Genomic DNA, 72,089 nt, shown 5'->3' on the forward strand with positions numbered 1-72,089 from the left:
TTGTGCAATTCTTGTCTTATGAGTTTGGCCACAGGGTGGGGAGAATAGATTTTAGAGATGATTTCTAAAGAATTTAAAGGGTCCGTAATTATGAGAAAGTTAATTTGAGAACTTTTTCTAATATGACTTAGGGCTTTATATATCGCAAAGAGTTCTCCTGTTAAAATAGGGTTTGTCCCCGCTAGTTTATATTTCTCTATTTCATTCTGTGTTACAGAGGCAGATGCTACACAATATTTAGTCTTTGATCCATCAGTGAATAACCGTTCGAATGAGAAAAATTGAGAAATTAAGGTTTGATATTTAGAAATAATTATATGGCGATTGGATTCTTTCTTATTTTCTGACACTAGATCCATTATTAAATGAGGAGAAGGTATTACCCAAGGACGGGGAGTTGGTATTTTGCTAGGATAGGTTTTGGGAACTTTAAGGTGTAATTCATTTATGATTCGTTTGCATTTTTCTTGAAAGGGAATGTGAGTTTTTGTATGCTGAGTACTTGAAGAGCAAATAGTTTGGTGACATTGTGAAGAGTACCGCTTCACTGCATATGAGAGTATTAATTCCTGTCTTCTTAAATCTAAAGGTAGTTCACTGAGTTCGGCCTGAAGACTTATAATAGGAGTTGTTCTAAATGCACCACATATTATTCTAAGAGCATTGTTTTGTACGATATCTAAAACTTTTAGAGTTGTTTTTGAAGCAGATGAGTAAGCTTGGCATCCATAATCAATCTTGGAACGGATCAGGTTTTTATATAATGTGAGTAAAGTCCTACCGTCTGCTCCCCAGTTTTTACCAGAAAGACATTTCAAGACGTTTAGTCTTTTTTGACAAGCTGGTGAAATATATTTAATATGTTCTTTCCAGGTTAGAGCTTGATCAAATATTAGATCTAGATATTTAATTGTTTCTACATATTCGAGTCTCTGACCTCCAAATTTTAAAGTAGGTATCTCCTTTATCTGCTTTGGTCTCTTTGAAAATAGGACACATTGAGTTTTGGGTGAAGCAAATTGAAAACCACTCTTTTTAGACTAACATATAAATTTATCGAGTTGATCTTGTAGTAATTTGGCCATACTGTGTATATTGTTTCCCTTTAAGAATATTATGAGATCATTAGCATATAATCTGGCTTTAATGGGTTTATTCATTGATTTGATTATATCATTAATAGCTATAAGAAAAAGCGTCGGACTGATCCCCGATCCTTGAGGTGTGCCATTTTCTTGATATTTCACATTAGATAGAAGACCGTTTACTTTTAGCTTGAAATTTCTATTTAGGAGAAAATTTTTAACAAAAGTGAGTATATTTCCTTGATAACCCCATGATTTCAGTGTTGATAATATTTTATGATTCCAGGCCATATCAAATGCTTTATGCAAATCAAAATAAATTGCAATACATTTCTGGTTGTTAGAGAAGGCGTTATTAATATGCGTTTCTAGATCTACTAAGTTGTCGGTGGCCGATTTTAAAGGACGAAATCCAGATTGTTTATTAATCACATGGTTGTTTTCTTCCAGATACCACAATAAACGTTTATTTATAATTTTTTCTAAAAGCTTACACATGACACCAGTTAGAGAGACAGGACGATAAGAATCTGCTTTGTTTGGTGGTTTATTAGGTTTTAAGATGGGAATAGTTATAGCGGATTTCCATAATTTGGGAAATTCATGTTTAGTCCATACACGATTGTATATTTTTAATAAAATTTCTAAAGCTTCTTCAGGTAGTGTTTCAGAAAAGAAGCTGGAATGTCATCCGGGCCTGGAGATGTGTCCTTTAAAGAATCTAACTTCTCTCTTATTTCTCTGATTGTGAAAGGTACATTTATAGGTTCATTATTGTTTACTATGTTGATAGGAATACTGTCTTTTTGTCCTTTTTATGTTATGAAATCCTTATCATAATTAGAATTTGAGGATGTTAACTGGAATGTTTCGGCTATTTTTTCTACGATTTCTGCATGGTCTGTCGTAGATGATTTATTGTCTAATTCTAATGAATCTATTCCTTGATATGAACTCGAGCCTGTTATATTCTTTATTTTCCTCCAAACTTTTGATACAGATGTGTAATTATCGATCGTTTCTACATATTTTATCCAGGATTGTCTTTTAGATCTTGTGGTAACCAGTTTGGCTCTAGCCCTACTCCTTTTAAGTTCGATTAAATTCTCTAGATTTTTGTGTCTTTTGTACTTTTGAAGAGCTTTTTTACTTTGTTTAATAGCTTCTTTACATTCTTCATTCCACCAGGGAGTAACTTTATCTCTTTCAATGAACTTTGTTTTTCCTATTGCTTTTATAGCTGCTTCGGTTATGATTTTATTGAATTGTAGAACTATTTCGTCTACTGAATTATCTAAACAAATCATTGAAGATCCACTACGGATAATTTCTTGAAAAAGGCACCAGTCAGCTTTGTATAACCTCCATCTCGGATGAGGCTTAACTGGCGTAGATTTAATCAAGTGTTTTTCTATTAAAATCGGGTAGTGATCACTCCCATATGTCTTTTTCTACGTACCAATTGTGATTTATTTGAATAGTGGGCGTACAAAGTGAAATATCTATAGAAGAATATGTCCCTGTCGATAAGTTTAAGTGGGTGCTACTACCATCGTTTAGTATTGCAAGATTTAACGTGTTCACTATATTTTCAATCTTTTTTCTGGTAGATGTAGTTTTAAAGGAACCCCAGTTAGTGTTATGTCCATTTAGATCTCCCAGTATGAATTTTGGATTAGGTAAATGATTTATTAGGTTTACAAGATGTTGTTCTTCTAGGTTATAATTTGGAGGTATATATATATATATATATATATATATATATATATATATATATATATATATATTACATATGTTAACTTTTTGTTTTGTACCAATTTGTACAGCTACAGCTTCCAGATTTGTGCTTAGAGGAATTTCTTTGGATATTATTTGTTCGCAATTACTTTTAATGGGAAATAAGCCACAATTTTACCAAAAAATGATTTTATTAACGTTTCGAGTATTTATTTATTAAGTAGTATTTTGTATTTTGACAACGAATCCCGATTTGGTCTTCGAAACGTCAATAAAATCATTTTTTGGTAAAATTGTGGCTTATTTCCCATTAAAAGTAATTGATTATAAAAATACCACAAGAAAATAGCTTCAGAGCAACATTATTTTTTCTTTTACATAAATGGCAACGCCACCTGAAGCGTGACCAGCATTATCCCTATTTTTAAAATATGAATTAAAACTTAAGTATTTTCTATGGGAAATAAGCCACAATTTTACTAAAAAATGAATTTATTAACGTTTCTTAAAAGATCTTAATTTATTAAAAGATTTTAGATTCATGCAGGTGGAATCTTTAAAATTAGTTTCTTGAAGACAAATAATTTGTGGTGTGTATTGATTGATTAACAACTGTAACATAGGTTAACGAGTTTTAAAGCTATTTAAATTCCACTGTAAAATTTTGTTATACATAAATGATTATATTTTATTAATGAGCACAAAAATTAAAAAGTGGATGAAGCACTTTCAGAATCCAAATTCGTTAAATTAATTTGTAAATTAATTTGTGCAGCTAATTTTTTCCTCAATTTAGTGCAGCGATATGTTGTTGTTCTGTCTTCTAAATATGGGTGAATTTCATCCAACATAGTGATAATAGCTACGATGTCAGGGTTATAATCCTTCGCCACCGTTACTACATCAGAGCAGCCGTAGCAATTTTCTAGTAGACTTTCAACTTGCTGACTGTTGAGGCAAAAAGAAGGCGAGTGATTATCTATATACGTTTTAGTATTGTCTGAAAACTTTATGTTTTGTTCAGTTTTTTTTTCTGTTTTGCTCTTTTTATTATTTTGTGTTATAGTTGGAGTTGCGAATTGGACATCCTCAGAAGTAGGAGAAGAAACAGCAGAAGCGGTATGTTTTTGTGAGTTATTTTGTGTTGAGGGATGATCGGATTTTGTAGTCTTCACCAAAATATTTTTGTTTGTCTCAAGATTCATAGGGGTATTGAAAGTTTGAGAGAGGGGTGAGTTTGATAGTTCTGGATTTTGTGGCGTAAATGGCTTCGACATATCTACGGGTACGTTTTGTTTTATTAGTGAACTGTGGTCGTTGGTGGGTTGTGTACTATTGGAAGAAAAAGTTGTAGTGGTGTCAGAAATAGAAAGTGCTGAATTCTGGGCCTGAGTTATATTGTCTGATTGAGTATTGCTTTCTGTAGGTATTATACTCATAGGTGGTGGAAATGAGGCAGTTCATTGTGAAGCATTGTGTCCTGCTTGCTTGCATTTGAAGCAGTTGTGGCTGTCTAGTGTTAAATATAACCTATTTACTATTCCACCTTGTTCTATACCAATATATTCCGCTAAACATGCATTTTCTGGAGGCGAGATGAAAATTTGTCTTCTAAAACTAAGTATATGGCTGTAAGCTGGGTCAGTAGCTCCAATTCTCAGTTGTATCATTGGCGATAATAATGTTAAGCCTAAATTTTGTAAACATCCTGTGATTTCTTCATTAGAAATTGTGGGGCTTGCATTAGATATTAGCAATCTATCTGATGGGGTAATTAATCTTCGAGCAACTAGACGAGTGTTATTAATTGTGATACTTCCATTATTTTTTAGAAAATCGTCGACAATGTTTTTATCTCTCAAGTATATGCATAATCGATTATTAGAGATGCGTGAACAATATATTATATTATGTGGGTTCACTATTGGTCCAATCTGTAGGAGATAATCTTGTATTTTAAAACCATCTAGTGATGAAAAAACTACGGCTTGATCTCTGTTGGGTAGTAGATTCGAGTTCTGGGCTAACGCCGCTGAATAAGATTTAGTAGGGTTATTGACGTTCTGTGACATGTTAAATATTATGAAGTAGGTAAATTAAATAGGTACTCACTAAATTTGTTATCATCCAATGATAACAAAATCTATCATCACCCAATGATTAATAGATGTGTTGTTTTGCACTTCACTAACAAAAACTTGTGAAATTAAAAATCAATTATAAACTAATGGTTATCTACGATAACGACTTTACTGTCCGAACGTTCGAACGAGACTCTCAGGAAGTTATTTCTTTCTTGTCTGAATATACATATTATTATGTCCAAGATAAGATGTTTTCCGTCTGAATAATATCTACAAGCTCATGATCTCTATTCATACGTCTTAACACTTCATTTGCTACATGGCCTTTATACGATGTAGAATTACCTACATATGTACAGTTTCTCATGACTCATTCTCACCCTGTATGTATATACAAATGCAAAGTACAAACTGTAGATTTGTAGATTATACTTTGATTCTCATTAACTCCTTGCTGTTCATTATCTAACACATTACTTTTATATTTTTTGTTTACGTGAAAACAGAGCAAATATATCAAAAAAAAATATATCATGATTTAAAAGGAAATACAATGGACCTGGAGGCAGGAAAAGTTTGAGCTTATTAGTTTATTATTCCATTAGTGATCAGTTCGTGAAAGTTAGGAAGGTCACAGAAAATTAAAGTGACATATTCCAGAAGTTGAAACGGGTTTATTTATGGAATATATTGGATAACGCTGTCTAACTTGTTTTAGAAATGTAAAGCGCCTAAAACGACCACTGTTTCTCTTCTACTCGATAACTTTAAAACGCGGTGTTTGAAGTTAGTAGACAGCAAAAGTAGGAGTACACAATTACCTGTATGTTTACCTGTAATGTAACAAAATTAGAACGTGAACATAGGAAAGTTAGAGCGTATTTGATGAAAGGAAGTCGATAAGAGCAAAGTTGGTGATAAATTTAAGAAAAATATACATAGACAACCAAGTTCTAGAGAATGTATAGTTGAGGAGCTTAGAAGCAAAATGTGTTAAATCCAAAGATGTAACTTTTGAGAAAACGGTAAAATTTACGCTTAGCTTACGCTTTTTTTGAAGTTATACTTCTTTAGGTGCGTTGGGAGTAAATTTATCGCCGCCGCCTACAAAAAGTATAACTCCGAAAATGGCGTTAAGAATAGAACTTTCAATGAACGCCGCGAGAAATATTATTTTCGATTATATGACTGTGAAAATTATAATCCCTACTAAAGTGTTAACGAAAAAATTTATTTTTTGAGGAGTATGAACAAAAAACATTATTTCTGTTTGTGGGTCCACGCAGTGCCGTTTTATGCACTGGGTGGTTAGGGCGGGCGCCCAGGGGCCCGGGCCCCGGAGAGGCCCGTAAGGACCCGTTCCTTTTACTTATAAAAAAGTAAAGTTCTCTAAATAATCTACGTATTTTCCTAAATAGAAAAAAAGGCGACGAAATACCTGCGTTTTCTAAATGGTCTGATTTTAAGACTGATGACTTTATAAAAACTGTGAACTTTTAAACAAAAAAGTGAATCCTTAGAACATTGTAAAAAATGTTTGAAGATGGAGAAAAAGATTATTATAGAAGATTAAATAAAAGCAACTTTTATAGAGGAAAACCCAATGGAGGCAAAGAAAAGAGAGATTGGCTAATATACGACTGTTAAAGCTGTTTATTATTACCCGTGCAAATTATTTTTATTTGAAAAAATAGTTTAACTGAGTTTGGATGGAAACTGGAAACATTTGAATATTTTGCTCAAATCTCACGAAGAAAGTAAATTTCATCTGAACTCTATGTTTACATTAATAACAAGATCATCATTGATTGGAGTTATAGACGCTGCCTTGAAAGAGCAAGTAAAATGGGAAGCTGACTATTGGATAAACGTTTTAAGAAGAGTTGTTGTCACTACTAAATGACTTGCTTCTCAAGGACTAGCTTTCCGTTAATGCAATGGGGATTTAACGAGTCATCATAAAGGAAATTACTTAAGTTGTCTTGTATACTAGGCTAAATTTGACTACTTCTTAGCTGAGCATTTACAACGGAATGCGAATAAATGAAAAGGTTCAGTTAGCTATCTGTCTTACCAAATTTGCAATGAATTCTTGGAAGTAATGAAATAAATGCTTGTAGAAGCTTTTGACGCTGTAAATATTTTAATTAAAAACTAGGGATCCATCAAACCTATTTTTCCAGTTAAGCAATAACAGTGACAGAATAAAATCTTGGAGACAGCTCTATTGACACTGATTTGGACAAAAACTTTGGAACGAGTTAATACAAAAGCAATATGTGAACGTGAAGAAACTGTGGACTTAAACGTGTCAATTGGAGTAGAAATAATTACATCTATTTTGAGATTTGTGGGAGACGTAAGAAATATGCCAAGCAAAATTGAACTAGATGCCAAAAATGTTTTTTTGCGAAGACGAGGATATATGCTACAAAGATGTTATATCAGCTATTAGATGATTTTCTACGCTAGATAAAGAAGGAGTCAAGACTTCAACTAATACTTTATATGTGAAATAAAATGATGAAACCAAAGAGAACTTGCATAATGAAATTACCCATTCTATAACATTATGCCAAAAGTTGAATAAACATTTATAAAATTTGGTGTCATCCAGGATGTAAAGATTATAAGGGCAACATTTCCCAATATTTTACCTTTACTGCAAGTTTATTTCATGATACCAACTTCTAATGCATCAGACGAGCGGACTTTTTCGGCTTTAAAAAGAATAAAAATATATTTAACGCCAAATTTGGGTCAAGAAAATCTAGACGCATATCCCTATTGTATTATTATAGAAAATGAAGACCTGGAGCAACTGAATTGTGATAGTATTATCTGACAGATTGCTAATGCCTAGTCAAGCAAAAAAGTTATTTAATTTTTGTCATATATATTTTTTAGAATATATTTTTTTGTTTGTCATATGTTGTTTTGTGTAACTTTCTGTATGTATTTTTTGGAATATTTTTTACGTTTGCTATTCTTCTTGTTTGCTTTTTTTTTTATTTTTTTAGCGTATGGCTTAAGTATATCACAGAATATATTTAGATTTATGCATTATACAATGCATCACAAACAGATGTCCAATTTTTTTTATATATTCGATTGACCCTTCGGTTGCCATTACAAAGTCTATAGGGTCGCCTGTGTATGCTCTGCGTGGGCAGTCCTGAACAATGTGACTGATCGTCTGCCTTGCAGCGCCGCAGTCACAAGAAGGCGAGGGGAGTTTACCCCATCTGTGGAGGGAGTCGGCGCATCTTCCACAGTTTGTTCGAATTCGATTAAGGGCTGCCCAAATCTTACGGGGACGTTCAAATTCGCCAGGTTTCCCTATGATGTCCGGTAGACTATGGTAATGCGGATCTGTCCTACTTTCCCAATCTTCTCTCCATCAGGTATTTAAGTCAAAGTTGGATTGCTGCAGCGCTTGAGCAGATTGTAGAGGGGGTAACCTGGATCGGAGACGGTTTCCAAGAATATCGGGGATATCGTTGTGGACTAGAAGCTGGCGACTGTCCATTATTTTGTTATATTCTTTAACCAATGCATGTTCGCGGCGTAGGTTGGGTGGTGCTAAATTACTAAGGGTAGGTAGCCACATTGTAGGGGTGGGCTTAATTGTGCCTGTTATCATACGCATAGTACGGTTTAGTTGGGTGTCGACCAGATGGGTATGCCTGCTATTTAGCCACACTGGAGCACAGTATTCTGCCACCGGATATATCAGGCCAAGAGCAGAGGATCTTAATGTTGATGCTGTGGACCCCCATGTAGTGTCGCAGAGTTTCTGTATTATATTGTTGCGTGTTTTCAATTTTGCTGCTGTTTTCGTCAGGTGTTCTCTGAATGTCAGCGTTCTGTCTAGAGTAACCCCAAGGTATTTCGGGTATTTATTGTGTTTTAACAGCTTGTTATTAAAATACACTCGCAATTCTCTGTTTGCCAACTTGTTGTTTAGATGAAAAGCTGATACTTCAGTTTTTGTAGTACTTGGCTGTAGTCTCCATTTCTTAAGGTATTCGCTGAGGATGGATAAGTCATTCGTGAGAGTGATTTCTGTAGTTTCTAAAGATTGGTGGCTTGTTGCAAGGGTCCAGTCGTCAGCATTTCCAAACTTCCGAGATTCGGTTTCAGGCATGTCAGCAATATAGAGGCTGAAAAGTAAAGGGGCCAGGACAGAACCCTGTGGAAGACCATTCTTAAGTTTCATCTGTCTACTCGTCTCCTTTCCCATTATAACCTGGAAGGCTCTGTTGGTCAGCATGTTGTCAATGAGGTTAATTATCTTTCTGCAGGGGATAATGCGGGCCAGTTTATATATTAATCCCTGTCTCCAAACAGTATCATATGCTGCTGTTAGATCTATAAATACTGTTGCTGTCTTTTGTTTCTTTTGAAAACTAGCTTCTATAAAAGTTGTTAATGACAGCACTTGGTCCGTACAGCTTCGATGAGGGCGGAAGCCAGCTTGTTCAATGGGGACATTTTCTAGTATCCTGTGACTAATTCTGTTGAGGAGAAGCTTTTCTAATAGTTTATATACCATGCTGAGTAGAGCTATGGGGCGGTAGTTTTCTGGCTTATCGTTTGATTTGCCCGGTTTCGGAATTGCAATTGTCTTTGTTCGCTTAAGTGAGAAAGGAATGTTACCTGACTGAAGTATATCATTAAAGAACATTGCAAGCCACTGTTTCGTGTATGCACCACTGTATATCAAGAACTCTGGATGGATACTATCAAAGCCAGGTGCTTTACCTGATTTCATTTCTTTCAGCGCATGTGTGATTTCAGAAATAAATATTCTTGCTGAATATTCGGAGTTCGTTCTGTTCATTTGTTTTAATGCCCTTAAGTCTCTTTTCACGTTGGTAGTATGTGTTCGATCTCGTGGAGCTCTGGATAGAGATACTATATGGGAGGCAACCTTGTTAGGAGACATTTTAGACTCTCTGGATTCCAGCTGGTTAGCTCCTCCAATTTTCCGCAACAAGGACCATGCCTGCCGGCTTGATTTTTTGAAGTCAAGGTTTTCGACAGTCTTTATCCATTTTTGGCGTCTAGCTGTATCGATGTTGTGTAAAAGCTCATCGGCTATTTCTCGGTCACCATTTTCGAGAAACTTCGTGTATAAGTCTTCACATGTTTCAGTCCATCCAGGCACATATTCTTTGCGATACCCCCTAGGGATGGTTTTCTTGGCAGTGCTTATTACTGCGCCCACAAACCTCTCATAATGTTTGCTGGTTGGAGGGACCCAGCTCAAGGTCCGGTCTAGTTGTTCAGAGAACTTCTTCCAGTTTGCTTTTCTAAGATTCCACCTGGGTCGAGGATATGATCTAATTATTGGAATTGATATTCCGATGGTGATAAGCACCGGACGATGTTGAGTATGTGGGAAGTCTGCAAGGACACTTCTCGCAGTTGTTAGTGGTCTGTCATTGGTATCTTTTGAGACAAAACATAGGTCTGGGTTATATTCTTTTCTCCATGCAGCTGATTTAAATGTTCCTCTGTCTTTGGCATCAAAAACTAGGTATGTGTTTTGCTCTTCGGACCATTCTACTAGTGCCTCCCCATTTTCATCATTCGTGGTGTACTTCCACATTTCTTGTTTGCTAAAAATTGTGTATGGATTTTACGGGTGTAAATACATGAATGTGTTTTCTTGTAAAATATTCTGACAACCAATAGCAATTAAGGGGGCCCTTAAATATTCAGCGCCCAAGGCCCGAAGTTATGTTAAACCGGCACGGGTCCACGAAAATTATAATTACTAAAAAGTTCTCAGAAATGATTGTTTTCGTCGGCAGAAACAGAAAGAGAAAGGGAAATAATTGTTTTCGTCGGCATCTATTATGAACTAAATCTTTTCGTTATAAATATTTTGGTAGTTATAATCTTCGCAGACACGCATAAACAAAAAAATTGTATCGCCAAAACTTATCATAGAGTTATTATTTTCACTGAAAATGTATTAGGAATCACATTAATCATAGGTACCAGCGTTATATGTACGCGAATTCATCAAAAATCTTGGGACTGGGCACAGCTGAAACGTTATATTGCTCTGATTGGATAATTACAATGACCTCTCATTAATAATTGTTCAATATGTCGGTTATTTTATTAATACGTCAATGGTTATGGGTAAACAAATGTTGTGTATATTAGTTTTTATTGTTGTGAGGACACAGATAAAAGCAAGTTTATAATAATTATAGTGACTTTTTAAATAGTTTTAATAGTTAACAACATTAAAATCTGATCAAATAATGTGATAAATGAGCAATTAACAATACTAAGGACAAACTAGTTAGTATCCCTTATGTTCTGTTAATTTATTGCTCCAATATGAACCTGTTCCATCACTTGCATTATACTCGGCTTTTCACTTAACTAACTGAAATGATTTCTGCCTCTTGAGTCTTTTATCCTTATTGACGAGGAGCTGGACATGGCCTGAACATTGACGTGTTGAAGAAGTCGTTGTTCGTGACTCTTGTCAAATTTTTCAATAGTCTTGGATTATCTTCCCAAGACTGAGTGGATTATCTTCCCAATATTCAAGACATTTTTTTTACTTGATGTTACAATGTTCTCTGTTCTTCTTAACATGGGCCCTCTAGAGTAGCCTAGCGTCTACTGTAACACCCAAATATTTTGCGGTATCGGCATATGGTATCTACAGTATGATTTACATTACTGTGTTGTTTTCTCTTATGATATTGTTGTTATTGTTATGTTGTTTTCAATAATGATTCAACTTCATTTAAGGATGGCACTAGCTCTTCCGTATAGTAGTTTTGCGTATTTACTGTTAAGTCTGTGTGTTCTTCATTAGCGTGACTTATGTCTTCTTCATTTCCATTATCTATCTTCTTCGGCATGTACCATGTCCTTTCAGAACGTTGGTTACCATCATAGCTATCTTAATTTTATTCACTGCCACCCTAAATAACATGCTTGTATCAACACCATACCAATCTCGCAAGTTCTTCAACCATGAGCTTCTTCTTCGTCCTGGACGGCGTTTGCCTGCTATTTTTCCTTGCATAATATTTTGCAGCAACCTATATTTGGGACCTCTCATTACGTGTCCGAAATACTCCAGCTTTCTCTGCTTAATACTTTTTTTAATCTCAGTAGTCTTGCTGAGACGTTCTAGTATTGTGGAGTTTCGAATCTTCTCCACCCAGGAAACTTTTGAAATTCTTCTATAGCACCACATTTCGAAAGCCTCAAGGCGATTTAGATCGATTTTATTCGCAGTCCGGGACTCGACACCATAAAGTAAGACCGAGAACACGTACAAGCGAAGTAGGCGGATCCTCAATTCCAATTTCTGGTCTCTGTTATATAAACACCTTGGACATCCTTATAAAAGCGGCTCTGGCCTGCTCTATCCTAGATCTAATTTCGCCGTCACTTTTTGCGTTACAATTTAATTGCTGTCCAAGGTAAACGATTTTATTAACTTGCTACAGTTTGGTATTATTTACATAGACGGTTTTATATGCTGTTTTTTACTTACTTACAGACCTGCCTCCCAACAACTCTCAACTACACTATCAAGTAGTGTTTGCAGATCTTCCTGACTAGAAGCTAGAAGTTCTGTATCGTCCGCATATCGCAAATTATTGATGACTTCACCATTCATACTTATTCCTTCTTCTTTTTCAGAAAGTGAATTTCTGAGGCATCCCTGCCGCACATTATCTATGCTTTCTTCATTATCATTATATTATCATTATTTTTATACTCCGTACAACAGCTCGTCAAAATGTTCCTCCGTTGCTTCGTCTTAATAATTCTTGGTCATCAACTGTCATTTTGCCTTCTTTATTTTTGTAGTAGGTAAGTAAGCCGCGGGTATATTGCCTTTTTTATTTTGAATACCTTGATATAAATTTATATTTAGATTATTTTCATATTTATCGTTTATTTCTTTCAACTTATATTCATAAAATTTCCCCTTTTTGTTTCGTAATATTGCACTGATTTTTCTTCTTTGTACTATTTTCAGGTCATATTTGGGGATGCTTTCATATACTTGGCCCAGTAAGTTATGAAATTCTTCCATTACCTCTATTTCTTTTTCTTCCGAAGGCACTTGTACCTATATTATATTTACAAATGAAATTTTTTGGGATTTTTCCTTTGGAATCTATGAACACTAAATCTACCGTATATTAAAAATTGACACTAAATATCTTATGTAGTATTGTGTTTCAATTTATCAATCAAAGATAGAATAAAATTTTTTTATTTTTTTAATATAACGCGGGCACATAAATTTGATACACCCTGTATATTGATTTCTAAATATTTATTGGAAGTTAGCTTTCACGCAAGGTGGTTTCTCCTTAATGAATTTTTCCATGAAGAATATTAAAAACATTTTTGTAAATAAAAGTGAAGTGAAAGTTATTTAGGATTATTATTTTAAACCGATTGTTTATTACGGGAAAGGTAGAAGCCATAGGTAATTAGTTCTTAGAAAATTAAAGTAAAGAAAATTTGGAATTTTAATATCTTTTTGTTTAACCCCGAGTAAATTTTGTAGAATTTCCCGAAAGTAATTATTATGATGGTAGGAATATTTTTGAAAGTATGAGTGGATTTTTCGAATAAAAAAAAGAGTGGGGAAGAAGAAATGTCTGACTGGTTTGGCAAGTTGGAATGGGAAGGAGAGAAGGTTGAATTTTCAGATAGTTTTGGAAAGAGGGATTATTGTGTTACCGGCAGCCGAGAGGAGCAGTCAAAAATTTTCGTGAGTAGTTCAGAAGCAAGTACTAGTGGTTGTATTGATAGTGAGAGTAGCTGAAAAGTGGAACGAGAGACAAGTCAAATCGAGAAGAAATACCTCTTTGATTCTGTAAAGTCCAAGAGAGTAAGTTACAAGAATTACCGTTATTAAAATTATTTGCGACACCAAGTAAAAAATATACTTGGTTCTCAGGAGATTATTGTTGAGAGAAAGAGAGGAGAGAGATTTGGAGTTTATTGAACGAGTCCTGGTCAAAGGAAGCCTGGTTTGTGTTTTGGGAGAAATAGTTGCTGGTATCCTGCTGGATTGTTTGCTGAGAACGGAGAGGGCTTTGATTGGTAGCCTAACATAATCAACAAGGAGGAGCTGTTTGGGTCAAGAGGAGACATCATTGTGTGTGAATCAAAAAGGTCAGTCAATAACCTATGTGATAGATTTTTTTATAATCTGAAGTTAATTTTTTTTACGTAAAAGCATATGAATTTAAGATTCCAACATTTCAAAAATTTAAGAGGAAGTATAAGTAATTTTGCGAATACCAAATTTGTTTGTTTAGCTGGTTTTATTAATGGTATCAAGAACAAAGCGATAAATATTTTTTTTTTTGAATTATATTAATTTATATGATAAAGGTCTCATTTGGACAATTATGCCCACAGAATTTAATTGATAAATTTAGAGAGCATTGCTTTTGATAATAAAGGTATTTGTATGTGTTTATTTATGGTATTTCTATTTATTTCCTTTTCCTATTTTTATCCCGATAAGGATCAACTAAGAGATACTGAAACCATGAGAGAAGATAAGTATAACATAAGATAATTTAAACATTTTTATATTATAAAAAGGCACCCTGAGATTTTTTCTAAATTTTTATGTATGATTTGCGACAATTAAATAATTAATCAAATAAATAATAATTAATATCAAAGTAATAGAAAGCAGATCATAACAGTAGATATTAAAAAGCCTGTATCTATACTAAAATCACAATAAAGGTGCACTAGAAATAAACAAACCAAGATACGTTGAACTAGGAGCACTCCCGAATCATGGTTTACAATATATATACATTGTAAATCCCAAATCATGAATTATTACAAAGATTACACATTGTAAATCATGATTCGGGAGTGTTCCTAGTAATATTCAACGTGTCTTGGTTTGTTTATTTCCACTGCATCTTTATTGTGATTTTCGTATAGCATTATGTTATTCCCACAGCTATTAAAAATAAACTTATTTTAAAGTAAAATTGTGGGTTATTTCCAGTAAAATTAGTAAATCGTATTAAGATGCCACAAAAAAGTAGCTTCAAAACAATATCAGTAATATATTTCCAAATATTTTTTTATTAGTAGGAAGTAAAAGGCAAAAATAATAGAAACGCATTAAGTACACAAAGTACACATTTAAAAGTTAATAAAACCTTTGTAAAATTGTTTCTATCAAGTTACCTTGGAAACAGTTCTCTTGTCAATATTGCTCGTGGAATTATTGTCAATACTTAATTAGTGAACGACTGAAATTAACAGTTGTCAGACAGATTTCAGTTTTAGTAAGTATGCAAACATGCACTTAATGTATAGATTGGCTTTTCGAAACTGTATAGAAGCGAGAAGGCTTTATAGCGAATACATTTTGCGAATAGGGTATTGCCAGAAGGATGTATGGAGGAGCGTATTGATCTCAAAGGCAGGAATAAGTAGATAGGTTTATTTATTTGGCAGGTAAGTTGTAGGTTTGTTGGTTGTAAGTCTAATGCAAGCTGTACGTTTTGTCTCAGTTGAATAAGATAAGAATTTAATTCATAATGAGTCACCGAAAAAATTTATAAAATGTGTCAATATTAGTAAAACATCTAATCATCATCATCATTCTCTTTGCCTTATCCCTATGCGGGGTCGGCTTCCCTAATTGCATTTCTCCACACAATTCTATCTTGGATCATATCAATGTTAATCCCCTTTACCAACATGTCCTGCCTTATTGTCTCCAATATATAGTATTATATAATACAGGTGTAACAAAAATACAGGTCATAAATTAAGTCACATATTCTGGGACCAAAAATAGTTCAAATCAACCTAACTTACCTTAGTACAAATATGCACATAAAAAAGTTACAGCCCTTTGAAGTTACAAAATGAAAATCGATTTTTTCGAATATATCGAAAACTATTAGAGATGTTTTATTGAAAATGGACATGTGGTATTTTTATAGCAGGAACATCTTAAAGAAAAATTATAGTGAAATTTGTACACCCCATAAAAATTTTATGGGTGTTTTGTTCCCTTAACCCCCCCCCCCCAAACTTTTGTGTACGTTCCAATTAAATTATTTTTGTGGTACCATTAGTTGCATTAAATGTTCTTAAAACTTTTTTGCCTCGTAGTATTTTTTCGATAAGGCAGTTTTTATCGAGTTGCAGCTTCTTTTTTAATATGTTTACATAAAAATTTTATGGGGGTTTTGTTCCTTTAAACCCCCCAAATGTTTGTGTACGTTCCAATTAAGCTATTACTGCGATACCGTTAGTTAAACACAGTATTTTTAAAACTTTTTTGCCTCTTTGTATTTTTTTATAAGGCATCTTTTATCGAGATATGGCTTCTTTTTTAGTATGGTTCAAAATATACCTAAAAATGTAAATCATAAATAAATGTTCATATTATTACCAAGTCTCCGTAATCGTACTTACCATACTCAAATGTGTGGTGGATTTGACAAATATTCAAAATATCTCGATATAAACTGATTTTTCGAAAAAGTACTGAGAGGCAAAAAAGTTTTTAAAACATTGTGTTTAACTAATGGTACTACAATAATAATTAAATTGGAACGTACACAAAAGTTTGGGGGGGTTTAAAAGAACAAAACCCCCATACAATTTTTATGGGGTGTCCAAATTTCACTATAATTTTTTCTTAAGATACTACTGCCATAAGAATACCACATGTCCATTTTCAATAAAAAATCTCTAATAGTTTTCGATATATTGGAAAAAATCGATTTTCTTTTTGTAACTTCAAAGGGCTGTAAGTTTTTTATGTGCACATTTGTACTAAGTTAAGTTAGGTTCAATCGAACTATTTTTTGTCCCAGAATATATGATTAAATTTATGACCTGTATTTTTGTTACACCCTGTATATTAGTTCTTCTTCTTCTTCTTCCTTCTTGTATGTAGGCTTTAAAGCCTGTTTCTTCTTCAATATTATCCTCCTAAATTGTTTAGGTTATCGCACCACCTTTTTCTTGGTCTGCCAATACTTCTTCGTCCATTTGGTGACTTCGTGCTATTCGTACTATCCTATCCTCTGCCATTCTACTAATGTGTTCGTTCCACTCCTGTTTCCGTTTTGTCACCCATCCATTTATGTCTTCTATATTGCATGATCTTCTTATGTTTTCGCTCCTCTCCCTATCCAACAGACTTTTCCCTGATATTCGTCGGAGTATTTTCATCTCTGTTGTTTCTAGTAGTCGTCTCGTTTTAGATGTGTCAGGCCTTGTCTCCGCCGTGTATGTTAATATAGGTCTAATTGCTGCTTTATAGATTCTTGCTTTTGTTTCTTGTCTTAAGTGTTTGTTCTTCCAGATTGTGTCATTGAGAGATCCCGCCGCTTTACTTGCTTTTAAGCTTTGTTGTCGTACTTCCTCTTCAACATCTCCGTAACTGGTTATATCTATTCCCAGATATCTAAACCTTGCTTCCTGCTTTATTATTTTCCCATCAATTTCGATTTTACATCGTAGTGGGTATTTAGATGTTGTCATACATTTGGTTTTTTCTGCTGATATTATCATATTGTATTTCTTGGCTGTTGTATTAAAGATGTGTGTTAATCTTTGGAGATCGTCTTCTGTCTCGGCGATTAATGCGGCGTCGTCTGCATAACACAATACTTTGATTTCTTTATGCCCCATTCTGTAACCATGACCTTTACGTACTGCTTCTATTATTTCGTCCATTATTATATTAAAGAGCAGTGGGCTTAACGAGTCACCTTGTCTGACTCCACTTTGTACTGGTATAAACTGCGTTAGTTTTCCATTTATCTTTGCCTGTATTCGATTATGAGAGTAGATGTTTTCGATGGTTTGTATAATATTGATTGGTATGTTTCTTCTATACAGTAAATGTAAGACGTCTTCGACTTGGATGCGATCGAAAGCCTTTGTCAGGTCTATAAAACATAGATATGCTGGTTTATTGTACTCAATGGCCTTTTCTGTGATTTGTCTCAGTACAAATACGGCGTTTACGCAGGATCTTCCGGATCTGAATCCTTGTTGTTCATCTGATAAAGTTGTTAGTTTATTTATTTTGTTGGTTAGGACTTTTATGGTTAGCTTAAGTGCGGTGTTTAGTAGATTTATACCTCTATAATTGTTGGGGTCTTCTTTGTCTCCTTTTTTGAACATTGGTATCATTATGCTGTTTCTCCATGCGTCTGGTATCTTGCAGTGCAATATTAGTTTTTGTATAAGTTTTGTCATCTCTAGGGTTATACTTTCTCCTCCGTATTTTAGAAGCTCGTTGGTTATTCCGTCTGGTCCTGGTGACTTCCTATTTTTGAGTGAATTTATGGCTACCCCTACTTCCTGAAAACTGATTTCAATTTCGTGTCTTAATTCAGGTAGGTTATTATTTTGGTTATGATTTTCCTTTCCTTTAAACAGTTCCGTCAAGTATCTTTCCCATTCGTTTGCTGGTATGTTATTGTATTCCTTCAATTCTGCCATTTCTTTCCGTTGGTTTCTTATAAATCTCCATATTTGTTTTTGTGTTCCGTAGAAGTCGCTTTCCATCCTTTTTGTAAACTGTTCCCAGTGTTCATTTTTTGTTCTTCTTACCAATTGCTTTGTTTCATTTCGTATTCTTCTATAGGTGTCTCTGGATTCTGGAGTGTTTGATGTTTTATACTTCATGTAGGTGTCTCTCTTCTCTTTACATTTCTCTTTTATTTCTTTTCTGAACCATGGTGTATTGTTGTTGTTTCTTTTGTTCAGTATGACTTTGCGTTTTCCTAGAGCTTCTGTTGCTGCCTCTTCAATATTGTTTTTAATTTTCTCCCAGCTCGCGTTTATATCTTCGATGTCGTGTATCTGCTTCAGCTGTATCTTCTGTGCTAGCCTCCTTTGGTACATTTCTTTGGTAGAATCATTCCACAGTGATTCTACATTGAATTTTTCTTCGGTTTTCTTGGGTCATAACTCTGCCTGGGAGTTGTGAGCGCGAAGGCTGAGTGGATTGAGTAGCTCAGAAGTCACGCTCACACTCACAGCCGGTCCCAAGCCCGGAAAAAAAGGAGGGTTGATGGGCCAGGTTAGCATCCTACCCATTATAAAAGAAAACAAGGCTCAAAGAACCGATATAAAGTCTGTATATTAGTAAAACATGTAATATGAAACCAAAATTACAGGATATCTTTAGAGAGCAAAACATATTATGATAAACAATAATTCATATTTGGAGACGCATGGAAAATAAAATAATAAAAACAAAAACGATTCGATAAGAACAAATATAATAAAAAAGAAAACACCAATAATTAGATTGCAAAATCAAGTTATTTATTTATTTCGCGTATGGCGTACAAGTAGAAAGGTAGCCACATGAGTGCACTTTGACCTTTGACCCCTGACGTTACATGTCACATATTATGTCATGTTTTATGTCAATTGCCACATAATATATCACGTTTAATTATATAACACATTATGCACTTAATGCACTTGGAAACACCTAATCATTTATTTTTATTATTGTTAACACTGTTGATACTTCCTATTTGAAACTTTCTGTTGGTGTACCGAGAGAACATAAAAAGAAAAAAACAATTCCCCTAACAAGTAGTAGAAAGGTAGCCACTTGAGTGCACTTTGACCTTTGACCCCTAACGTTACATGTCACATATTATGTCATGTTTTATGTCTAGTGTCACATACTATAGCACGTTTTTATGCCAAACACCACATGTTATGTAACATTTTACATAGAAAGTGACAAAACATGTGACATCTGACGTCAGGGGTCAAAAGTCAAAGGGCGCTTAACACGTTGACACTTTGACCTTTGACCCCTAATGTTACATGTCACATATTATGTCATGTTTTATGTCTAGTGTCACATACTATAGCACGTTTTATGCCAAACACCACATGTTATGTAACATTTTACATAGAAAGTGACAAAATATGTGACATCTGACGTCAGGGGTCAAAAGTCAAAGGACGCTTAACAATTATAAACACATTATGCACTTAATGCGCTTAGAAACACCTAATGATTTATTTTTGTTATTGTTAGCACTGCTGATACTTCCTATTTGAAACTTTCTGTTGGTGTACCAAGACAACATAAAAAGAAAAAAAAGTCCCCATTTCACAAAAATATATTCAATCACTCAGATACTAATCTTATATTGACACATACAAATAATAAACTCTCGAAAGTTTATGTTGTTCCTGGAAGTGTAAATAACAGAAAGTTTGACTGCCACTCTAAGTACTCTGCTTCTAACCTCCGGCCCCGATTTGGCGACAACATACCTAGATGTTTATAAATTCTTTTCAAACTTTAAACAGAAAATACTCAAACGTAAAACGTAACGTAAAATATTGATTGTGCTGCAAAATTTTCAATCCAATTTTTCAATTCAAAATCAGTTTAGAAACTACAGTGGAATCTGTGCGAGCGGTTACTTAATAATATGTGACTCAAATGTAAAACAATAATTGCCTAATATAATTTTCACAAACGTAAATTATTATTCTTAAAATAAATTATTTTTTTTAGATTTTTGAATTTAGATTTTAATTTTTAAATTTTAAATATTATCAAGGTTCTGCAACTTTTTCCTTGTGGCATGTTTCATTTAGCAGTAGTATGTTTATATGGGATTCAGCCACCAGGCCCGGCCCCAGGGGTGGGCGAACTGGGCGGCCGCCCAGGGCGGCGAATTTAGGGGCGGCAATTTTAAGAGGACAGCCAATTTTTGAAATTGAAGAAATAATAAATTATGTTTTTAATATTATAAAAAGTCAATATTATGAACAAGAGCATCAAAAATGCAACTGCAAAAACGAGAATTATTAAGTGAAACAATAACAATTGCAAGGTTTATTCGACGGGAAATCGACAACACTGCCTTCTGCATCGCATAATAATAGTGGGACCAGAACTAAATTAAATTCACTGAATTCACTTAAAAATTAAATTTACTGAAAATGGATATAATAATTTAAAAAATCTGGTTGAAGCTTATTGCTAAGCTGACAGAAGTTATTTTGCAAAAACTGAATGAACTGAAACTGAGAATACCTTTGGACGATATGAGACGACAAGGGTATGATCATGGGGCAAACATGAAAGGGAAGAACTTTTTGTCCCATGTTCAACCCATTCACTCAACTAAGTCACGAACGATGCTGGTATAGTCTCACAGTTTGCAGTTTCTTTCTTTTCTTTAGTCACAAAAAATTACAATTTTTTTTCACCATCTATTCATCGTTGGGCTATACTAAAAAATCATCTTTCTAGCATAACATTGAAACCTTTGTCCGAAACTATGTAGATGGGAACTAGATGATAATTGATTCAATTACTCCGATCAGATACCAAATTGAAGAAATCTACCTTGAAGAAATCTATGCTCGTGTAGAAATCACTGTCAATAAAACCAACGATAAAATGGTTGCTCATGAGGCAAGCTGTTTAGAAAATCAAATACATGATTTTACTATTCATTGCTCTGTGGTAATAGGTATGCCATGACATTTTACTTCACATCAACGTAGTCAGCAAATCACTGCAGAGTATTGATATTAATTTTAGTGTATCAAGCTGTCAGTTTATTAGAAAAAAACAGAAATCCATTTGAAGTCTTTCAGAAGTGATTTAAAATTCCGGGACTATTTGAGAGACGCAGAAGAGTTCCATCAAAGTTAGAAATTGAAAACCCGAAAATCAGAGGCACACTAACATCAAGAAAGAGGAAAGTGAAAAGCCAATTCGGGCTGAATTCGGGACAATATGAGGCTGAAAATGAAAGAATGGACCTAGCTTCAGAGACACGATATATATGTTGACTTCTATTTGTGATAGATTTCAGAAAATTAAGAGCCATGGAGAAATTTTTGAGTTTTTGTACGACATAAACCAAATTAAGCATATGACTGCTAGTGATTTATCAGATAAATGTTTTAAGCTATGTGATGCTTTAACTTTTGATGAGTCAAAAGATCTAAATTATGCTGATCTAAAAGATGCACTCAAAGTATTTTCCACGATTGTGAAGCCCCAGAGTACACCTCTAGAGACACTGAAAATGATCAGAGAGTATTTTGATTTCGCACCCAACGTTAGTGTTGCTTTGAGGATTTTTGTAACCCTACCAGTGACAGTGGCCTCTAGAGAGGGAAGCTTTTCAAAGCTAAAATTAACAAAAAATTACTTAAGATCAACTATGTCCCCAGGAACGTTTGAGTGCACTAGCGACAATCTCTATTGAACACGAAATAGCGGAGTCCCTGGATCTTTGAGAATTATTAAAGACTTGAAAGACTTTCTCGTGTCAAGATAAAAAAAGTACTTAGAAAAGTAAATGTGTAATTATGGATATGCATAGTGAGTTTTTGGATATTAAAGCATGTTTTAATATAATAATAGTAATGTAGTAAAATTTCATGAAGATATTGCAAATATATGTATTTTTAAGCGTTTATCGTTCAAATACAGTGGAAAATGGCGTATTAAATAATTTAGCACAAAGCACACATCAATAACAATACAATGGTGATTTAAGTTGGCGATCGCTGATGGAATGGGTGTACCAGGGGGGGAGGGCGGCGCGGTCGCCAATCTTGCCCAGGGCGGCAAAATCCCTAGGGCCGGGCCTGCAGCCACAATTGTTGGTGTAATGAAAATTATATCTCTTGATAAATACGGTTTGACGTTTCGATTCCACTCCAGAAATCATCCTGAGAAAAATAAAAAGAAAATTAGCTTTAAAAATTCTGCGAAATTTCATAACCTGATCTTTTTAAGTTATGTGTACTTTCTATACAAATGAAATTTTGGTCTTGATATTATGGACTCTAGTAAACAGGACGGGAAGAGAGAAGAAGAGATAAGATATCAGAAGAAGTAGAAAGGTTTTATAAAGAACTATACACCTCAAAGAAAGACGCAAACTTCAACACTCAGGAATATATCAAGAAAACAATCACGAATGTAAACTCAGAAACACTACCAAAAATAAAAAATTATGAAGTAGAAGCAGCACTATCACAATTAAAGAACAACAAAGCACCAGGACCAGATGGAATCCTTGCTGAAATGTTGAAAGAAGGGAAAGAAGAAATCTTACAAACATTAAGAAATCTGTTTAATCAGTGTCTACATAAAGGAGCAATACCCGACGAATGGAACGAAAGTCTTACAATCCTGCTATTTAAGAAAGGCGACAGAAAGGACATAAAAAATTACAGACCCATCTCACTGCTGTCGCAAACGTATAAACTATTCATGAGGATTATCAGCAACAGACTAACACACAAATTGGACTCGCATCAACCAGTAGAGCAGGCAGGATTCCGAAAGGGATATAGCACCACTGACCATCTTCTAACAATTAGGAAACTAATAGAAAAAGCTAACGAATACCATATAGATTTGCACTTAGCATTCGTTGACTACGAAAAAGCATTTGACAGCGTGGAAATATGGGCAATAGAAAAAGCTATAAACAACTGTCGAATAGATTCCAGATACAGAATGCTAATACATAATGTATATAAGAAAGCAGCAATGACAGTACAATTGGAAGAAACCACAAAACCCATAACAATTAACAGAGGAGTGCGACAGGGAGATGTTATTTCTCCTAAACTATTTACATTAGCACTGGAAGATGTTTTCAAAACAATGGAATGGACAAACATGGGAATAAACATAAATGGAAAGAAACTAAACCACCTAAGATAAAAAGATAAAGAATAAAAAAATACAACAATACTTAAAAACAAGAGTGTTTGACCAGTGCATACTCCCAATTCTCACATACGCATGCCAAACATGGACCTTGACCAAGGCAAACATGGATAAAATAATAAAGACACAAAGAGCCATGGAGCGAGCAATGTTAGGAGTAAAATTGACAGACAAAAAGCAAAACAACTGGGTCAGAAATAGACCAAAAGTCAAAGACGCAGGCCAACATATAACCAGGTTAAAATGGAGCTTCGCAGGTCATAACGCTAGACAAATGGACAATAGATGGAATAGCACGATACAACAATGGAGACCATGGATAGGAAAGAGAGCAAGAGGACGACCCCAGATGAGATGGGGAGACGACATTAAAAAGATAGGAGGAACGCACTGGAAACAGAAAGCACTAAACAGAAGCGAATGGAGGAAACTGGGGGAAGCCTATGTTCAGAATTGGACGAATTAAAGGGCAAAAGAAGAAGAAGAAGAAGAAGAAGCAATCTGTGGTTGAAAAAATATTGTTTAAAATGATGTTACTGCCACCAGGACTATCACATTCTGGCAGTTTTTGTGTTATTTTGTGTTAGCTTGTTTGTGTAATCTGTATCGTAGATGTCATTGTTGGAAAAATCAAATTTAAATCTAAATTAAATTCCATTATCAAATTTGTAAAAACAATAATCTATTTAATAGTGTTGTTTGATTTGTTGTAATTTGTTTATTAAATTAAACTATTGTGTTCAATTTGGATGTATCTTTGTTAGAGTAAGAATAACACTTACTCTAACAAGGACATCTTCACGAAAACTATAAGTGACGCAACGTAGAATGGAAAGATCATTGTTGGGCATAACGTTAAGAGATAGGGTGAGAAACGAAAAAATTCGTAGAAAAAGTGGTAAAGAAGACATAAAACACATAGCCAAAATTAAATGGAAGTGGGTAGCAGGGTCGGCTCGTGATAGTACAAGATGGTGAGGCACACTACACTTGAGGAATATTATTATTATTGTGCTTAGCTTCTCTTTAATGAGCGGAAGGTCAATTTTGTGAAGTCATAACGTGAGGCCGTCTACAGAACATTGCTATATTTATTTTAACGCTTGCAAATTATATTAAATAAATATTTTATTGACAAAAATAGCAACGAAAGCTCGGATACCATTTTAGGTGGCAGGCTGGTATTTTGAGAGAGAGACAAACTGTTTTCTGGTCAAGTCTGTGATAGGTTCATACTCATAGTAGCTGTTTTTTAGCTAATAATAATTACTAATACCACATATCAAAGCAGTACGCATCAGATGTTTCGTCCTTCTTGCGTCTCCTCGGCGTTGTACAGCCATATTAAGCAAAATTTACATTAGAAACTACATGAGAACAACGGACAACAACTGATTTTGTTTAATCAGTTGCCAAAATGAAATTATTGTACGCAAACAATATACCTACAAACACGTAATAAATACATTTTAGAACTAATCTTATAGGTCTGGATCCCGTGTATGAAAAAAAAGTTGATGAATAGCAAGCTGAAAAGTTGTTAATAGCTTAAGGGTGTCTAGTCGGATAAACTTTGATATATGGGAACACTGGAACAGGGGCAGTTTTAACTGTGGAACAAGTTAAAAATTTGGAACTGTCAGACCACGGAAACGGCACATTTATTTTGTCCGACAGAATAGACTTAAACTCTCCGAACAGACGAACAGAGATTAAACTCTCATGCAAAAATCAGACTGCTATTTATCACCTGTCATAATTCCTGTCATTTGACATATTCTACATGTTCCACTCATTCAAACGCCCATTTGGTGATAAATAGCAGTCTGATTTTTGCATGAGAGTTTAATCTCTGTTCGGAGAGTTTAAGTCTGTTCTGTCGGAAAAAATACATGTGCCGTTTTCGTGGTCTGACCGTTCCAAATTTTCAACCTGTTCCACAGTTAAAACTTTCCCTGTTCCAGTATTCCCATATATCAAAATTTGTCCGACTAGTCACCCTTAAGCTATTAACAAATTTTCAGCTTGCTATTAATCAACTTTTTTTTCATACGCGGGATCCAGACCTATTATATTGTAAATCCTATTGAATATAGGGCAATACAAACAAGCAAGAAACAAATTACTGTTATATTATAAGATTTATTTTTATGTTAAATAAGCTAAGGGTTAAATTTTGTGTTTTTGGTTGCTTATTTTGTTTTTTTTATATAAAAAGCGTAAAAGAACATTAGTTATTACGAAATTATAATAATAAAATCAAAATAAATAAAATAAAGTTTTTTTCTACGAAATAAAAGGAAGATATCGAGCACTGAGTTTTATTCAATCTTAAAAAGTAGACTTTCGCCTCCTAGAGCATCTTCAGGGGCATTTCGTCAAACAAAGGAAGGTATTCTCGAATGTACACGAAGGACAAACAGATAAATCTGAGTGCAAGTAATTTTGGTACTTATACATTTTGAAGATGGAGGTACAAACAGAGGTTTGAACAAACATTTTGAAGATGGAGGTGACAGATAAATTTATCTGTTTGTTCGTTACAGTGTTGTGTACGTTATGTATTTGTTAGATATATATTAATTTAATTTGCCACAAATTGAGAAAATTAATGACATTCGAGGATACCTTCCTTTTTTTTGACGAAATGTCCCGAAGATGCTCTAGGAGCGAAAGGATACTTGGACAAGATTAAATAAAACTCACTGCTCGATATCTGCCTTTATTTCGTAAAATTCATATATTCGAGCATTCAACCACTTCCTATTTTTAGTCAGTTATTTTAAATTAGTTATAAAGTTATTTTAGTCAAAAACTTCATAACATATAAATTCTAAATAGAAAACTAAGTTCTAAATTTTTTTTTATTAATTAAATAAACTTTGCCATACTTCGAAATACGAAACAAGTTGATGATAAGTCGGAAATTGAAATTTACTAAACGCAACAGCCAGTCATTTACTGTCACTTGCTGTTGAGTTTAGCAAATTTCAATTTCCGACTTATCATCGACTTATTTCGTATGCTTTAAATGATGACGCACGGGTAAAGATTCCCGGACTCAACTGTACGTTAGTAATTTATAAAATACAAGTGGTGCCTGTCTCATTTTGTTCTGATATAAGTAATTAATAACTATTTAAAAATGACTTAAAATGAATTAAATTAAAAAGAAATTTCGGCCCGGACAGATATTATTTTAGATTTTTTGGATCGTTCAAAACAAGAAAGCACTTTTGTAAGTTTTCTCTAAGTTGATCGTTTTCAAGTTATAAACAGTTTAAAACTGAATAAAGAACAAAAGATGGCGATTTTCATGGCTCGAAATAAAGAGTAAATTATATTATTTTTGTAACCAATAAATAGCTAAATTCAAGTTCAAAACTTCTTATATCAGGTCCCGGTAAAATTTTTTGCTATGGTCTATTCTAAAATGTATTTTTTAAATTGTTAATGAGGAAGGTTCCTTATGGGAAAACGGGCGATCGGGCTGCATTAACAACTAATAAACAATGTTTTAAAATGAAATAACTTCAAAATACTTATCAAAAACTGATAGACTAATGTTTGAACTTGAATTTATGTACTTTGTATTTTCAAAAATGATATTTTATCTTATTTTCGAGCCTTGAAAATCGTCATATTTCGTTCTTTTTTCGTTTTTAAATTGTTAACTCTAAAACCATCAACTTAAGAGAAAAATTACAAAAGACTTCGTTTTTTGTTTAGAATGATCCAAAAAATCTAAAATAATATCTGCCCGGGCCGAAATGTTTTTTAATATTTTTAATTTATAAAAAAAGTAATTTTTTAATTATTATTAATTATAGTCAGAAGAAAATTAGATCAGGCACCTCTTGCTTTTTATAATTATTGTTAACATACCAAATTACATATCCAATAATTTTTATCCGTTAAACAGATCGGTGAAGTTCGACCCTATACTATACGCTTATATATCGTATTTTACACTACTGAGGCTAGCCTCACTAGGATATCTGAATCAACGTTTGAAATTGTTCTCAGGATGAACCGTCTCTAGTCCCGTTTACGAAACCGTAATATGCCACACATAGAACCGATGAGATGCTGGACCAGGCCAGCCTCTCGTCTCTGTAACCATTTGAGAAAGTGAAAATGAGATGCATTTACTCGCACGTGGACGAGAGAGATCAGGGCCGTAGCTATTTTTATTTTTTTATCATAAAAATAAAGTTATTTAGCAAATTTCAAAAAGTTTAATTGTATTTTAAAAATTGATAATAGAATAAAGAAATAACGTAAATAGTCGATTGATATACTGGTGACGCACTGCCTCACCTGCCTCATAGGACCAGCCGCCACTGGTGGGCAGGACACGTCGCTAGAATGAAATATGCAAGGTGGACCAAAAAAGTCTTGGAGTGGAGATCAAGAGCGGATAGACGAAACCCAAGAAGACCACCCACAAGATGGACTGACGACATAAAGAAGATTTGTACCAACTGGTTTGCAGCAGTGCAAGATTGATCTGAATGGAAGTTTTTCGAGGAGGTATATGTTCAGTATGGGCTGATGATGATGATTTGGATGTATTAGCATATGAAATTTTATGTCCGCTTATATGTACAATTTTTCTTAAGGGCGCTTTACAGCTTGCAATTCTACCTGCAAGACGCAAGAAAGTTGCCTAAAGGCATGCGCAGTATGTCGTCAGTTGATTATTGCATGCAACTTCTTGCAATTGCGCGATAATCGGTTTGGTGCCATTTTTTCTGCAAGTTTTCATGCAAGTCTAGGGGAATTTGATGTTTCCACAATATCAAATGTCATTGACGACACGGATTCACGAATACATGCCGATCAGCTGTTTTCTGTTTGTGAAATATATCAACGATGGAAATGAATGAATAATGAAATGGCACTTTCTGAGATTCTATAATTCTTTTAAATTGTATATTAAGCTACGGAAGCTCTCTCTCCTCTAGCTAAGTACCTTAGAATAATAATTAATTTGTGTTTCGCAGAAATAGTATTTCGAAATATAGATTTCTTTGTAATTGTTTAATTTTTCCCAAGGGTTTATTAAAATGTACATTCATTCCTAGAAAATTAGAGTCATTTTCATCATCTACTTGGATAAATTCTTCTGTTGGAGATATATTATTACCCCTCTTCTTGTTCAACTAAGATCTTACTCACCATCTCCGATCTCGGCGTTCTAAATTAGTGACTAAAAGGCTGGCTGCAGCAATAACAATACTTAAAGTTGCTGCTACCGCCTTTTTCCTTTTATATTTGGTTATTTCTGATAGGCTTGGCACTTCGAAATTTACCAAGTTAAATAAACAGCAATAAAGTAATTAAAAAAAACAAAAGTTTATAAGTTAGGTTAAGGGTAAAACTTTCAAATTGCATGCAAGCCGGGTTGCAAGCTGTAAAAGAGCATGCAATAGACTTGCATGAAAGTCTTGCATGCAAGAAATTGCAGCAAGTTTTCTTGCAAGCTGTAAAGCGGTCTTTACTCAAGTTTTTTCGTAAATTCTATATGAACCGATTTACCTTCATTTAGGAAGATTTTCCACTACCTGGTCCAGTTATGGATCATATTACTTAATCAAGATATGAAAAATTGGATATCTGGGCCATATCCTGAGAGGGAAAGATACGCAATCCCTCAACTAAAGGGAAGCGTCCACAGGTCCGCATCGTACGCATCGGACGCATCGTACGCATCGGATTAATTTTTCATACTGGGTCCACTGTATCGGCAGCGATCGGATTACCGATGCCACTACCTGCTAGGGTAGAAAAATTACTAAGGTATACTTTATAATTGGTTGTTTTAATTTCAAATTTAATTTAATAATTATTTATGCATATTAACTATATTTATTAGTATGGTAAAATATGATATTTTAATATACATATCTGTTTAGTAATAAGAAATCCTCAAAACGTAAAATATTGTTGTATAATTTTTTTTGGGAAAAATTTAGTAAATAAATTTATATCAGAGACCACGAAATTATAGATTTTCATCGCCCTGTATATGACCAAAAATTGTAATAGGATACTTTAGTTGGTAATCAGTTTTTCGTGGAAAATGAAAACGTTAGCGTCAATGATTCGAAGAATGAAATGGTACATTAAAAAATACGGTCGGGATTAGAAAGTGGATATATTGCGGTTGACGTGAACAATGGAACTTTTTTGAAAGCTTCCTGGAAGGTTAATGATGATAAACAAAATTATTAATTTAGAATTAAAGTCTAGCATGTAGGAAAAATATTAATTCTGGTAACTCTTGGAAATTGACAAAATGGAAAGTTGTATACAAATTAAATGGGTTCTTAAGAAAGAAAAAATATGGAAGTAGTGGGTATAGAGGATGTTTTGTGATTGGCGAAGAATAATGGATGGAGGGAATGAGAGTGTTGAGTCTGATTTTGAGGAGAAAAAAAATGGTCACTGTGTAAAAAATATCTGGAGACAGCAGTCCAGTTTTGAAAAGTGACAAGTCAGTGTAAAGTGGTAAAATTGGCCTTGGCGAGCAGAATCAAGTTGAGACGAAATCGTGGACCGAGTCGAGAAGTTAATTTTCCTGGGACCGAGGACGATTCCTGTTTCTGTCTAGAACGAGTAGCCGATTGGTATCTATTTGCACAAGATATCGAGCAGAAAGAAACTGAGTAGAGAATTCGAGCGAGTCCTGTTTGTTTGTTTGTGAAGCAGTTTGGACGAGAGGGACTTTCCGCAACATCCTAAGAGTACGTGTGGAAGAATCGAGAACGACTCAATCCGGGAAGAGAAGTAGAGAAGAAACAAAAAGGTTAGTCAAATCATTTGTGAAACGGAGAGAGTTTTTTATATCCACACCATATTTGCTTAATTTTTGTATTGAACAGTTCTACAACATAATTAGTCCTTCCAAATTTTAAAGAAGGAATAAGTAATCAATTCAAAAAGAGAAAAGTAAATTTTATTAAATTTTGTAAGAATAGATGATGAATTATTTAAATCAATTTTTTTGTTAAAACAGAGGAGATATCAGAATTAAAGCTTAATTTAGTAGATGAGAAATAGTTGCAACAAATTTAGATTTTATATCGGATAAATAAATAATATTTTTAACATTTATATGACATTGAGTGTGTTTAATTTCCCTGTTTTGTCCTGGATCGAGTAAGCAACTAGAGATACCAGAAGCCACAAACCAAAGATATAGCATCAAAAATAAAATAGCCCTGAAAATAAGGTTTATAAAAAAATTTAATTTAAATTTTGTTTTGTTTTACATAAGCAGTAATTAAAATAATTGAGTAATTAATTAAATTAAGAATTTGCTCATTAATCTCATAAAAAAGAGAAATACCGAGCATAACAATATATATTTCTTTTTTAAATATCTACAAAACCAAACATACTGGTCTTTTTTAAATATCTACAAAACCAAACATACTAGGTACATACATACAACCTGATATTAGAAGAAAGCCTGTAATATTTACTACAAAATGCAATACTAATATACCATATAATATAATAAATACCATTTAAAAAAATTAAAAAATATTGTATTTGCAAATAGTAATCACATTATATAATTATATTGATATACCTATGTCAAATATATTAAATTATTTAAAAATGACACTATACTGGTAAAACTCTCATATGTCATTTTAAATATTTCGAAAATTATTAACTTTAGACCTACAAAACCTTACACAATCTCTACATATTTTTAAAAAATACATTCAAAAATGATTTGTAAACATTCTTTATCGGCATAGTAATATTACAGCTTATACACCAATTCTCTCGGCAGACCGCAAGCTATAGCAGAAACACGACGGTAGACCGCACAGTAGCACCCATTTTCTAACCAGTTATACATTTGGATATAAAGGAATACACAAAGCTGTTATAATTTGATTTAAATGGAAAATAGTAACTACATCAGTAAAAGTTTCTTTAAAGATTAATTAAAGTTGCCTTTCTGAAATCGGTAAAATACTTTCTGTTTTAAACTGTACTTGTAACACACTTTACTTGCTTTTGCATCTTTTGTGAGGGAAAATGAAATGTCTTGCATCAATTTTACACTTCTCAGGAACATCATTAACAAGTCTAATATTTTTTAAAAAGTTCATTGCATTTAAGATAGAAAAATGTGTTGTTTTTTATCGAAAATAATTTTCATAGTTGGATATTCAAGATATTTTAAAAAAGACCAATAAACATGAAAAATGAGTAATATGTATGATATTTTAATCCCCATAATCAACTTATCATGGGCTGTAATATTTTTACCTGATTATACCAATATACCTATATATAAAATAAAAGTTAAAATTGAGTTTACTTGTTTCATTACGAAGAAGACGATCGTCAAATGCAAATTAGCCGTAGATTAGCTCCCCCTGGGCCAAGCGAAATTCCGAACAGAGTGCGTGGGGTGCGTCCACTGGTCGGCATTCCGAATGATTCATCGGCACGCATCGCAAAAGTTGCCTCTCGAAGCAACCCTTCGGCATTACCGATGATGCCATCCGTACGATGCGGATCAGTGGACGCAGTTACATAAGTTTTTGTACAAGGCAAACTAAAATCCGTTGCGTACGATGCGTGCGATGCGTACGATGTGGGTCTGTGGACGCTTGCCTTAATCATCCAAGGAAAGATTGAAGGCAAGAGAAGAGTAGATCGCAAAAAAAATGGCGTGGCTACGAAATATAAAGGATTGGACAGGCATAAATAACACTGATTTCGAGTTTTGCATACCATAACAGACAGACATCTAACTTTCAAGATAATTCGCCAATGCACTATAGGTGCTTCTTCTTCTTTGTTTGCCGTGCTTGTTTTCAAGCGTTGGCTATTATCGTATTAACAATCTGATAGAATGTTTCTCGGTCGGCAGCTATATGAAACAATTCCTCGACCGTTCGACCTGTCCATTGTCTAATGTTACGAAGCCAGGGCAGTTGTTTTCTTCCAACCCAGCGTTTTCCTTCGATTTTGCCCGGAATGATCAACCGGAGGAAACGATATTTAGGTCCTCTCATTATATGACCGAAGTATTGAACTTTTGTCATTTTTAAGACGTTGATCAATTCTCGCTCTTTGTGTATGGTCTATATCAAACGTTCGTTGGATATATGGGTTGTCTACGGGATTCTGAGCATGCGACGGTAACACCACAACTCGAAAGCTTCTAAATTGTTGAGATTCTTCATTTTTGTTGTCCAAGTTTCACATCCACAGAACAAAACGGACCAGACGTAGCACTTTAATACTCTTAGACGTGTGGTCAATGACAGACTTCTACTGCACAATATAGAACGCCAGCTAAAAAAGCTATTTCGTGCAAGTTCTATGCTGGTCGAAATTTCCTCATCACTATGGGTGCACGGTACCGTAAGAAGTTGAGTTTCACGATACTCTATAAAAATATCGATATTGTATTGATATCGTATCGAAAATCAATACGATCCCGATACAATACACACCTTAACAATATTAATGTCGATACGATACTCATTATCTGAAATCAATACAATACTCTTGTATTGTCGATACGCTTGCCTCGATATTATTGAAAATATCGATATCGAGAAAAAAAAATATAACGCCACAGTTGTTTAATTATATTTCTTGGGATAGGCATTTAGATAAGTGATTTGCAACCCAAGCATCAGCTGTTATAATATTTTACACATGATTGCTTGAAAATGAAGCCCTTGAGAGTGACTAAATGACTGTTATGATTACACTGTTTATATCATGTGGCATTTGTGGCAATATTATGGAAGTAAATGATGATGACGCAAAAAAAATTTCAACAAATATAATGAATTGCGATTTATTTCGAATCTCCGGGATTTCTCTCTCTTTTCAAAAGTAGTTTTTAAACAATAGATACAGAATTAGTAAATATTAGTCGTTTCAAAGAAGCATTCAGCCATATTCAATTTTTATAAGAATCTGTAAGTTGTAAGAAATATTTTTAATATTTTTATAATAATGCCCATTTGCCAAGTATGCAAAAGTGGACATAAAGAGCCTACACAGCTCAGATGTAGATTCTTTTTATGTCGATATTTTATCGAGTATTGTATCGATCTCGTATCGATATCAATATATAATAGAATAGAATAGAAATATGCTTTATTGTCATGAAAAATTGTACAATTTTATCGACAAAGCTTATAAAAAGTCAAGAAAACAAAACAATAACAATCCAATTTACTAAAATTACATAAATCGTCAATATATTTACAATAATAACAATAATGAAGTTAAACAGAAGTAATCAATTGCAAAATTTAAGTAAATTGCAAATGCATAGTCTACCTAGTAATTAATAAGTTTAAAAGTTAAGCTGCTGCATATGACACCCAAATATAGACAAAAACATGATAATAAAAATACTACTTGTGCAAAGGGTACTGTAATTTCTTAGTTATTGATTAAGAAAATCTTCTACTGAATAATATGGTCTTTCAGATAGGTAGGCTTTTGTCAGTTTACGGAATTTGGGGAAAGATGCTGCAGATTTAAGTTGTAGAGGGAGATGGTTGTAAAGTTTTTTTGCGGAATATAATATAGATTTCTTTACTAACTCAGAGGACGGGGTCGGCATATAGACGTCAAACGTAGAATTTCTCGTGAAGTAGTCATGATTAGGTCTTGTTGGAAAGACATGTAGATGTTTACGAATTAAGCAAACAGTTTCTAAAATATACAAAGACGGAAGGGTTAAAATTCTGTGATCTTTGAAGTAACTTCTGCAATGTGTTGTTCTTCTGAGGCCAAACAGATATCTAATTGCTCTTTTTTGTAATTTGAAAATAACATCGAATTGGGCAGCTGTATCAGAACCCCAAAAAGGAAGACCATAACGAAGATGTGACTCGAATAAAGAAAAATATGTTATTTTGGAAGATGCTAAATTGAGTTCATTCGAAACAGATCTTATAGTACAGCAAGCTGAGGATAGTTTCTTCCTTAACAAATCGATATGGTGGGACCATTTAAGGTTGCTGTCTAAAAAAATACCAAGAAATTTTACAGAATCAACGGTACTGATCTGGCTGTTATTAAGAAGTAAGGGTTGAAGGACTCCTTTATAAGACAATGCTACTGATTTATCTACGTTAAACGAGAGTAAATTAGAGTCAGGCCAGGTTTTTATTGTAAGTAGATCAGAAGTTATAGTAGCATGAAGAGTTGCAATATTTGAGTTGCTCCAAGTGATACTGGTATCATCAGCAAAAAGAAAGACTTTTCCATCGATTTTTAAACTAGTGATCTCATTAATAAAGATAAGGAAAAGTAGAGGACCCAATACTGAACCTTGAGGTACCCCACATACAATGTTTTTGAGACTAGAGTCTGTATCATTTGCTCTAACCAGTTGTTTCCTATCATCCAAGTAAGATTGGAACCAGTCTAAAGAAATACCTCGAATTCCGTAGAAATTTAGTTTTCTTATCAAAATGATATGATTTACACAATCAAAAGCTTTGGCGTAGTCACAAAAAACGGTGGCAGTGTGAAGATTATTGTTCAGTGCTTAATAAACCTCATGTAGTACAGAAAAGATGGCATCAGTGGTACATTTATTATTTAAAAAGCCGAACTGATTTTGTGATAAAATGTTGTTTTCAACTAGAAAGGACATAAGTCGGGCTTTTATGAGTCTCTCAATAATTTTGGAGAGTACCGGTAGTAGTGCAATAGGTCTATAATTGCAGGTATTAGCTATTTCACCACTCTTATGAAGAGGAATAATGATGGCTGTCTTCAGGCACTCTGGAAATTTACCTTTCTCAAAGGAATCATTAATTAGTGAGATGAGGACTTCTAACACATTTTCTGGGAGATTAGAAAAATTTTTTATCGATAGACCATCAGTACTACAGGAGGATTTGCTTTTGATACTATTGATTGTTTGGATTAGTTCAGATTTATCGACTGGTTTTATAAAGAATGAATTCGAGACCTTTCTTGAATTAGGGAGATAAGCAATGGGATCTTGTTGTGGCAAAATAGTTGATGTAATATTTTTACTCACATTAACAAAGTATTCATTTAGATTTTCAGGGTCTGGAAGGGAAATTGTTTTAGCAGTGTGGGTTTTATTTCGAAGATCGTTTATTATGGACCAAGTTTCTTTTGCAACACTTTTTGAGCTTACCAAACGGTTATGGTAGTAGTCTTTTTTAGCTGACTTTATAAGTTTAAGATAGGTTGCCCTGTACTTGGTGATATATTCAGTGATAGAGACGTTGGTAGTAAATTTCCTGATATAGAGAAGAGAACGCATATTCTTGGAAGATATTCGGATACCTTTAGTAGTCCAGGGTTTGTGATGTTTTGGCTTAATTGCAATTAAAGGAAATGCTTTATTGAAGATACAGACAAGCTTATCCAAAAAAGCACTGAAATTATTATCCACGTCCATAGCAGGAAAGCGCCACTCAGTGGTTAAGCATAAATTTTGGAAATTACGAAAGTTCCGGGTGGAAAAAATCCTGCCTAAACGTCGGGTTTTCGAGGAGGGTTTGCTGAAGATATTAAACTTCGTATAAACTGCTTCATGATCAGATAGTCCAGCATTAATAATTGTAGAGTGGACATCAAGGGGTGAAAAATCTGAGACAGTATAATCAATTATGGTAGATGAAGTTTTTATAAACCTTGTAGGAGAATCAACGTGCATTGTTAGACCATACGATTCAAATATGTTGACCAAGGATATTTGTTTAGCACTAGCAGCAGCATAAGCAATGTTAAAGTCCCCGCATAAAATTTTTCTACTTTTATGGGGCAGGTCATCTAACAAATTTAGCAGGTTCTGAAAAAATAGTTCCACGGAAGAGTTAGGTGATCTATAAATGCAAATAATATAAAGATTAAGATTCTTATTGTAAATTAACGAAAACTCAAAGTAGGCTTCACTTAACAGAAAGTCATATTTTGTTACCGAAGAAAAATCATTGCTCGCAGATAGAATTAGGGTGCCTCCGTAAGCTGAGCTTGGACGATCATACCTAGCAATTGTGGTGTATTTTCTACAAAAAAAGGCTCGTTGACTTCAAGCCAGTGCTCTGTAACCGCAACTACCGGGGGAAATCCTAATTCCTCTAGGAACAAAAATAATTCATCAGTTTTGTATCTTATAGAACGAATATTAACCAGAACCATGCTAAAGTTGTTATCACTAAAACAATTTGAGGATTCTAGTCCCTCAGAACACGTCGTGATGTTTAAAAATTTAGTTTTGGAGAGGCAGCGGAATAGTAATTTCGGTGATATCAATATCAATACGATATTTCGAAAATACGAAATACAATACGAAAAAATATCAATACGATATTTTTATAAGAAAGTATTGCCGATATCGATACTCGATAAGATACTTCATTGGCATAACCAATACAATACTCAATACTTAAAAAGTATCGATATTGTATCGTATCGTGAAGGTCTAAAGGCGGAAATACATATCCGCGCCGCGAACTCCGCGCCGTGTGAGCGCCGCGCGTTCGTGGCGCGGTTAACGTTCGTTAAAATTTTTCATTTTGACGAACCTTCCGCGATCCAGAGGAAACTTACGAACATTTAGTAATTGTAGATAATTAGTATTAAATGTGGGTGCCTACATTGGATCCGTTTTTCTCCGATCAGATCAGATCCGATATCGGCCGACGTCGGGAGTAGCTTCTCCTATTCTCATCGAGAAGTGTTTGGTTTCATTCCGATTGGTTGCAAGTTGAGTTGCAAGTTGGTTGCAAGTTGGTTGCAAGTTGGTTGCAAATTGGTTGCAAGTCGGTTGCAAGTTGGTTGCAAATTGGTTGCAAGTTGGTTGCAAATTGGTTGCAAGATGGTTGCAAGTTGGTTACAAGTTGGGGGTTGCAAGCTAACATGTTTAAATATATTCAATGTCATCATCTCATTTTCACTTTCCACGGTAAACATCAATAAGTTTGATATTTCCTTCCTAACACTCCATTACTAATAAATATTCAACTCAGGCGCCCCAAAACCAACAAACCACTCTCAAACCCGTCTAAATACGTATTGCGAACCATCAAAGCATTTGTTGAAAAGCCGACAGAAGTTAGATCGTGGTGCGCCGTGTGCGAGCCGTTTGTGTGCCACTTGAAAACACGTACTAATCTAACAAATATGCTGCGCGCGAGCGGCTCACACTTTTATAAGAAGAAGTTCCAGTTATATAATTTATCGACTGCATTTTGTAGACTAATAGTTAATTACCTATGTATTATCTTTACCAATTGCCAAAATGGCAGTGTCATTAGCTACAGTGGCTATACGAATTTGGAACAAGAGTGTAATACAAGGCTATACCCTGTATATGATCGTCAAGCGAAAAAGGTCTATTTATATTTACAGTGGTACCTCGACATACGAGGGTAATTCGTTCCGTAACCTTGCTCGTATGTCAAATTGCTCGTATATCAAAGCAATTTTCCTCATTGAAATTAACTGAAATGTTATTAATCCGTTCCAGTCCCAAAAAATCACTCTAGTTGTTTTTGTTAAGTGTTTTTAAATAAGAAAAATGTTGTTACAAGAAGAAACATTTATTTATAAATAACAATAAACACAAATATTCTGTAAAAACATAAGAAAAAGTGAGGTGCTTACGGAATCGCTTAATTTTCGTCAGTGGACTTCGTTTTTCTCGTCACACTTTGCTCATTTTCATCTGCAGCTGGCTTAAAAAAACGGTTCAATAGGTTTGTTTCTTCCTCCCTTTCATAAATCGCTCTTGCCTTCTCACATATGATGCTTTGTGTTAAGGTTGCTCCTTAAAGCTGCTTCTCTGTCACCCACACCATCATTAGTTTCTCCATCTTTTCATGGCGAAAGGTCCGGAACTTGGAAATTATTGTAACGCGCTTAGCTGGCATTTACCCTTTATGATCTCCTTTAAGTTAAAAGTAGGTAGTCAAAAAGAGGCTTGGTAGTCAAAAGGAGGTATGAATTTTAATAAAAAGCGGTTGTTCGTATCTCAAATTTTGCTCTTATCTCAAAGCAAAACATCGCTCGCTCGGCGGCTCGTATCTCAAAACACTCGTATATTAGGGCGCTCGTATATCGAGGTAGCACTGTATATATTTTTTTCCCAATACTTTCTTCTGCTTTAGCTTTTGCTACGGCTACTTTCGCTTCCTTTTTGGCAATCGTGTAGTTTTGAAGATCGTTCGACTTATTTTCTTGTCATTCTTTTTGACAACAGTTTTTCCTTCTCTATTTTTTTATTTTTATGAAAATAGGGATAAAAGTAAACATAAACAAATAAATAAAAATAACATTCTCATATATCTATAGTTTTTATGTAAACTAATTTTAAGTATAAAAAAGTTTTTGCATTAATAGGTCCCTGTAAATATATTGACAACGCAAATAAAACAAAATGTGCATCGTTTGAGCGAAGAAGAAGTTTGTCGCCAAAACTAAATTTGTATGCACACGCTAAACATATTTTAAATATTTTAGAGACACTTTTACAAGAGATTTAAAGTGCTAAAACTTTACAAGGTTCCTCACTTGGAGCTTTAAACATTGCACAGGAGAACACTGTCGACTACATACATACATAATTTTTGAACCTGACTGGATTTTTTTAATAAATTGTTTGATTAAGGGACAAATATCTTTATTTTTCCATTAATGAACTACATTTAAAATAATTATTCACAAAAAATGCATATCGAGAAGGTGGCTGCCACTGAATCTCCCTGTCTTATTCCATTGCCAGGTTCAATGGGGTCAATTAGTTCTTCTTCTACTTTTACTTTTATTGTGTTGTTCTGGTAAATAAACCATTGTGTATTGTGTTGTTGTGGTGTTCAAATAAGTGGATATCGTCCTTTAACTTGATCATGTCAAATGCCTTTTTATAGTCCACGAAAATAAAATATGCCTGGTTTTTTGTATTCTAATGATTTCTCTTGCAATTACCTCATTATATATAGCGTCGGTGCATGCTATTCGTGACCTACATAAAACCCTGTTTTTTCCTGCTAGTGTTAGAATTTTATTAAGGTTTTTTATTGTTATGTACTCTGGTTGTTAATTTTAGTAATTCCTCTGTAATTCTCTGGGTCCGATTTGTCTCCCTTTTTGAAGAGAAGTAGTAGGATGCTTAATCTATTAATCTCCATTCTTGTGGTGTCCTTAAATCTTAAAATAGTAAATACTAAATAGTTCTTATCAGTGGCGTAACAAGCTCCATCGGCTCCCCGTCCCGCAGAGTTGGAATTGGGGCCCCCTTTAAACAATTACTAAATACGACTTGTGTAACAAAAACTTATTTGTGTTAGCGTAATAATGCACTGTTCATAACAACTTACATTTCTCATCTTTATTGGTATAGAATTATAGAATAAAATAGAACAAAAATTAATAAAAGATTACATTATTACAAAGTAGATATTATTCTATGAGATGAACGACTTTCTTTATAAACTAGTTACTATCAGCGAATATATTCTATAATTTTATTAATATCTATCTGATGGACAACTTCATTTTCAATACTTATAAGCGCTCAAGACGATAACCGGGTACTTCTGATATTGTACTAGGAAGATAAATATGATTTTATTAATTTAAGTTTATAAAAGATCTCTTTTAGTATCTCTTAATAAAAATTCTTTACAGTTATGTAAAAGTATTGTTGCGCGTGAGAGATCCATATTTTTGAACAGCAAAAGAGTGACAACTAGATTTATAGATTCCAAAACTTTATTTTGTAAAATAATTAGGAAGACAAATTCAAACTGTTTCATTTTATTTTTTCAATTATTAGCTGTCATTCTCTCCTCACGATATGTGGTAGTTAATATTATTTAATAGTGTTTTTAAAATTGTCATGTAGTTCTGCTTTATACCAAGGCCAGTTTGAAAGCTGGATGACCACCTAGTCACCGATAAGTTTTTAGTGTGCTATTTTGGTTGAATGTTTTACTGCATTATTAGCAAATGATCCCATCTTTTAATACTTTTGCCAAAAAAATTATAAAAATTAATTTTTATGGTGTCGTAGTAATCGCGGACTTCTAATATACTTTATTGATTGCGTCCTGCAACACCAAATTTAAATAATGAGATGTACAATCAGGGCCGTGCGGTGCTATGATGCGGTGAGGCAGCCGCATCAAGCGGCATCACAAGAGGGGCGGCATCTTCTTCTTGTAGTGCCTATCCGTTTCGGATGTTGGCGACCATCATGGCAATCTGTACTTTGTACACTGCTGCTCTGAAAAGATTTGTAGTGGTTGTGTTAAACCACGTACGTATATTTTTCAGCCACGAAATCCTTCGCCTTCCTGGTCCTCGCTTTCCCTCTACTTTTCCCTGTAAGACCAGTTGCAGCAGTCCATATCTTTCACTGTTCCTCATGATGTGACTGAGGTATTCGATTTTGGCTGTTTTTATTTTGATTAACAGCTCTTTTTCTTTTTGCATTCTCAGCAAAACACCCTCATTAGTAATGTGGTCGGTATAAGATATCTTCAGGATTCGACGATAAAGCCACATCTCAAAAGCCTCAATTTTCTTGCAGGTGGCGTCTGTGAGAGTCCACGACTCAACTCCGTACAACAGTATAGGGAAGATATAACATCGTAGTAATCTGACTTTTATGGGTATCGACAAATCATGACATTTGAACAACTTTGCCATTTTTTGAAATGCAGATCTTGCTTTCTCTATCCTACATTTGATTTCTATAGAATGGTCACAATTTTCATTGACGTTCGTACCAAGGTAGGTATATGTCTTTACTCTTTCTATTTGTTGACCATTTGCACTGATTCGTCCAAATTGCTGTTTGTTCTTAGAGATAATCATACATTTTGTTTTCTTAGTGTTTACTGAAAGTCCGTATCTCTGACTGACCCGCGCGATTCTGTTTATTAACTCCTGTAGGGCTTCAGAACTGTTAGCGAATACCACAGTGTCGTCTGCGTATCTTATGTTATTGATACATTCTCCGTTAATTCGAATTCCGGCTTCAACATCATCCACTGCTTCTTGAAAGATTTCCTCAGAGTAGATGTTAAACAGCAGGGGGGATAGTATACATCCCTGACGGACCCCACGTTTGATTTTGATATCGTCGGATTCTCCTGCCTCTGTCCGGATAGAGGATGTTTGATTCCAGTACAGATTGCTGATAATCCTTAAATCACAGGTGTTAATTCCAATATTGGTTAATATCTCCATCAGCTTGTCGTGCTTTACTGTATCGAACGCTTTATGGTAATCAATGAAACATGCATAAATATCGCAATTTACGTCTCTACATCGTTGAAATAGCACTTGTATACTAAATAGAGCCTCTCTTGTACCCACTGCATTTCGAAAACCAAACTGTGTTCGGCTGATTTTTTCTTCGCACAGTCTATATATCCTTTGGTGTATAATTTTTAGAAATAGTTTTAAAATATGGCTCATTAAGCTGACGGTTCGGAAATCACTGCAGGATACGGACTTTGTTTTCTTTGGTAAAGTAACAAACGTCGACTTCAACAATGTTTTTGGTATTACTCCGCTTAAATATATGTCGTTAAATATTTTGGTTAGGCGTTGAGTACCGTCGGTGTTAAATAGTTTTATGAGTTCAGAATATGCATTGTCAGGTCCAGGAGCTTTGCCATCTTTTAGTTGTGATATTGCTCTTTCCACTTCATCTGATGTGATTGGTAAGTGGTCATCACATATGTAGGATGGAGGTTGTTCGGATCTAGTATCATCAAAGAGTTCCTGTATGTATTTGGTCCATATGCAGATTTCTTGATTTCTGTCTGTGATGATATTCCCCTGTTGGTCTCGCAATTTGCTAGCTGTGTTGGATTTCTGAAGACCAGCTGCTTGTTTCACCTTTTTATGCATGTTAAACGTATCATGTTTTTGCTCTAACGACTCTATCTCTTCACATTGTGATTTTAACCAATTTTCTTTGGACTTTCTTATTTCAGTTCTTATTTGTCTCTGAATCGTGTTGTACATTATTTTGTTGTTTTTTGATTTTCTTCTTTCTTCCATAAGTTGTAGTATATTGTCGTTCATCCAACTTTTTCTCATCTCTTTCTTTTCTATTAGATGTTCTTCTCTGATGCTGTTAAAGGTTTCACATATATTTTGGAGTGATTCTTCGGCATTATATGTTTGCTCCATATTTATTAGTTTCTCTGAAAGAATCTGTGCGACTGTCTCTTTTGTTTTCTTATCTTTTAGTATTCTCATATCGCACTTTTTGTTGCTGTTCTTTTTTGCAACCTTCTTGAATCTAAACCTAAATTTACCAACAACAGGAACATGATCTGATGATACGTCAGCACCAGGGTAACCCTTAACCGATAGGCATCCACTAGGGACGGCATAATCAGTAAAATCAAAATACAAATAATTGAGCAATTCAATAATTAAAAATATATCTAGGACCAAGTGTCAGCCGAAAATATTTAACCGGTGAAGGTAGAGAACTTATTTTGACAAATTTGGAAAAATTAGTTCTTGATTTAAAACGGCTCAGAGGACAAGGCTATGATAACGGGGTTAATATGAAAGGAATAAGAAAGGGTGTGCAAAACAGAATATTTGAAAAATATCCGAGGGCGTTTTACGTGCCCTGTGCATGACGCAGCGTCTTCTTCTACAGAAACAACAACCTTTTTTTGTATTATACAAGAACTGTACACTTTTTTCTGGTTTTACAAAGCGTTGGAAAGTTCTGAAACAAACATTTTGCACAACTAACACTAAAACCGTTGAGTACTACTAGATGATTAAGTCGAATAGATACATTGAGACCTCTAAGATTTCAATTTTGTGAAATATATAATGCCTTATTCGAAATAATAGAAGACGTCAACAATGATTCAGAAACTAAAGTCAAAGCACGAGGATTAGTAAAAAATATTAAAAATTATAAATTTATATGCCGTGCAGTTCTTTGGCATGATATTTTATTTCATATAAATTCAGTCTCGAAGACGTTGCAACATGTAACTATAAATTTGTCAGATCGTGTAAAAATGTCGTCAGAAACTATGGAAACATGAAAATTTACTGACAATTTTGCTATGGCCAAATGAAAATTACTGATAATTAAATTGCAGAAAATCTTGTAAATAAGTTCCGAATTTCCTGCTGAAAATGAATATTGAGGCAAGAGAAAAATGCGTCAATTTGATCTGTGGATCAGCTCTTAACAGAGGAAGATCAATTATTTAAAGTAAATTTTTTCATCTATATTTTAGACATTGCCTTTAATTCTTTGATTGGTCGATTTTCGCTTTTAGAAACTTATAATAAAAATTTTAAATTTTTATATGATATTTTTAAATTTTGGGAAATATAAGAAAAGGGAAAAGGGAAAGATGATAAAATACTGGAAAATCTTCATTCAATACTTTTCATAGAAAAAGAATCGGATATAGAGGCAAATGATTTTCTAGAAGAATTATTGCATGCTTTATCCCAAATGATACCATACTCCATGAAACCTTTAGAGGTTTTGAACTATGTGTGCCAAAATAACCTAATTTCTTTATACCCAAATATAGTTGTATCACTAAAGGCCGGTATTATCTGTCCCGATTAAACCCCGGTTAGAGGAATTTTGTCATGCGAGGTGCAGAAAGTACCGGCCCTAAGAATTTTATTAACACTATCTGTCTCGGTAACTTGGGGAAAGAAGTTTTTCAAAACTAAAAATGATTAAAAACTATTTACGAAGCTCCATAAGACAAACAAAACTAAAAAAATTAGCACTTATTTCAATAGTCCTCACTAGCTGCTACATTAGACTACACCAATCTGATTGACGAGTTTGCCGATATTAAAATCTAAAGGATAAAATTGTAATTTTCATAAATATTATATAATGTTAATACATATTTCATTTAATTTTAAGTATGTTTTGTTTTTAAAATAAAAGTTTTCATTCATTTTGTGTAATTTCATTTCATAAAAATAAAAACTAGTATTAAGTTTCAATAATATTTAGGGGGCGGCATTTCGAAGACTTGCATCATATTGAAAAAATGTACCGCACGGCTCTGTGTACAATGGATGTATGCAGCTTGAGGTTGGACGGCTTTAATGTTTACACAAAGTCATAAAACTTTGTTCTTTTCTGTACAACTTACCTACAATACATTTAATAACAAGCTTTAAAAATAGTAAATGTTAAAAACAATTTTTTTCTTGCACTCTTATACAGTCTGTTTGCGTAACTTGGAACCTATGGAAAACTTTTTTATTATCAATTTTATGAAAAAAGTTATTCTTCATAAAATGCTCTGCATGGTATAAAATCTAAGTTGCAATCACAATAATCAGATATTAAATTTTATCGATTTTATACGAGGTATGTCAAAAATATTAATTTTGCCCAATAGTAAAGTACCTACCTTTATGTTTTACAATATTGAAAAATTTTATTATAAAAAATTGTTCACAATTAAAAACTGTGTTTAAATATGCAATTATGTAATTCCAGTTTAAATATCGTAAAATATCAAGGTACTTTACTCTTGAGCGAAATTCATGTTTTTATATCTCGTAAAAGTTGATAAAATGTGATTTGAATCTTCGTTTTGAGAAAATGCAGAGCTTTTTATAAAAAATAACCTTTTTTCGTAAAATTAATAATAAAATAGTTATCATAATTTTTTGTAATAAAATGATGTTGGGTATCTGTAATTTGAGGAAAATTTACATCTATCAAAAATGAATAACCAGTTTCAATTTGTGAAGAGTGAAAACTTAGTCATTTATTTTTTTAATTAGGAGGATGAATTTGCATATTAAAATTATAATCGTATATTTTGAAATATAAAAGTACCTTAGTCTTGAGTTAAATTCATATTTTTTGACATACCTCGTATAAAATTGATAAAATTTGATATTTGATATCTGGTTTGATTCAGAGCATTTCATGAAGAATAGGTAACATTTTTTCGTAAAATTGATAATAAAAAAGTGTGCCATATGGCTCGAAGTCACGCAGACATAGGTACTGTAAAAGTGCTCAAAAAAAGTTTTTTGGAATTTTCAAATTGTGTCAATGTGATATTCGGATTCAGAATAATCAAAATGAAAATAGAAATATTTTTTATCAAAGTAAAATGATGAATTCACAGATATTTTTAAAATTATTTATACAAAACCGTTTCATTGTTTAAAAAATTAATAAAAAATTAGGTGCTAAATCTGTGAGTAGAAATTTTTACTTTAACATAAAGTATACAGGGTGTTTCATTAATAATTGTCCATATAGTAACTGGAGAAACCTTAGCACAAAATACGAAGATTTAACCTAAAACACTTAAATAAAATGTGGTTCCTTACTGAGTTACGTTTTATCTAAAAATTTAAAAACTATTTTTGCTCAGCATTTTAAAAATATTCGACGTATTCTTTCCACGGAATGGGACGTTTCGGCGTCGCCGTTTCGGCGTGGCCATTTCGGCGTGGCCGTTTGGGCGTAGAGCCGTTTCGGCGTAGGCCGTTTCGGCGTAGGCCGTTTCGGCGTCGGCCATTTCGGCGTCAGAAATTTTATTTTAGTTGACTAAATACCTACATTGAGGTTTATTGGTCAGGCAATTTTTTGGAAAAAAATCTTTTAATATAGTTATTTAAATACATTGGAGTTCATTGGTCACACAATTTTAACATTAATGGTCAAGTAGAAAAATAAACTAAATATATTTCTTTTATAAACATTTTGTTATATTTTATTCTGCAAATACCTATATTGGATTTTTTATTAATGCATATTAATAATAATTGCTGTTCTCTTAATTGTCCCAGAGCTAATTAGATGATAACTGACATTTTTCAACTTTAATTAGACATACATTATATGGTATATAGACGGAGAATTTTAATATTGTTAAAATATCTTTTTTAAGCAAAAATATTTGCAGAATGTATATTTTTAAAAAAAATTAAATTATACAATATTTTCTTGAAAGGAATCTGCTTTTAAAATATTTACCATTAGTTAGTATAATAATAGTTATCCCTATATTTATTGCAGTTTCTTCGAAAATTTAAATACAAAATTCTATAAATCACATAATAATGTTATTAACATTTCCTCGAAAACTAAATTACCTGTTAATTCAAAATGACATTATCATGTATCAATTAGTTGTTGATTTCAAAAATTACATTATAATGTCATTAACGAGAGATGCAAGTTATTTGTTGATTTTAAATATTCGAAAACTAAATTAGTTGTTGATTTCAAAAATTACATTATAATGTCATTAACGAGAGATGCAAGTAATTTGTTGATTTTTAATCTTAGGAAAATTTTAAGTAGGTACCTACCTATTATTGATTTGATTGGTTGGATTATTGAGGGTACAGCTATATAAACAGAGATCAGTTTAAGAGTTTATGTAGTGTCTTATAATATTTCATAGTAGTATTTATACGATATACAGACGAAGAATTTTTAAGCTATGGAACGAAAAATTTTATCGACCAGAGGAAGAGAGAAATTTACCACTGATGGTTTCATGTATGTTTTTGACGCTGTTAGTAAAAGCGATGAATCCCTAAAATTTTGGAGGTGTGAGAGGAAACAAACGTGCAAAGCAAGCATACATACAAGAGATGGTGAAGTCATCAAGAAAGTAAATGTTCACACTCACGACTCCTCGGCGATGGACGTGGAAGTAGCACAAGTTGTTACAAAAATGAAAAAGCGTGCTACAGAAACAAACGAAGGGACAATAGTGGTAATCAATGAGTGCCTGAGAAATACAAGTCAAGCTTGTCATGGTCGGCTCCCAAACACTGGCGCGATGAGAAAATTCATCAGACGAAAACGTAACGAAGTTCATGCAGCCCCATCAAATCCGACAACTGTTGAAGAGTTAGTAATTCCCGAGTCTTATCGTGTTTACACGTTACAAGATGGTGTAGAAGAAAATTTTTTATTAGCAGATGATGGAGAAGGATTGCAAAGAATTTTGATTTTCGGGAGAGAATCGTGGCTGCAACATCTACAGACCTCAGATGTGTGGTATGGTGACGGTACATTTGCTATAGCACCATCTCTATTTTTACAAGTATACACAGTTATGGCCACAAAATATAATGGAGTCCATCCAATATTTTATGCCATGCTGCCGAATAAAACAAGATCCACATATACCCGTATGTTTGAATTGATCAGACAAATTGTACCAAATTTGCAACCCAGAGCAATCCATTGCGATTTGGATTGCAATGGATGTTTTTTCCATTTGGCACAAAATATGAAGAAACAAGTGGCTGCTATGGGATATACGAGAGAGTATAATGCTGATCCACAATTCGCTTTAAATTGCAGAATGTTGACAGCATTAGCATTTGTTCCTATCGAACATTTAGATGATGCCTTTGCCGTTCTAGCGGAAGCTCTACCTGCTGAACACCAACCACTTGTAGACTGGTTTGAAGACTACTATATTGGACGTATGAACAGAAGAGGAAATGGCAGAAGACCAAGTTTATTTCCCCAAAGGATGTGGAACCTCTACCAGAGAACTCTGGATGGAGAAGACCGGACAAATAATCACGCTGAGGCCGCCCATAGAAGACTCAAGATGGAATTGGGAGCAGATCATCCAACCATATGGAAATTTATAGATGGCCTGCGTCAGGTGCAGAAAGGTCGAGATGTCTATTTCGAGCAACTTGTGGCAGGTAATCTCCCACCATTGAAATTAAGAAAATACAGAGACGCAGATGATCGCATTTCACGGCTTGTGGGAAATTTTGATGCAAACGGGGATGTTTTAGAATTTTTAAGAGGACTAGCACATAATTATAATATGTAAGTAGGTACTTTATTTTAATTAATATTTCGTGAATAAGTTTTGTAGGTTAAATATAAATGTCTTGTATGTAAGTATAAATGTTTCAGAATTTTTAATTGGACTAGCACATATCTAATTATAACATGTAAATACTTTATTTTAATTAATATTTCGTGAATAAGTTTTGTAGGTTAAATATAAATGTTTTGTATGTAAATATAAATGTTTCAGGATTTTTAATTGGACTAGCACATATCTAATTATAACATGTAAATAATAACTAAAATAAAATATTCATTTTTCCAAAATCTTGTTTATTCATTTATTTATATATAATATCTACAGCTAGAAGCCAATTACAGATATTACATTAACTATGAGCTAAATAACAAGCACACACACATAAGTATAAAATTGACATATACAAATCTACCATTAATATTAAAATTTTGTGATCAATGGACTCCAATGTATCTATTTAAATAACTATATTAAAAGATTTTTTTCAAAATAATGTCTTACTAATAGACTCCAATGTAGGTATTTAGTCAACTAAAATAAAATCTCTGACGCCGAAATGGCCGACGCCGAAACGGCCTACGCCGAAACGGCTCTACGCCCAAACGGCCACGCCGAAATGGCCACGCCGAAACGGCGACGCCGAAATGTCCTAGACCCTTCTTTCCATACTTGGCAGGAAGTATAGCTACTGTAAAGACTACTAAATTATGTTAAACAAACGTTTCTGGCTATTAAGAGAGGCGTACAACGGGGGAAAGTGAATGGTTGACCCTTTCCAAATTCTACTCCACTGGAGAAATTGCTATTTTAATTTCATTTTTGGATTCTGCAATACTTTCTATGAGAATAATATACTCTTCATTCGTAACGATAAAGTAAATAGTTTTCGAGATCTTTGAAGTTAAAAATGAAACGACACGGTTATTTTAATCAGTGTATTTTGTCGCTTCATTTTTGATTTAAAATATCTCGAAAACTAATCATTTTATCGTTACGAATGAAGAGTATATTATCTACATAAAAAGTATTGCAAAATAAAAGAAATATACTAAAATAGCAATTTCGTCAGTGGCGTAGAATTTGGGAAGGGTCAACCAGCCACGATCCCCTGTCGTACGCTTCTGGTAGTAGCTAGAAACGTTTATTTATCTTAATTTAGTAGGGTGTACAGTACCTACACTTTCTGCCAAGTATGATAAGGATACGCCAAATAGTTTTAAAGTACTGGGTACAAATAATTTTTAAATTTTAATCATATTAATCATATCATAAATTAATCAAAATAACTGTGCCGTTTCATATTTAACTTCAACTATCTCGAAAACTAATGACTTTATCATTACCAATGAAGAGTATATTATTTACGTAGAAAATATTAAGGAATGGTGGCGTAGAATTTGAGAAGGGTCAACCATCCACCATCTTCTGTCGTACGCCTCTGGTAGTAGCTAGAATCGTTTGTTTATCATAATTTAGTAGAGTGTCTAGTAGTCGCACTTTCTGTTAAGTAGGAAAAGGATACGTCGAATAGTTTTAAAATGCTGAGCAAAAATAATTGTTAAATTTTTAGATAAAACACCCTGTTACTCAGTAAGAAACCACATTTTATTTAAGTGTTTTAGGTTAAATCTTCGTATTTTGTGCTAAGATTTGTTCAGTTATTATATGGACAATTATTAATGAAACACCCTGTATAAACTGTCAAAAAATGTTTTAGAAAAATATAAGCTTGTTTTACAAGAAACAATGTACGTTTTCGATCTACATTGGCTCCATAAAGTGTAAGTTTTATAATTTCCTTACCTTATCGTTTATCTTTACGTATTTTTTATGGGAAATAAGCCACAATTTTACTAAAAAATGAATTTATTAACGTTTCGAAGCCCAAATCGGGTTTCGTTGTCAAAATACAAAATACTATTAAAATAAAACAAACATGTTGTTGCTAAGTAAAAAAATTCTTCTAATAATTTATTTAATCTGACTCATTCATATTGGCAATTCAGAAGTATATTATACATATATTATTATACATATATATTATACATGATATCGCCAATATTTATGAGTTGCGTTCCTGGGACGACTTTACTAAAAGATAGTTCATTCGATTACATGAAATCAATCCCAACTCAAGAATATCCGTCGCAAAAAAATCATAGCATGTGATCTGTCTTTAAAAAGACAACAAATGCAACGATGACAGTAAAATTCTCGCGTTAGAGATTCCATAGTAAATCACGAGGGAAAACCAGGAAAAAACCTCGTGGTACTATCCCGACATCGTAAGTATTTGGTCTTACATTTAATCTACCTTCAAAAAACTAATACCAAATTCTGATTTTAATATGTTTAAATTATAAATAATATTAATATTACATAGATATAAAATAAGTAATACTAAAATATAAAACTTGTACTAACTCGATATGTTATTCACTAACTAATCGTGGTATTTTCTTTCTATTGACTTCCTCTTTCAGTATGGGTAACCACATCCTACTGCATTCTACCGAGGAATTTGCGATACAATTGGTTTCATTTAGCATAATTAGAGCCGCTTCTTTGATTTTTCTCTTTTTACTATCTGATTCTTTCAGGACTATACTTGAATCTCTCCACTGAACTCTATGTTCATTATCCCATGCGTGTTGACATATCTGAGATCTATCAAATTCTCTGTTTTTAATATAAAAAACCCACAGTATGGTGGAGATATGTAGATGATGTGTTTTCAGTATGGCCTCATAGATCAGAATTGTTGGATACATTCCTGAATATTATAAACGATCAAGAAGAGACAATAAAATTTACAATGGAAAAGGAATACAATAACACTTTGCCTTTCCTCGATGTTTTAGTCTCAAAGAAGGATACTGGATATGAGACTCAAGTGTATAGAAAACCAACACACACCAACAGATATCTCAATTACAAATCAAATCACAACATCAACGTTAAAAAGGGAATCATTAAATCCTTATATGATAGAGCCAAAATTACTTGTTCTAACGAAAATTCATTTTTAGAAGAAAAACAATTGTTAACATCTGTTTTATTAAAAAATGATTATCCTTTATCGTTTATAAATAAGGAATTGACAAGATTAGATCGAATGGAACACAACAACTTAGAACGGGATCCTACAACATTCAGAAGAAATAATACGAGGAAAATAACAATACCATATATAAAAGGACTATCCGAGAAACTTAAAACGATAGGAAATAAATTCAACATTTCAACAACATTCAAAACAACAAACACATTGAGATCTATTCTATCTAAAACTGAACCTAACAATGAACAAGAAAGAACAAAGAATTGCATTTATAGAATACCTTGTGAATGCGAACAATTTTATTTAGGTGAAACATCAAGACCATTAAACGTTAGAATAAGTGAACATCAGTCTTATATTAAAAACAGAGAATTTGATAGATCTCAGATATGTCAACACGCATGGGATAATGAACATAGAGTTCAGTGGAGAGATTCAAGTATAGTCCTGAAAGAATCAGATAGTAAAAAGAGAAAAATCAAAGAAGCGGCTCTAATTATGCTAAATGAAACCAATTGTGTCGCAAATTCCTCGGTAGAATGCAGTAGGATGTGGTTACCCATACTGAAAGAGGAAGTCAATAGAAAGAAAATACCACGATTAGTAAGTGAATAACATATCGAGTTAGTACAAGTTTTATATTTTAGTATTACTTATTTTATATCTATGTAATATTAATATTATTTATAATTTAAACATATTAAAATCAGAATTTGGTATTAGTTTTTTGAAGGTAGATTAAATGTAAGACCAAATACTTACGATGTCGGGATAGTATCACGAGGTTTTTTCCTGGTTTTCCCTCGTGATTTACTATGGAATCTCTAACGCGAGAATTTTACTGTCATCGTTGCATTTGGTTGTCTTTTTAAAGACAGATCACATGCTATGATTTTTTTGCGACGGATATTCTTGAGTTGGGATTGATTTCATGTAATCGAATGAACTATCTTTTAGTAAAGTCGTCCCAGGAACGCAACTCATAAATATTGGCGATATCATTTTAAAGTCTTCTACTTTAAAATGTATAATATACTTCTGAATTGCCAATATAAATGAGTCAGATTAAATAAATTATTAGAAGAATTTTTTTACTTAGCAACAACATGTTTGTTTTATTTTAATAGTATTTTGTATTTTGACAACGAAACCCGATTTGGGCTTCGAAACGTTAATAAATTCATTTTTTAGTAAAATTGTGGCTTATTTCCCATAAAAAATACGTAATTATAAAAATGCCACAAGGAAATAGCTTCAGAACAACATTATCGTTTATCTGTTGAGAGATTGTCCAATGATTACACAAGAAAAGTCGTGAATGAATTGATAAATAAATGCGCACCAAACTGATGCAGCCACTATAATCGTAAAACAACACAAAATGCAAATAAACCAAACAAATTAAGGATAGATGAAACTATTGCCGATAATTCGCACACCTAGTTCAATTGTGCCACAACTGCAAAAAATTCGAATTTTGGGTTAAGGCTGTAAAATATTGCCTATATAATGGCCCATCTAATGCAATACAGCCTGAACTGAAATATTGTTTTGGATAAGTATAAAGTAAGTTACTTCGGTATTTCACTGTAGGGTTTTTGGAGGTTTTGAAAATGCAATATGGCCATAACTGGAAGATGTGGCGATAATATACACTGCCACAATACAACCGATGTAATTCAATACGTTCAATACGGCCACAACTGCAAAAATCAAGAGAGATGTGGCGATAATATACACTGCCACAATACAACCGATATAATTCAATACGGCCACAACTGCAAAAATCAATTGATTGTTTCATTATATTGCCGCCGTATCTCCTAGGTATCGTTTTATAAATGACTTTCTTCACAATACAATATCGCCATAACTATCAAAATAATAATAACGTTTTATTTTTAATAAATTGTAATAAGATCCAGCCAATGAGTGTATAATTTGCTACCTAAATTGTAATTTTGAAGCCAGTCATTCTCAAAATACATTATTTACAGGGCAAAACGCGTTTACTACAGAACGTTTTGCTCATTTCTCGAGAATATTGTGTTTTGCACTTGTGACACTATTGAACTAGGTGTGCGAATTGTATCGAAATTCAAAACGTAAACGTAAAGAGGAAATACATTTCTAGATTAGAAATATTCCCAAAATTGCAATTCTCAAATCTTTCAATAAGTCACGTACAAAGCATTAGGTATAGTTTATCGTCGTCACCATAAAAGTTCGGAGACCGGAAGGGATTAAGTTTATAGAAATGAGATGATTCACTTGCCGAATATGCCTATTTATAAATTTACATTCTGAAATTTAAACACACAACGTAAAATAATATAACAATAACATATTTTTACATAACATCAGATGACAAGATGGGGCCCCAGATCGATGCCCCCCTCAAGATTTATGCTGCGGGGGCCTCTGTTACGCCCCTGCTTCTTATTAGAAAATAAAACTGTTTTATTTTGATCAAATTCGTAGGTATATAATCACTTTTATTTTATATTTATTCTGTAGCCTAACGTAAAATAATAATAAGCATAAAAGGTAAAGTAACATTTTTTGTTTTCCAATATAATAGAGAACAATGCTGACCACAGCCCACATACTCTCAAATATTCTTTTGAAAATTCATTACACTTGTCCTAAATTTGGCTCATGTCTGGCACGGGTACGGGACGTAACCGGGTTACCGTTTCATGTAAATATTACCAGCATTTATGAAAATATATCTTCTACATAAATTTTACACATCATTTTCCTGACCTTCTAAAGAGGAACGTAAAAGGGTGGTTGTAAATCAATACTTAATTCGTCCCCTGCACAGAAATAAAATCCACAAGAGTAAACAATATTGAGGGATAAAAACTCGACCCAAAATTTACAGAGCGTATGTTTCTTCGACAAAAAAACTCCAGTGGCTACTTTTTCTTCCACAAGGAGGTGTATTTAGTAAATGGCCAGAAAAGAACGGTATCTCGGGAAGAACGATTTTTTTATAACGAGGCACGTATAATTTAAATAAAAAACTAAGGATAATATTAGTATGTGATTTTCTGAGAGAATCTACTCTTGAAATAAAAATTCTGTGTGTGATGTGGGTAACGAGACATTTTATTTATACGCACAATAGGCCGATCAGATCTGTTTATTTTATTTTATAAAACATTATCATAAGTTTAACTAATGACAAATTATTTTAAACAAAAATCAAACTTAAGTATATACTTCTTCTTCTTCTCGTTGTTCTTATTCCCAATAAGAGAGTCCGACTTTATTATCACCTATTCATATTTTACCCATTTATTCCACCCCTTCTGGTCTCCTGCCATTTTCTTCATCTGTTGCATTGTTTTCCCTTTCTTGGTCCCGATTTCCTGGATTTGTTCCATCCACTCCTTTCTAGGTCTGCCCCTTATTCTTTTCGCCTGTCTTTTGTCATCTGTCACCTTCTTTACTAGTCTGTTCTCGTTCAATCTACTTATATGCCCAAACCAATTCAGTTTTTTTTCAATTTTTTTCTCTATTGATTCCTGTCTTAGCACGTTTCTGATGTCTTCGTTCCTTTCCCTGTACATCTTTGTCTTTCAAACTATTTTTCTCACTTACTTCATTTCTGCTGCATTTATGGCACTTTCATGTCTTTTATTTGTAACTCATGTCTCTCTTGCATGTAGAATATGTGATTGTATTATATGCATGCATTTTTGTTTCCTGGCTGATTTGCTGATGTTTATTTCTAACTTCATTTTCTCTATTTCGTCAGTCCATACATCAATTAGTCGTTTCATCTTTCTCGGGTTGTCTGCTATGAGAACCACGTCGTCCATATGCGGGCTTAAGTATGTGTATTCAAAATTCTTCAATCTACTAATAAAACACAAAACATGCTACGAACAACCGAAATGAAGACACTAAGAGCAAAAGCAGGGAAGACAAGAAGGGGTAGAATACGAAACAACATCATTAGGGAAAAATGTGTCGTGCAAGATGTAGTAGGCAAAAACGAAGAGAATGGTTCAGTCTTGAAAAAGAATGGAGGAGCACACATTACCAAGAATTGCGCTAGAAGGAAAACCAGCAGGCAAGCGTCCACCGGGGAGACTACCAAAAAGATGGAGAGATAGCTGGCAGTCTACCTCTCAAGAAATACTTCAGAATTAACAGATCTATAACAAGTATAAGAAGAAGAAGAGATACACAATTCCTCAATATTCTAAAGGACCTGATGAAAGATATTTCACCATTCACTTTTGTTTTGTGCGTTTCTTTTCCAGTTCCTCATCTTCACGTGTTTAATGTCTTCCTCCACTTTATTAACCTACCTTCTTCTGAGTGTACCTCTTTTTTTGGAACTGATTAGTTTTTTGGTCATAACTAGTTCAGGCATTATGTTTGCTGCCATTCTTTCTACATATCTCAACCACCTGAATCTTTGTAACTTGAAGAACATGGTGATGGTAGGGTCTTTGTACAAAGCCATTAATTCATTGTTTTTTTTCTCTCCCACCCGTCTTCTGTATCTCTTCCTTCAAATATATGTCTCAATAGTTTATTTTCACATCTTTTCCTTGTCTCTTCCTTTATATTATTTAATATATTCGGAGTTTTCCTTGTCTAGAAACATACTTTGAATTCAATAGGGCTCTAAAACTGCCCCATTTTTTATTCTCTTTTGTTATTCTCGCATCGGGCTCCTCTTTCTCTTTTCCATTTACATCGAATACTAGACCGAGGTATTCAAAATTGTCCTTCTTCTTCTTTAAGTACCGTGACTAAATTTTAGGCATGGGTAGCTTCCATGACAATTTGCCGATATCGTCCTCGATCTTCCGCGGTATGTAATAATTCATCTGCTGATAAATCAGTCCACCAAAACCAGTGCAAAATTGTCCACCCTTTTAAATCTATCACTTTTACCACATATTCACACTAAAATCTTCTTCCTTTTTTTTCGCTTGTGCCTCCCTTTTCCTCCTAAGTGCCTTCTGTATTGAGGTTGGCTATCAATATGGCAAATTTCTCTCTGTTCTAGACTTGATGAATTAAGTCATTCCCTGTTGTGTGGGTCCAATCTCTGATGTTTCGGAACCAGGATTTTTTCTTTCTTCCTTATACCCCTTTTACCTTCGATTTTGCCTTCTAATATTACCTGGAGCTGCTCAAATTCCCCATGGCGCATTATGTGTCTTAGATATGACATCTTTCTAATTTTGATTGTATTGACCAGTTGAGGACGTGTGTTCATTATTTCCAGTACATTTCCATTCGTAGTTCTACTGGTCCAGCTTATTCTTGGCATTCGGCGGTACATCCACATTTCGAATTAATTCAGTTTGTTGACGTCATACTGTTTTAATGTCCAGGTCTCACAGCCGTATATAGTAATAGAGAGCACACATAACACTTAAGGGTTCTAAATCTTATTGTGACCGATAGCTTGGGGTTACAGAGCATTTTACACATGTTCATGAACCCAGACCATGCTATTTCAATGCGTCTTCTAATTTCTTTTGAGTGGTCTAGCTCTAGCTGACTATTTAGCTCTCTGTCCAGGTATATGAAGCTCTGTGAACTCTAAAGGGTGATACCATTTATTTGTATATTGGGTGTAATTTGTTCATGGGGGTACTGTACCTCCCACAATCATATATTTGGTTTTGTCTACATTTAGCTGCAATCCGAACTTCTGTGCTTCATATATTTTTTATTTTATTCTATGACTGTCGATACTAATTCAGTGCTATGGTCCCGTACGTCATTTATGATCATTTTTCTTATTTTTTGTTTGTTTGTTTCTCTATATTCGGTGGTTTTCTTTTGTCAGGTACATACACATAGTCGTAATAGTAATTTTATTTTTGATTAGATAAACTGAAACTGATATTACTCCTAAAACTAAGAAAATATAAAACCTAAAAAAGCTCACCAATATATTTTTATAGATTGTTATTTTTAGTTAGTTTATTTGATAAAAAACTCCTTGTATTTTGCGGAATATAATCTGCATGTAACAGAATAATACCTAAACTTTATTTATTATCCTGTATATTGTAGAAAAATGCTTCTAAAAGCCTTTTATGCCTTACTCGACCGTATTTTGTTTGGCGTTTTTAAATTAATTAATTGTGTGGCCTTTTATATTTTACCATAATAGAATCACTCTTTATTTTGTTACAGTATGTAAATGTTAAAGCACATTTTTCCTGGTTTTCAAATATAAGATTTATTTACTTTATGCTGGTTATGTAGCCGTAATAGGTTACTATGTACAAAAGATTAACATATATATTAGATTTTTGAATATAAAAATCAGTTTACTGCCTCCTTTGGTACCGTCATTGATTGATACTATAAAGTTTAGCGTTAGCATGGGGTTTTTTTTATGTTTTTAAAGCTTTATTAACGGTCATCCCGTTTGTGTAATATTCGATATGCAAATGACGTAGAGTTTATTGCAAAAAATGTTTATATTTAGAAATGTCTGGCTAAAAGAAACAAGCGCCAAATGTGATCTGACACTATACTAAATTTACAATCAAGATGCAGTAGAAATAGACAAACCAAAACATGTGTTAAATGCTATACTAGGAGCACTCCCAAATCATAATTTACAATGTATCTACACATAATAATATGTCCAAAAGTTTGGAATATTGGAATATTTCATATTTTTATTGATTTTTATCTATAAACTCTTCTGAATAGTTAAACATCATTATGATTCAATGCTCATCAATACTAAATTTCAAAACCATATAAACGATATGCAAAAAAATGATTTAATCTCTTTGGGTGAAAAACTTACAATGTACAACTTATATTTAAAAATAATTTTTTATAGATAAAAATAAACTTTAATAAAACTAATAATCAGTACTTCCTCCATTGGCCTCTATGCATGCCTATAGGCGATTTGGCATGCTGCCGATTAACTGGTCGAGCTGGGCTTGCGGAATTTTCTCCCTTTCTTCACGAGCGGCATCTTTTAGTTCGCTAAGTGATATAGGGGGATTGTTTCGCTTCTTGATGCGTGTTTTGAGAATGTCCCAAGCATGTTCAATTACGTTCATGTCGGGGAAATTCGAGGGCTAGTGTCATGTAGATATTCCTTCTTCTTCCAGAAAATTGTGTACTGTTGCTGTTCGATGGGGAGTTGCGTTGTTATGCATAAACACAAATTCATCACCTACTGCCCGTCGGAATAGACGTACGACAGGATTTAAAACTTCCTCGATCTACACAGCACCAGCGACTCCGTCGCGGAGATGGCACGTGAAGAAGAAGTATAAATGGTTTATGTGATGTCATAATACAAATACAATCAAATGGAGAGATCAATAGCACGTAGCTTACGTATTCTTCTTCTTCTCATATCATTTTGCCCTCTCAGGCGCCGGATTGAGGTTTCGGTTCTTGCTCTTTATTCCATCTTATTTCTTCAAGCTGATCTATCCATTTCCTTCTGAGTTTTTCCCTTCTCCTCTTCCTTCTCCTAATTAGCCATAAAAAGAATGTGTGTGTACTTTGTACGCACGTGAGAAGTTATACTTCTATTATGATTTCAACAAAATTAATATACTTTAAACAGTTAATTTATATTTTATTTAAATATTAAACTCATAAAATGTATAAAAAAAATTAAAACCCGCGTATATTAGAGTGATTTGATTTGAAATCAAAGCGCCTTAGCATTTAGCCACTCCCGTCATGTGGGAAGATAGACCAACTGAACGTTTTAAACTTTTTGACAGTTCTGAATTTAATTAAATTAGTTTGATTTTTGTGCAATTAAAATATTAAAATACAACAAAACATAGAGTAAGAAAACGATATATTAGATGAAGATTGGTAGAAATTTTGTTGGTAATCAAATTATGTAAATCAAAGCATTACCTAGAAGGTAGGTACTTACATTTTACATTTTCCAAATAGGCACCTAGGTATGTAATTTTTTATTACAATACTGAAACATCTACAATTATGTACCTGTTGCTTTTAAGAACTATTTAAAAAGTCACTACAATTATAAACTTGCTTTTGTTTGTATCCTCACAACAATAAAAACTAATATACACAACATTTGTTTACCCATAACCTCCATATTGGACAATTATTGACAGGTCATTATAATTACCCAATCAGAGCACGTATAACACTTCAGCTGCGCCCAGGACCAAGACTTTTGATGAATTCGCGCACATATACGTTTACTCCCAATGCGCCTAAAGAAGTATAACTTCAATAATATTTCCTATGCAATACCCTATACCTTTTAATTATAATCTTTTTATTAGTATTGTTGTTTATTCAAAAATTGCAAGTAATCACAAACAGTGTACTTAAATATTTTTATCCAACAATATATAAACATTAATTTATTATTCTATTCATTTTCCTGTCAGCCAATTCTACCATTCCTTGTCAGAAAATTAACATACTTTAATTAGTTAACGAAAGTTTCCAAAACTCCTAGAAAATAGCGCATTAGTTCTTAATTGAAACTTAGAAGATGCTTCTTGTATCAAACTGTTTGGTTGAAAATTAAAACCCAACCTGTTTTAAGCTTTTTTATATATTTCTTTTTTTACTATTACTCCATTTTATTTAACAATCTATACCGTTAGGAAGAATTTGTTAGAATTGGAAGTTATGACTTTCTTAAAATAGGACATGCAGGGAAGAACTCCAATGAAATATTTCCTTTCTAAATTACCAATTAGTGTATACGTTGTACTTTTGAAAACGTTGTATGATTTCCAAGTTAGAGTTGCTGGCTGAGCCACATAACTGTACACCATAGTTCCGTATGGTTAATTATGGCTTTGTATACTACTAATAATAATTGACAGCCTTGATTTTCTTGACCCAGAATTCAGTACATTTTTGATGAAGTTTGAGTCCAAGTTGGTTTCATTTGATGAAGATGTATTTCCTCAATGTCAGAATTTCGTCTAGATGTATGCCCAGGTATTTGGTTGTATTGTGATGACTCTTATTGTGATCTTTCAAGACGACAGACTCAGTAAAACACAGGTTAAAACCAAAGTAAATATTTAAGATATTTATATGTATACAGTTCAAAATAAATAAAATAAAATATAATTCTATATATTGCCCCGTTGCAGAGAAATCCCTGGATAGATGACTGCAAAGAAAAATAAAATTAATAACAAAATGAAATATCCTTACACCTCACTCCAGTGTAAGGTACAAACAGTCACGTAATCAAAATATTGACAAGCATACGGGAACCATATGATTTTTATCGGAAACACGTTCACTCTACGGATACCGTTCAATTACGAGTATGCGAATCACTTCGATAAGGTGCACCTCGCTACTCAGGTCGACCTGCCAGCTCACTCCGCTTGGCTGGCCTTGGAGTCCAGAGCTGTCACTACAAGACTGAAGAATCTCCGCTGGGTTGTTTTGGAGAAGTGGAAATGAGTGGGGTCTCGTGTTGCGCGAACGGTAAACTTCCCACAGTTCGATCTGTAGACGTGCTGCTCGCGGCGTATCATTACAGTATCTGCTTCTACTAATTGTTTGTTGGTTGTGTACACTGGTAGACAGCTCTCTTCTTGTATGGTAAATTTTATGTGGATCGATTTTGTTTCATTAGCTTTTAGTTTCCATTTTCTTTAACAAATTTTCTATTTTATTTAAGTGGGCTTGTTAGAGTACGGATATACCGAACTTATATGGATGTGAGCGGTTTTGGTCGCGGTTGGGGTGGAGGTTATCGATGACGGGCAGAACATACCCAGTTTCGGTTTCTGAGGTGATTGGCATTCCGGGAAAGTTAGCTTTTTTACATTATACAATTTTGTACATGAGCAACTGTAGTAACGACAGTAATTACATGACTTCAAGTGAAAAGTGATGTATAAATATGTGAAAAAAGTGAATAAAAAAGGCAGTATCTAGGAGAATACCATCACCTATTTAAAGAGCTAAAAAAATACCACTCAGACAGATTCTATGCTTATTCGAGAACAGTGGCGGCTCGTGGCTTTAGGGACAGGGTCGGCAAGGTTTTGTCTCCTCAGATAGGTATGCCATTTAATTAAAAGGCTTCAATTTCATAGAAGATTTTTGGTTTACGTTTTTTTTTATTTTTTTATTTTTTTTTTGGTTTTCCCTATAAATTTAGAGCCTAAACCTGTTTATGAATTAACTCCAGTCTATGTTGCTTCGAAGTAGCAAAATGGGTTATAACGTCATTGTAAAATTTATTATTGTTTTGGAGAGGTTTTAAAAGTTTTTTTCTATTGACATTTGAGACAAGTTTGACATTCTCTCTTGTTTCATGGTGTTTCGACAATACGTTTTGACTCTTTTGAGACAAGAGAAATCCCGTTCATTTGAGGCAGAATTTGCCCACATTTGAGCACAATAATTTATTAATTTCGGGAACAGTTTGTTATACCTAATTAATTGCAGTATATAAAATTAAACATATTTTGTAACTTATCCCACCTTCCGAAAATATTTAGATCAGCATATAAAACTGTTAATCCATTTCCTTATTTAATTTGATTAAAGAATGATTTATAATTTTTAATGAACTTGTCTAATAGATATTTTGAAAATTGTTTTTAAATAATAATTGAGTTATCCTTCCACTCAAAAAGGTCCGGAACATTGTTTAAATAATCAAAATGAAGAAAAACTTCGATTTTTTTCTTGGTTTTTTGATTTTAACTTTCAAAGTATTCACTTCTGCGAAAAGTTATTCCGATATAAAAGTTGCGTAATTAAATTTCCTACAATATAGAATTGATTAAAAATTTAAAAAAGTGTCATCCTTGTTGCAAAACAGCAATAATTGCGAAAAAAACATAAAAAATAAGTATTTGCATTTTAAGTTTTTCAACCGTTTATGCTACACATACGACCTTCACATTTTAACCAGAAAATCTTTATGATATAATAAAACAATACTGTAAGTTTCATTAAGATCGATTCAATACATTTTGCAAAATAAATTTTGCAATCCAGCTTTTGCAAAAAAAATTAATTTTTCCAAAATGTTGCAGTACAATAAAGCAGATAGCAAGTTAATTTTTTTTTACATGTAGAAGAAAGGTACAGTATTCTTTTATACGTAAAAATAAATTCAACTTGCTGTCTGCTTTATTTTAAGTTCGGCAACATTTTGAAAAAATGAATTTTTTTGCGAAGCTGGATTGCAAAATTTATCTTGCAAAATCTGTTGAACTGATCTTAATGAAATTCACAGTATTGTTTTATTATATGATATAGTCTTTCTGGGTAAAATTAGGAAGGTCCTAAGTGTAGCATAAACGGTTGAAAAACGTAAAATGCAAATACTTATTTTTTATGATTTTTTCGCAATTATTGCTATTTTGCAACAAGGGTGACAATTTTTAAAATTTTTTAACTAATCCTATATTATAGGAAATTTAATTGCGCAACTTTTTTGTCAGTGCAACTTTTCTCGAAAATGAATACTTTTAAAGTTATAATCAAAAAATGAAGGAAAAAATGAAATTTTTCCTTCATTTTTTGACATTTTGATTATTTAAACAATGTTCCGGACCTTTTTGAGTGGGAGGATAACTCAAATATTATTATATGAGTTATTTTCAAGCAATTTCTGCAAACAAATATGAGTCACCTCTCAACGACCAAATTAATGTTACTAATATTTTTACAGATGCGCCCTGGTCTATAGGTAAGTGTCTTGTTGCCGTTTGCAGATCACCGCTCGGCAGATTGTTTATCTGCCGTACTTGCCATTCAAATAAATATGGAGAATGTATAATTGGTTGCCTATCGGCTAATATTCCATAGCTTCTTTTACAAGCAAATGGTCAATCTGGGGACGGCTTGCCGAAGCGGGCCTTGAATTCACACAATCGCAATCGGGTGTATGGCTAGGATCATTAATTTGAAAAGTCTCTTACGCACAGCGCACAGGGATCACTTAACGTATCGGATCGATCGAATTCTTTTAAAAACACTGAATAAAATTTAGTATGTATTATCTCACAGGTATTTTTTTTATTTCACAGAAACGAATATCATCAACTCTGATTAACTTATATATTTAAAAAAAATTATAATGTGTCCATAAATGTGTGGGTCGGCACTGCCGACCCTGCCGCCCTGACCAGCAGCCACTGTTCGAGAATGAGTATGAATACATTTCAGTATAATATTTTATGCTAACCTCCAGCGAATGTAGTGGTTTGAAAACTACCAATATACTTCTAATTTACCACCATGCAAAACGAACTATTTGGTTCTGGCATCGATATCGCTGAAAACCGCGATGATAGGTCGCGAGGGTGAACGGGTGAAACATCCTTGGTATGTGCGGTCTCATAAGAAAATGAAGGTTTGTTTTAACATCGATGTAGCGACCGCGTCGCGATCTATACCGTGCATATCCATGTATCTTCGCTATGTCCGTACCGTGTCATGCTAAGCTCTTTGGGGATCCGTGTGAGATGCAATAATAATTGCGATTGTTGTTAGTCTAGTTGTAGGTATGTCAGCAGTAAATAACAGGTATAATAATGGGCCACACTACTACAAACTAGAAAACTGGAATATCTAGGCCACATAATGAGAGAGGAGGGAAAAAGTACTCCTTTGTAAAAGGTAAGTATATTTAAAAGTCCCGAAAAAAGGGGTTACATCACATAAGTATTCATCATCGCCAGTGTTAAAGAACCGAAATACAAAATTACTCAAATACCCAAATCATTTTGGTGGCTCAGGCATGCACATTATTGGTTTTTGACAATAATGATGGATTTTTTAATCCAAAAACGTTCTGCTGTGTGATGAAACCCCTTATTTAAGGACCTTTAAATATACCGTTTACAAAGGATCTAGTATTGTTTTAATTTTTCTTTAGCTTATGGAGGAGTCCTATATATTTCTAAAATGAAATTACTGATATATGAACTTCCTTTTTGTATTGAAAAAGGAGTTGAGGAAATAACTAGTTTCCTGATCTCCAACAGTAATCCCTTCATATATTCATTGTTTTAATCGAAACGGACCAAAAGGACTTCGAACTGTGTGTGACGTTTAGACCTAACTATTATCTGCTTTTCAAAGTTTCCAAATTGTGTTTAACACATTTTAAGGTCTTCGAGTTAGGAATTTGCTTATTTGTAAGCTTTCCCTATTTTAACCCTCGACCTGGACGGAATAACTTAATTTTCCGAGCTTGTAAAATAGATTTTATCATACTCTGAAACACCAAAATAAAAAATTTAACAGGTAGGAAGATATCTGAGGGTTTTTGGAATTTCCTTTATTCTATCAAACTATACACTTAATTTATACATTGTAGAGTCGAACCTACCGTTCAATAATAAAGTGGTGCTAATGATTAAGTTAACGAGTAAAATTGTTAATCAAAAATGAAAAATTTTGTTTAAATATTTATACAAAATTAATTTATAATGTTATTGACAAGTCAGAGTATCTAGAAGAGGAGTTAGGCGATAACTCACGATTATCTAAAAAGAGTAAGTAAGAAAAATATATAATATTTATATAGATACATAAATACATATTTATATATCCATCCTAGGCGTCCCAGTCTATCACTCTAAAATCTTAAACGACTTCATTGATGAAACATCAAACGAAGCGTAATTTGATCAAACGTACGTTTCTAAAAGGCGTATCGTATTTACATTTCTTTTTTCGCTTTAAAGTTACAATTCGAGGGAGCAACTGAGCAGAATAAATGAGAAATGTATTTCGGACACAACGCCTAAAGAAGGTCGTTAGTACTTACACAAATATAATATATTATATACAGGGTGTCCAGAAACTCTACCGACAAACGAAGACAGGAGATTCTTCAGATAATTTTAAGATAATTTAACCCAATTCACTTAGTCCGAAAATGCTTCCTAAGGGAGCTAGAGCTCTTTGAAGATGGCGTCTTGGAATTAGTTTTTCTTAAATACCTCCAAAACGCTTCTATTTAGAAAAACAAAAATTGGTACGCGTATTTATCTTCAAGATATAAATCTAATCCATCCATTGCAAATTTCTACTACCGATCATAGGCGTCTGTTTTGGGTAGGGCAACGGTTATTTTATCTCATAACTTTTTTATCTTTAACTTTTATGCATTTCTGACACTGGATTATTAAATTGTGAAGTAGTCTAGTACTAAAAGGTGCTCTTGCTTTAAATCGGTAGGACACACCGTTTTCTAGAAAAATCGATTTGAAAATGTTTCGCTTTTTGAATTAAAAAGAAAATTCAAAAAAAGCTGTTTAGAAAGACGAAAACTGGTACATTTATTTATATTCCAGAGATATATCGATTTCATTAATTGCGAATTTCTAGTACTGGGCATAGGCGTCCGTTTTGGGTAGATCGACAGTTATTTTATAGAATAACTTGTAACGGGTAGTTCTTTTAGGACGACAGACTCAGTAAAACAAAGGTTGAAAACAAAGCAAATCTATTAATTCTAAATTATGTACAAAATAAGTCAAAATAATAATTCATTATTCTATTTCGTCCCAGCGAAGTCCTCCTCATGATGGGCGTCTGTAACAGAAGAACAAAATTAACGGCGATATTCAAATATATATTTATCGGGGCTCGCTCACTACGCTTGCCTCCGTTGAATTACGAGTCGCAAATTACCTCACTTCGGTACACCTTGCATCTCGTCTCGAGCTGGCCTGCCTAAGTTTACGAATCACGTCAATACAGTGCACGTCGTGACTCAGGTCGGCCTGCCTCGCTCACTTCGCTTGGCTGGTTATGGAGCCCAGAACGGTCGTTCAGGACTGACTGATTTCTGCTTGCGACCTTCTTAAATATCCGTGTGCCTGTGTTGTCTCGGAGAGGTGGAACTCGGTGGGGGCATCTGCGCGAATTGAGAGAATCGCTGGGTTCCCAATGTCGAGGCGTGTTCAGCATATCGGCATATCATTACACCCCCTCTTCTTCGAAAAATAAAGAAGTAACGTACCTTTTTTTTTGTCTACAGTCGTTTGATCCCATCTATTCCTCTGGGGGCTCGTTCGGGATTTCTTCTCCCACCCACGGTTTTAAATCTTTTACATGGGCCATCATCCGCTTGCGGCTACTGCTATCGGCAAATTTCAGTTTTACGATTACTGGCGATATCACGGATGTTACTATGTATGGTCCCGAGTACTTTGGCGCTAACTTGCTGGTGAACGCTGCGCTAGCCGATGATAGATAGTGTTCCTTTTTCATGACACGGTTTCCTGGATGTGGCCGCCAGTCTCTTCGCCTTAAATCGTAATGTTTCTTTTGGTCCTCGAAAGCGTGTTCCATGTGTACTTTTGCCAACTCCCTTAACGCTTCTAACTTGCTTAAGTTTTCTCTGTACCCCTGTATACCCTGGTCGTTTGTCACATCTGTTTTATCTAATTCTCTTCCAAAATTGAGAAGCGCTGGCGAAATCCTGTCGAATCATGTTTTGACGAATTTATGGCATAGCAGAATTCTGGTATGAATTTGTCCCAGTTTTATGGTTATCCTCCACGTAAGTAGCTATCATTGTTTTCAGTACCTTGTTTGTTCGTTCTACTGGATTGCATTGGGGCGAGTATGGTGGTGTCAGAATGTGATTTATGTTGTAGGACTTCATGAATGCCCTAAAGCTGCTACTTGTGAACTGCGCGCCGTTGTCCGAGATGATTTTCTTTGGGATTCCGAATTGCATAATTACTTTTGATCGTAGAAAATCGATGAGTGAGTTCGTAGACGCTGCTTTTACTGGTTGGGCGACGACCCATTTGGTAAACCGGTCTTGCACGACTATCAGGAAAGCGTTTCCCTTTGTAGATCTTGGAAATGGTCCCACTAAATCAATTGAGACAGTATGCCAATGCGTTTCTACAGCGGACGGTTGCATTTTCCCAGCTGGTTGCATTTGAGACGGTTTATATTGGAGGCACTTCGTACAGGTTCTAACGTAGTCTGCAATTTGTTTGAACATCTTAGGCCAATAGTACTTCTGCGCTATCCGGCAAATAGTTTTTGCAATTCCTAAATGGCCTGCTGTGGTTGAGTCGTGATTTTCTTTCAAAATCTCTTTCCTTTTATAACTTGGTAAGCATAATTTCCATGGGAGGTTAAATTCAGGGTCGGCTAAATTGCGGCTGCTCCAAATGTGTTTATATAGTTTCTCGTTTGATATCTGTAAATCCGGGAAATTGCCTGGGTTTTGGAGCACATTCGTATATAAATTATCGTACCAATCGCATGATTCTAGTTCCGATGCTAACAACTCCAGCTCTGGTTCTTCATTAAGGGTTTCTTGTAGTTGCCGTGATAAAGCATCTGCTACCTTGTTCAGAACTCCCTTTCTATATATGACCTCGAAATCGTACTGCTGCAGTTCTAAACTCAATCTGGCTAATCGGCCTGACGGGTTTTTGAGATTTTTCAGCCATTTGAGAGATTGGTGATCCGATATAACCTTAAAGTTGTACCCTTCTATGTATGGCTTCATTTGCTTTATCCCGTACACTATGGATAGGCATTCTTTTTCCGTTGTGGAATATTTTGTCTCGGCTGGTGTGAGGGTTCGACTAGCATATGCGATTACCTTATCTTGGCCCATAGGCGTAACCAGGGGGGTTTTAGGGGTTGTAACCCCCCCCCCCATTGGGATGTACTTTGAGCTCTATACGCTTAACACCATAGCCCTCAGAGACCTTCCAGTAGTTGTAACCCCCCTTTCAGGTAGTTGTAACCCCCCCTTAGGATTATCCTGGTTACGCCTATGTCTTGGCCGTCGTATTTTTGTGTTAGCGCAACTCCAAGCCCGCAGTTTGATGCATCTGTCTGTAGGTAGAAGGTTTTGGAGAAATCGGGACACGCTAATACTGGAGCCGTCGTAAGTTTTGCTTTGAGTTCCTTAAACGCGTTTTCCTGCTTATCCGTCCATTTCCATTTTATCTTCTTCTTTAGAAGCATGTTTAGTGGTCCTGCTATTGTCGAATAGTTCTCTATGAATCACCGATACCATGAGGTTATTCCTAAAAAGCGCCGGAGCTGACGTACATTTCTAGGTGCTGCAAGTTCGGTTATAGCGCTGGTCTTCTCCGGGTCAGTTTTTATTCCTTCTGCTCACACAACGTGTCCTAAATATTTGAGTTCTGGCTGGCAGAATGTACATTTTTCGACGTTAAGTTGTAAACTGGCTTCTTTTAGTCTTCGGAAGACCTCTTGTAGGTGATGTAAATGCTCTTGGAATGTCTTCGATATTACCACGATATCATCCAAGTATGCGAACGCGAATTCTACATCGGGCGGTATTACTTTGTCTAGCAGTCGTTGGAAGGTTGCTCCGGCGGAGTGTGGTCCGAACGGGGTAGTTCTGAATTGAAAATGACCTTTTCCTGGCACGCCAAATGCTGTTACTGGGCGGCTTGCTTCTTCCAGTGGTATTTGAAAATATCCCTGCTTCAAATCGAGGGTTGAGATGAAATTTGCTTCCTTAAGTCTATCCAAAATTTCTGATATTCAAGGTAACGGATACGCTTCCTTTTCTGATAGTTCGTTGACTTTTCTAAAGTCAATGCAAAATCTGTACGAGTTATCTTTTTTTCTAACTAGTACAATCGGTGAACTCCAACCACTTGCGGGAGGGTTCGATAGTTCCTTCTTTCAACATTTTATCCACCTCTTGGTTGATGATCTGCAACATTGCGGGATTGTGCCGCCTATAATACGGCTGTTTGACGGGATCGCACCTTTTCTTCAATTTTATTTCGTGCTTTATTAAGTTGGTGGGACCTGTTAACTTCTCGAATTCCCTAAGTTCTTTTCTTAGGAACCTTTCTAGCTCTGTATTTTGAGTGGAGTCTTTTAAAGTGTTACATGTTTCCTCTTGATGTTGTCCGTACTGTTTGGATGTATCCCTATCGAACTTAAGTTCGATCGAATGTTCCCTGAGGAATTCCACTCCTAGTATTGCATCTTCCGTTAACGCTGGCATTATTATAAATGTTTGTCTTGTTTGTAAATTATCGATCTCGCAGTCAATTGTTAACTTCTGGTTGAGCTCCATTGAAGATCCGTTTGCTAGTCTAGTTCTTCCGTTATAGCTATGTAGGAAGTGTTTGAATAGCTGCGCTATTCTATCTCCGGCGTAATTTTTGGTGGTCCCTGTGTCAATTAATGCTTTGTAGGAACTTTGTCAGATTTTCAGTGATGCGAACAGTCGCATGTCGTTGCTTGCTTGTTGTGTAACGGCTAGAACGAGCGGAGTCGAATCTTGCTCCTCAGACTGGGACGACTCCTTGTTTCTCCAGTCTGTTATTCGTTTCCCTGACGTCTGGAACTGCAGTCACTGCTGTAGACCCCTTCTTGGCCGCATTGCGAACAAAACGTTTCCCATGGGTTTTTACAATTTTTCCGGAAGTGACCTGGCATCTTGCACCGGAAGCATGTCCTTTTGGCATCGTATTCTCTAGGGTCTGTTCGTCTCCAATTTCCGCGAAAATTCTGATTTTCTCGGGTCCTTTCGTCTTCCAAAGTTTCGTATTCTTGGGCCAATTCTTGCAGTCCCGATAAGTTTTCGAAATCCCGGCGGCGAGCATAAAGCTTATATTCTGGTAGCATATTTTTATATATCCTGTCGAGTTCTTGGTTTCTTGAAAAAGATCCCTCTCGTCTGATTAATGTTTGAATATCCGTGATGTATCTATCCACTGGTTCGTTTTTCCTCTGCTTCATGTTTCTGATCTGCTCTTCTAGCTGTAGTAAATATTCTCTGGGATAGAAAGCTTTCTTAAAATCTTTGATGAAGTCCGTCCATGAATCCCAATTTCTGTTGTTGTTTCGGTGATATAACAATGCGTGGTCTCCTAACAATTCTGGTAATGCTTTTAGCAGATCTTGCTTATGGACCTCGTAGGCTAGGCTTAATTCGTCTATCCTCTCTATGAAGTCTACTGCATCCGAATGTTTCTTGTCGAAGTGTGTGTTCCACCTCCGTACTTGATTTAGCAAATCTGATTGCCTCATTTGTTTTGTCATTGTTAAGTCTTGTAATTGGTTTCTGATTAATGAAATTTCTTGGGTCAGTGTGTCTGGTTCGGCTTCCTTGGAAGTATTGGTTTTTGGGATTGTTCCTGTCGCTTCCCCGCGATCCTTATAAAAGGTTCTGAGTCTTAACCTTAACTCGTCGACGGTTTCTTTGGAATCCAATCTGCACCTTTCGGCGTCGCGCTGTAATTCCTCTTTGAAAAGACGATTTATCCATGACGTACCCGTCGTGGCACCTGATACTGAGTCTGTGTCTTTATCTGTCGGCATTTTTGGTATTATCCGGGCGTCGAGTAACGACGTACTTGCGTATATTCTAACTTTTGCTCGGGCGCCAAATTTGTAACGGGTAGTTCTTTTAGGACGACATACTCAGTAAAACACAGGTTGAAAACAAAGCAAATCTATTAATTCTAAATTATGTAAAAAATAAGTCAAAATAATAATTGAATATTCTATTTCGTCCCAGCGAAGTCCTCCTCCGGATGGGCGTCTGTAACAGAAGAACAAAATTAACGGCGATATTCAAATATCTATTTATCGGGGCTCGCTCACTACGCTTGCCTCCGTTGAATTACGAGTCGCAAATTACCTCACTTCGGTACACCTTGCGTCTCGTCTCGAGCTGGCCTGCTTAAGTTTACGAATCACGTCAATACAGTGCACGTCACGACTCAGGTCGGCCTGCCTCGCTCACTTCGCTTGGCTGGTTATGGAGCCCAGAACGGTCGTTCAGGACTGACTGATTTCTGCTTGCGACCTTCTTAAATATCCGTGTGCCGGTGTTGTCTCGGAGGGGTGGAACTCGGTGGGGGCATCTGCGCGAATTGAGAGAATCGCTCGGTTCCCAGTGTCGAGGCGTGTTCACCATATCGGCATATCATTACATTCTTGTCTTGCATTTTTGAGCATTTTTGACATTAGATTATTAAATTATAAGGTATTCGAATACTAAAAGTTACTCTTACTTTATGTTGGTAAAATACTTCGTTTTTTGTTGAAAAGTTCTTTCAATTTTTTTTCAAATTCCAAAAACGAAAAATTTTCAAATCGATTTCTAGAAAACCGTGTGTCCTACCGACTTAAAGCAAGAGTAGCTTTTAGTACTAGAATACCTCACAATTTAATATTCCGGTGTCAAAAATGCATAAAAGTTAAGGACAAAAAAATTCTGCGATAAACTACCCGTTGCTCTACCCAAAACGGACGCCTATGACCTGTACTAGAAATTTGCAATGGGTGTAATCGATTCACCTCTGAAAAGTAAATAAGCATACCAATTTTTGTTTTTCTAAATAAAAGCGTTCTGGAGTTATTTCAGAAAAACTAATTACAATACGCCATCTTCAAAGAGCTCTAGCTCCCTTAAGAAGCATTTTCGGGCTAGGTGAATTGGGTTAAATTGTCTTAAAATTATCTGAGGAATCTCCT

The sequence above is a fragment of the Diabrotica virgifera genome, chromosome 10 (assembly GCF_917563875.1).
Source record: "Diabrotica virgifera virgifera chromosome 10, PGI_DIABVI_V3a".
NCBI lineage: Eukaryota > Metazoa > Arthropoda > Insecta > Coleoptera > Chrysomelidae > Diabrotica > Diabrotica virgifera.